We start from the raw sequence: 72,089 nt of genomic DNA, 5'->3' as shown, positions 1-72,089 counted from the left end.
GTCTGAAGATCCACCTAGATCAATCCTCCCCACTAAGGAGCTTTTGGTCCTCCAAAAACATAAAAATTAATCTGCAACTCTCTCTGTACCTTGTCTACATCACAAGCATCCTGAAAGGTCTCGCTTCCATCTCCTTCACCTTTGTTCTTCGAAGCCTTAAGCGACGAACCGACACCTGCTACATTTGCAACCTGTAGTACATTATTTTGCAAATTACATGCTTTGAATGACATGACTAAACTAATGACCCAAACGTCCCACACTTGCCACGAGTTTATAACTCATACTCGGTGGTCAAGTTTACATCAAGATGGACGTAATACTCCAGATTTGACAACAAGGCAAACCCATCATGGTTGCTTCAAAAAGTGATGGAAAACACATCATCACTGCAACACATGATTTACACACATAAGGCCAAACACTATTGTGTCGACACGTGATGGAAACATAACATCACTTTCAGAGTTTTAACATGCAACTCAAAATACGACTCAAAACATGACCAGACATCATTGTTGCTGACTACGTGATGGAAACACATCATCACGTTTACATTTTAAAATGCAACAAGTGATTTACAAAAGAATGACCATGAAACGACAACATGTCTAGAAACCATTTCTCACTTATCTTTGTGAATGGGTCACCTCCTTGAGGTGGTTTTGCTTGTCGAACAATTGTTTTACCTGGTTCACGCACCGACGCTTTGTCTTTAGGGTGCTGCTCTGGATGGAGCTTCCAGCAAGTGGCCTTTTGATGGCCATTTCTGTCGCAATGACTGCAGTAGGCTTTCTTCCTCCATATCTTCTTAACCTGTTTCTTTTCATGTTGTTGAGAGGGTTTTTCACGCCTCATGAGTGCTGCCATTCTTTTCCAACACTTAGAAAAGGTATGGCTAGGTAAACCACAAAAAGTACATGTTTTTTTATGTCTTGATCTTCGTTCATTATTAGCAACATGACCATAATCAAAATGAACATTCGAAGATCGAAAATGGTTATACCTTCCTTTGTTGTTTCTGATGTCAGTATGGCGATGAGAACTTGCCTCAGCTCTCTCCCTGAAATGGAAATTGCCATGGGATGATGGGGATGTTTTCCCATCATTCTCTTTCCTCGACGATGTCTCGGACGAATCTAACACCTTTGAGCACTCTCCTTTAGTGTATCTCGAGCCTGAAAATCGATCTTCATGCACAACCTCCAAAGGTTGAGTGATGCCTTTGTTATTAGCACCAAGTTCTTATTTCTCCTCATGCCTCATCCTTGTAAGAAGCCTCATGTTTGTCCCTGTAATTGGGATCTCCAAATATCCAACAGACATCAGACTATGAGAAGATGAAATTGAAAGGAAATCAACATCTTTTACCTTCTCTTTCGATTTGGAAAGAACTGATGAGGGTTGCTCATCATTCGTCATTGGTGGTTCACTAACTGTCTCAGTGCATTCCCCAACTTCTTTCTTGACATACCCAAGTCCTGCCTGACGGGGTAATTCCTCTTCTTTGATGGGGTTGACAATGCCTTTGCCATTAATGCCTAAGCCTTTTCCTTCGTACCCCATTTTCTTCAACAGTTTGGAGCCAATTCCTGTGGTGTGATTTTCGAACACAGCGAAATCATCATTAGGAAACATACATGAAGATGGAGAACTACTTTTTACCTCACATGAGTCTCGCTGCAGCTCTTCCAAGGCCTCGTCCTTTGCTTGCAGTTGTAGTAGCAAACTTTGTTTTTCCTCTTTCTCTTCATGTGGATGCATCTTCAATTCATCATTCTTTGTTTGAATATTGTGTTTGTTTTGCTTCAGTTCTGCCATGGCCTCTTCCATGGTTTGCAACTGAAGTTGCAATCGCTCCTTTTCCTTTGTCTCTTTCTGTAGAGTTTCATACACAATTTCCACTTTCTTGGAAATGTCGAGCATGGTCTCGTACATCGCTCTTTCATCCTCTATCATTGTTCACACTGCAATTCACATCAATGTAAAGACCGCTCTCATCTCACTTGATCCAGGTCTGGGTGTGACGAAGGACCCTTCCAAGACCTTTTACTTTCATGATGTGTTAAAATTGCTTTTAAAAGGACATTAATGAATACATCTACATACTATAAAGAAGAGGAACATAACAACCATCAACACATGAAAACATAAGCATTTATAACGGAGTTCGTCCAGGAGGAGCTACGTCTCCGAGCCCCAATGTTAAGATGGTGTAGGCCGCTGCATTAAGTGCTATCAATAAAGGTGATGTACACAAGAGATGATGTCGCGATCATACAAGGAAAAATGCCCTCACGCAGGAGTGGCTCTAAGAGATATTCCACAACCAAAATTCTTGATCAAAAGACTCCTATCAGTATGATACAAAAACATGCATGGTGAGCATCCTGCCAACATGGAACAAAAAGGATGTCAATACAAAACACATGCATGAAGACATGTAATAAACAAGAGTCTCCCAGCAACATAAAATAAGGGATCTCAAAGCATAACATGAAGAGTTGTGAGAGCAAGTACATCATATAGAAGATTCCACATCCAATCAGCAAGGAATCATGACAACAGATAATAAATAAGATCCTACCTCAATATCAATCAAGGATCCGTGCAACATGATGTAATAAGAAGAAGTATGCAAACAAAAATCATATACCTCGTAACAAAGGGGCCATCTGAAGCTGGATATTCGTATCCTTAGCAAAACCATCCACCATGAATACATTGTTCACATTTTCAATGCAAAGGCAGGGGTCAATCTGGACTTCGGCTTCCCTTGCATCGATCATTTTCTCGCTTGTCGCCATCAGAGGCATTGGAAATAGAAACTGTCACAATGTTGAACCATTGATCTCACAGCATCGCTCAAAAGGAAGATTGTTCTGGACTTCTCTACAATGTAGCTCTTGGGCTAGCTAGTGTTTGCAGTGCTCTGGCTACATTACTGCAACTTTGCGGCTCTACCTGACCAATTTGGTTCTTTGGCTGCCTTCTCGCGCTACCTCGGTCACGCTCTGTGATACTCAGGCGTTGCGGTGCTCTGGCTTGCAAGCTTTCTGCTTTCCAGCTTTTCTGAGTGAACGTGGCACCATCTAGCTACCTCTGGCTATCTGGTCTTCTCGTGCTGCAGCTTTCCATCAGGCGCAGCCTCCTCATTGAGGTGATTCTGGCACTCAGCAAAGGCTCTCGGGCTCTTCTTTCCCTCTGGCACGCAAGGTCTCTGGCACAAGCTCTCTAGCCCTTTTTCCTTAGCTCTTTGTATCCATCGTGTTTTATAACACGTTTGGGACAAGGCCGCATAAAAATCAAGGTCGATTTGTTTAGGAATAGAAATAGTTCGAACAGAAGGTTCAACCGGTGCAACAAAACTAAAATAATAGCCTTTTCTCTGTTAGAACAGACAATACACAAAAAACATTAAAAAACCCGAAAAAAAACTATAAAGCCGGACTTCAAATTTCATCCAATCGGGCTTATAAACCCGTCAGGTCCGCGCTATATCGCAATCGCATCACCCCTTGGTATCGAGATTGCCGATCTCCGGATCGATGATTTAATCTTGGTCGTTGATCGGTTTTAGATCCAACAACTGAGATCGCATCGCATATCGCTATCGCTTATCACAATTGCTTCTGCCAATAGCCCTGCACATCGAGGGATCCGCTGACACTGATCATAGATCATTCCAATCGCCAATATCGGCGATCGCTAATCGCATTCACTATGCCCAGGGGTCCCAATCCTCGGCCTTTGGGTTTCGCCGACCCAATCCATCGATGTCGACATTCCATCACTGATATCGCCGATTTAACTAACTTGATCACCCTCCGATCGTCAATCTGATCTAATCAGAGATCGGTGATCAGGGTTTCGATGCACCTCCTTAAGTCCGCCTCCTTGGATCCTCCGATTGCAATTTTGGCCTTTTAAGGCTTAAAACCCATTTTTAAAGGAAAATCCTCATTTTCTTAAGGAACAAAGCAACCTTCTTTTCGCAATAACTTCATCATCCGGTATCGGATTGACGAACCGTTCATACCTCCACAATCAAGATGATGAGATCTACGCTCTGGTCTTATGTTGACATCATTCCAAACACTTTGATTTTCGAGCATTTCCATGCCATGGTGTCTGAATATCCACCTAGATCATGGTGGGCCACCACCCCCACCACCCTACACCTCTCCATATGTAAACCATTCGTATTAAAATGAGGAGGCCGGTGGGAGTTGAACCCACGCACGTGGAGGCCCCACGTGGCATATGCCAAAACGAACCCACAACCATATGTAACCAATTAATACATGAACCCTCCATTAAAGCATGTACAACCCACGTACCAACCTTAATGCAAACAGCATCTCGCGCCAAGGGGTTACGGAGGGTATGGGGCGGGCCGCCCAATGTGGACCCGAACCCCAAAAAAAGTTTTGATTCAGTTTTTAAATCAAAACAAAATGTTTTAAAACAGAGGAGGCGGGGTTTGACCACCTGACCTCCTCCACCAAATTCGGATTTGTAACCACAATGCCAAACGACCTTTTTGGATTACTCCGCCCAAAAAATGTTTATTAACCTCATTTGCATAGTGCGCCCAGGCAGCATGGAGGAACCAAGATCGGGCACGAAAATAGAGATGGGACATTTTTTTTAATTAATTTATTACAGGTGGAACCATGATTGAACAAAATTTCGAGGAGGGTGAAATTTTTGCAGTTTCCAAATTGGAAAAATTTATGTCGATCTTACACCTCTCGGCGACACAAATCCGATGGTGCAGTCAATTTCCTGATCTGAGAATCCGATTTGCAGAGGACCCGAAGGAGGGAATCTTTGAGGAATCTATGGGGAATCTAAAAGATTCCTTGAGCCCCAGATTTTCACTTTCTTAGAATTCAGAAATTTGACAGTCGATTTTCCACTATTCGATGCCATAAATCTGATGGTGTGTTTAGATTTTCCATTTTCTCATTTCATTTCTCAGCCACTTTTCTAAGTGGAGTGCAAGTGTCAGCATTCAACATGCGAGCAGTCATTCCATGCGATTTGACGCCACGAGATTGATGGTACAGCTAGCTTCAGCAATTTGACATCCTTTGCTTCAGATGGCCCTAGGTTGTGAGGTATATGCAGTGTGTTCATGTACTTCTTTTGCTATGCATTGTGTTGCATAGATCCCTGTTTGATGTTTGATGTGGGATCTTGTTTCTTACTTGTTTTCATGATTCCTGCTTGATGTGATGCAGAATCATTTTTGGGATGTACTTGTTGTCATGATTCATCATGTTTTGTCTGAGATCCCTTTGTCATTATGTTGATGGGATACTCATGTGTCGCCATGCATGTTTTCATTGAGATCCCTTTTATGCCATGTTGGCGGGATGCTCGTCATGCATGAGTTTATGTCATACTGATAGGATTCCTTTTTGACTGAGAGTTCTTGTAGCAGAACATCTCTGGGAGCCACTCCTACGTGAGGGAATTTTCCTTGTATGATAGCGACGTCACCTTTTATGTACATCATCACTATTGACAACACTTAATGCAGCAGCCTACACCATCTTGACATCGAGGCCCGGAGACATAGTCCCTCCTGGACGAACTCCGTTATCAACGGCTTATGTTTTCATGTGTTGATGAATTTCATGTTCCTCTTCTTTACAGCATGCAGATGTATTCATTTATGTTCTTTTAAAAATGCAATTTAACACATCATGGAAGTAAAAGGTCTTGGAAGGGTCCTTTGTCACACCCGGACCTAGATCATTATGTAAAGAGAAAAATAAAGATATTATTGTTATTCTTGAGGCATGGGTTTCATGCTCAAGGGAAATTTATTTTTAGGTGAAGCGTCCATCGAGTGCTTCTAGGGCTTGTCATTGAGTCTACAAGTCAATTGAGTCATTGTCATGTATGAAAGACCCTTTTGGGCATGTTACATATTGTAAAGAAAATTTATTTGAGTCAAAATTGTAGTTAAAGACCCTCCAAGACCTTGTCAATGGGAAAGCAACAAGTCAACCTACATGAAATATCAAGTCAGCCTCATGGAGGCAATTTGTACCCCTAAGAAGCCTATATATAAGAAGGATCTCAACCTCATTTGGACACACACTCAAGCAAGTTCGATCTCCTCAAGATAGAAGCTGGAAAAGGATAAAAAAGAAGAAGAAAAGCAAGATTGAAGTTGTGTGCCTCTCTCTCTCTCTTGTATTAGGATTTCTACATCTGTTTGGAAAGTCAAAGCGCATGAAATTTATTGGGAAAGTCGAAATGTTTGAAGGTTGCTGGGAAAGTCAAAGTGTTGGAAAGTTGTTGGGCAATTTGAAGTACTAAAAAGTTGTTGGGTAGGTCGAAATGTTGAAAAGTTGTTGGGCAAGTCGAAGTGTTAGATATTTGCTGGAGTTGAAGTTGTAGAAGAAATTGTTGGGTCAAAGTTGCGGAAGAAAACTCTAGGTCAAATTTACTGAAGAAATTTCTAAGTCGAAGTTACAGAAGAAATTGTTGGGTCAAAGTTGCAGAAGAAATTGTTGGGGTCGAAGTTTGTTGAAGAAGTTGTTGGAGTCAAAATTGTTGGAAAGAAAGATTATCAAGGAGAAAGGTTAACTTGGTCTTGGAAGGGTCTTTTTCAAAGGTCTTAGGTCTTGGAATTCATCATTTGAATATTTTATAAGAAGAGAATAATTCTTGTGGGTTTCCTCTCAAGAGGAGAGGTTTTGGCCCTGGTTGATCACCTACATCTTCTGTCCTCTTGTCTCATTGTTCTTTATGGTTTGGTAGTTGTTTGATGATAAGAACACTAATTATAATCAAGAGAATGAATAAGTTAATAAAGTTAAGTAATATATAGCACAAGCAGTTATCAAAGTAAGAGAAATCACCGAACCTAGCTGCCCCTAGATTTCTCAACATGGTTTCAAAGCTAAGGTGACAAGACAAGGAAATGCAACTTGATGAGGACCATCAAAATGAGTATCAAGAAAGGTCAAATACATCATACCATAAAGAAGGGATACTCAAGGGTTGAGTTCAATGAAATCATCAAGAAGGACTAACCCTCTCATCATCTTAAAGGAAGATCGAAGAAGACCTCAAAAACCTAGCTCATTCAAGAAGGGTTCTACACTCAAAGATTCTTGGAAAAAATATACAAGGAAAAGAAAGACCTCAAGGACCCTACTGTTATAGACATTTTTGTGCCTTACATCTATAAGCATGAAATTTCCATAATCCAAGGGATCCAAAGTCCCTAAAGATGTTGTTACAGCTCCTAAAGGAACAAGGTCAGCCAATGACAGCTCCTCCCAGAAGTTCTCCACCAGAAACTGCTCAAAACTAGTCAAATCAGGATCAATTCAAGTGCTCCACTAGCTGTCTGCGTTGCAAAGCACCCCAATACACTAGCTAGGTGCATTGCAACGCACTTGAATGCACTACCCAGGTGCGTTGAGCGGGAAATGACAAGTGGCAGAGTCATTCAACGAGGTGGAGAGACAATGGAAGCTTCCAGAATCTTCTTCAATGACACTTGCCTCACTGAATTCGACCAGTGATGAGTAAGAGGCTCTCAGTCTCCAAGTGGAAGAAAGAACTGACAGAGAGAAGCCACAAGTCAAAACATAAGCTGACTCATCCTCTCTGCTTACATCTATATATGGATCCCTCATCCCAGAGATCCAGAGGCTGGAATTTTGTACTTTGCAGAGAATTGCTGTTGGTTTGAGATTGAGATTAGTACATTGGGTGATTTATGCTTTGTTGGAGGAGAGGAAGGGATTCCTTTGCTGGGAGGTAGATGCTGGATCGGGACTCACTTGGTTGTATCTCCTCTTGGACTTTCTTATCATATCAATAAAATTATTTGAGTTTCTCCTACATGCTGTGTATCAATGATGTTTTGTTATATTTGCCTGTTTAGCTTAATCTGATCCTGAGCTTTTTATGAATGTATATCTATATCTTCGTGTAGTTTCTCTCTCTTGTGATCTTGCAGGAATTCGGTGAAGCTGGGCCGGTAAGGGAGCAGGGAGCTGGGAACTATTGAAGAGAGGAGCGATTGGATCAACAAACTAGCGAAAGGCACAGGTTAGTTACATCCTTTCTCCTTATTTACATTTCATAAAGAAGAATACTCAAGTAGTTTTCCTTGTTTGTTGCTAAGGCACTATCACACCTTAGAGTGGGATAGGGGCGTTCTGAATAGATACTTTTCCCAACAACAAATTGGCGACTCCGCTGGGGATCGTATCTAGTTAGTTTATTTTTGTTTCTATTGTTGTTCTTCTCATAAACTTAGGAGTGGCGAATCGAACTGAATTTGCCATTTACAAATGCAAAGTAGAGATCTGCCACTCTAGTCCACTCACTGGGCCTGTTTATGATCTGAACAAGCTGATCCACAAATTCTCTAACTGCCCTTTGTGATAGCTCTTAGTCCTCCTTTAAATCATCCTCCTAATTGTACCTTATTGATAACTTTTATCCGGCCAAAAACCTCAGATCAAACTGCAAACCGTGACCCAGAACCCGGAGACAATTCTCATTTCTGCTTCAGCGCAGGCTCTGTGAAGAGATTTTGCATTTCAACGCAGGTCCCGAGAGGGCTACCTGCGCTGCAATTCAGTTTCTTTGTGCAACAGGTGCGCTGATCAGCCTTTGCCCTGTGCAGCTGTGGTTCTTTGCTTCATTTTGTTCAGTTTTATCTCTGTTTTTGTAGCCTGTTATCAGTGTGTGTACCTATCTGAAAACCCCTTTTCTCTGCCTTAATTCCGCCTCAGTTGTATAAAAGAAACTGTATTTATTTTTGTGTATTTGTTACATCATTTGCAGTTTCCCATTACAAAAGTAAACTAGTCATACTGTCGCCCTTAGATCTAGACCTGTCGTAAGTGTCGTTTTGATCTTAGGAGTAAGTTTGTTTGCTGTTGACAGTTGATTGCGCTTTTACTTTTGTCTTTTGGTTTGAATTTGTGAATTTCTAGTGTCGAAACAAGTGTTTACTTCAAAATCATAAAGTGTCGTAATCATCTTTTTGATTTCAAAAAGAAACTTGTTTGTGTTTTCACTCGGAATCGAATTCAAATTTGTACAACAGCTTTCTTTTTAGGCATCAATATTAAGAAAGTGAAAACAAATACATGCATTTGTGCATTTGCATATTGATAGTTTGTATGGTTTGATTTAGGAAAAGTGCATTTACAGTGTGCTCTATGCTCTTTGAGAAAAGATTGTGTCTTTCTTTTCCCCTTGTAGCTAGGATTTTCATTGTTGAAAAGAGATAAAAGCTTGCTTATCATCTTTAGACTGCATTTAGGAATTGTATCTACATCTCGTGGTGATCCAAAAAGGAAAACTTCTAAGAAAGATCAACCTAAAATAAATTGAATGAACTTAACAACGCATTGGAACTTAACGCACAACATAGAGGTCTAGGCTAGAGACGTGTTCCGGCGTCGTAAAACCTGGTGACTGTCAGCCTCACTGATGGTTGGGTGATTCCTCCTGAGAGACGATAAGTGCTGGTACGGATTGTGCTCCCACGTACCGTCGAGTATATATTGGGAGACCCCTATAGGCATAAAACCTTTATCCATAGGAAGCCGTGTCGGTCGCCCTACTGATCGCAATGCACTGAACACAGCATTCGGGAAGATTGACCGCCCGTACCCTAAAAAGTATTCTGTGGTTTTGCGATTGGTTTGGCACACCCTCTACCTAGAACTCCAGAGCAGTCCCTTTCGTTCCTTTTCAGACTCCTTAATGGAAAAGGTCCATCTGAGCACTTGTCACTTTAGGCTCATTAAAAATCGAAGGAGACTAGAGTCATCTTTTGCTTTTTCTCGACTCTTTAAAATTTAAAAAGCAAGTTGTGTCCAAGCGTCATTAAAATTTATTTTAAACGGAATATTCATACCCTTTTTCCTGCGTGGATCTTTAGGTTGAGAAAATGGAGCCTACCAACCAAGGAATTCCCCTTGGTGGAAATCCTAGTCCCTTCTCCTCTTGGGGAGATGTTGGTGCGCCCCATATGGCCACATTGTCGCTTCCAAGACTGACAATTGGCTTGCCAGTCTTGCTCTTCTCAACCAATGTCGTTCAGAACACCACTATTCCTGAACAGTCGAATTAGCAATTAGACCAGTCCAGAGTTTCCCACCAACCTTCTACTTCCTCTAATTCTTCCTCTTCGCTTGACGGGACTGGTAAAGCTAAAAACCAAGTTCCTAAGGAGAAGAAGGAAAAGAAGAAGAAAGAGAAAAAGAAGAAGGAGCCAAAGGCAAATAAGGGAAAACAAGTGTCGTCTAAAGAAAATCCACACACCGCACTGACCGGGCCTAAATCACCATGTGTCATTTGCAAGGGAGACCACTTTCACAGAGATTGTCCCTGCATCCCTCGGATACTAAGGGACTGGTCTCCCCGTTTGCACAATCCAGTGGTGTCAACCTCTGATAGCCATGTTGAAAGCACGCCGTCAACTAGCGAAAGTGAAGTCCCAGGACAAAAAGGGAGAGCTAGATCTCCCTATAGACTGTGCGAAGGCAACCATGCCCTCCACCGTTGTCCCTTCTTAGACGAAGCTAAAAGAGTTTTGGATGATCGTCCGGTTTCACCGTTACGACTCCCTCCTGGATATAAAAAACTCTTGCCAAGTCCTTCGTTAGTTGAAAATCTAGCTGGCCCGCTCAAGTGGTCAGCTGAAGCGCCGGTCGTTGAAGATGAACCAGCTGAATCCATACCCGACGAAAGTCAAAAGGTCGAGGCGGCAGTTGACCCGGTCTTGCCTTCAGAGGATTTATCTTCGAATGACACAATCACTGAAGAGAACAAGGATGACACCATCCAAATTCTCTTCATCAACACAGACTCCGACGAGCACGGGGGCAACCTACCCATTCCTTTATCGCAGGAAGGAAGTTCGTCAGCGCCGTACCCGGCCGTCTATTCAGTCCCACCACCAAGCAACCTAGTTGTCTCCTTCGACTGGAGCCAACTAGGCAGACCCTATTTGCTAGCAAACATACCATTCAGAATTATCGTCCAAATATACAGAATGGTCATGGCTGGCACCATCATTGATGAGGGGGCATCTGTGAGTATCCTTTCCTCTATTGCTTGGAAAGCGCTTGGTTCGCCATCGCTTTTGCCTGAAATGAGAAATCTGACAGGTTTTGATAAAGGAACCAGTCGACCTTTAGGGATCCTCCCCAATGTGCCCATAACATTGAAAGGGAAGACCGTTCAAATGAACGTGATGGTCGTTCAAGGACCCTTGGATTATAACCTACTCCTTGGACGAGACTATATTTATTGCATGGGAGCCATCGTCTCCTCACTCTTTAGAGTAATGTGTTTTCCGCACGAAGGAAGAGTGGTCAATCTCGTGGACCAGCTTTCATTTCCCGGATCACGCATCGCAAATAGTCATATACCATCCCTAAATGGTCTCTTCACGCAAGAAATGTCTCAACCCATGGTCCGTCCTCCCGATGAGCGCGAGTAATTCGGAGGGATATGACTGGAACCCAGGGGGCATGCGTCCTGGTCTGCTTCGGCAGGAAAACTTTGGGTATAGGGTAGGTTTCCGCGGGAGAATATGACTAGTCCGTACCCCGTCCGTGATTGGAAGAGGGGTTGTTCTAGAATAAGATTCTTTTGTCAAAGTTATGTGTTTGGCGCTCGTTGTCACTCACCTTTGTCTATCTCGGTAGACATCGCCGAAGAAGTGTTTTGTTTGAAAGATTAATAGAACAATCTTTGGTAACCTGAAAGAGGTAGGCCTCTCCCGGTTAAACAAATGTTTTTCCTGCAAATTGAGGGGTAACCTTGAAACTCTATTTTATACCTGGGGGCATGCAAACCTTTCGGAGTGCAAGCAAGGGGCGGCTATTTATTTTTTAAATTTTTAGGTCCTCCCTTTAAACCCGTAGGTCTAACCCTTTAAACTCGTAGGATTAGTCGTTTCCGAACTTGCATAACGAAAGGATGCGGGGCATAGCTTTGTAAGGCGCAAGCTCCATAAAAAATGGCATCTTACATGAGACATTCTTATCATATGACTGGATAATCGAGCAGTTTTAGCACATAGTTCATGCTCGTTAAAAAATAAACATAAGATCGAGCAGTTTTAGCGCATAGTTCATGCTCGTTAAAAAATAAACATAAGACTGAGCAAGTGTTTCAACCCGCGTTTAAGCTCGTTAAAAAATGAACTATCCTTCGGTAAATAACCACCGTGAATGTAACATTATCAGCCATTAAAGCCTTGGTCGTGTTTGCACCGCCACCTCCACTTTTCCATTGGCCGATCATTCACCTCCATATGATTGTTTACCCATTTTGAGGAACAGCTATGAAGAGTGATTTCACTAGCCATCCTTGTTACACTGCCGTGCTTGGAAAATTCCAACCCTTACCTGGAATCAGCTGCTACCCATTTTATCACTCGTTCCTCAAAAGATGAATCTTCTTTAAGCTCTTTTCATTTGACTCGTAAAATATGAAAAGATTGCCGAGTTTTGGCCTTCCAGCTCGTTAAAGCGACCGGAAGAGCTATCCCTCCTCTAGATTTTAATCTTTTTGGACCTGAGGGATTATTGCACAAAAAGATCGAGCGCTTGTTTTGTTCGGCTCGTTAAAACTATCGAAAATTCATCCCTTCTGTATTGTTTTATACTTTTTCGGACTTAAGGGATTAGATGACGAAAAAGGAACTCTGGAGTTAACTTTACGTACCTTTTCAGACTCTCTAAAAATGAAAAGGACCGAGTTATCTTTGTCGTTAGACTCGTTAAAAAGATTAATAGCGACAAACTTGTCTTTAGACGAGAACGAGTTTCACTATCGCTAGGCTCGTTAAAACATAGCGATGGGTTTGCCCGAAGGGCAAATTATAGAACAAGCATATGTTATCCTCCTCAAGCTTGACAAAAATAAAGAGGTACTGGTCAGCAATGACTGGGGAAAAATTGGGAAGAAACTCAAAGAACCTTTATTGGTAGCAAGTCGCTCTTGAACATGACACTTCCACTCCATGCCTGAGTCGAGTTGGGTTGTTTCATTCACCGGTCACATCACCATGGTCTCGCCATACCATCCACCTTTGGGGTAAATGCTACCAATCCATCATATAAGTGTCGCCGATATGTTCAAGAGAAGTCATCCAGAGAAGTCAACCGTGTCCCATCCACTACCATACATTATACTTCATTCTTTCATGACCGCCACCCTGAACCATATATCATCAGATCGTTTTCACCTCCATCAAAATCATTTGCTTCGTTCCGTGTCACTGATGTGGGATACATCAAGGCCCTCCTTTGACGGATCGCTTCTTGTCGACATCAGCTCATTATCCAAGAAGTTGATCTAGGAACACCCCCTCAGTACTTTGAAGCTTGCATGCCTCAATGGCAAGTTTCTCACTTCCGGCGACAGGTATACATCAATAACCTTCGACCGAAAGATTTTGCGTGGTGTTCGACGCCAAGTCCTTTATTCACACCACGTGAATTGTACTGCAGTACCTTGAGGGTCATCATCCTTATCGGTGATTCCTCTCGTGCTTGTTAACAGTTTACATCATTGACTGGTAATCAAGCGATGTCTTTCCATGTTCGACTTCAAAACATTTCTCACATGGATCGACTTGTACTTCGAGTGAAGATCGGACGAGATTGAAGACCCCGAATCTAGTTTCATCCATCCGGGCTGCGATATATATTCAAGAAAAATAAAAACATTGACATGTACAGCATTGCAGAACAGATAATCATCCTACCAAAAGGATGATGATTTCATCAGAATCATCAGTCTACCATCAGACGATTGTCTGTCCTATGTACATAAAAATGAATTTATAAAGCTGAGCATGGGAATGCCCGCCTCAGCTAGATCATGAAGACAGTATGAAAAATAATGTATTGTATTGTATCTTATTGCAGGTCTCCTCCCAGCATTGAAAGAACTTCGGATCCTCCTAATAAAGCATTTCACCCGATAAACGGCCTCATACTTTAGGGGGCAACTGTTATAGACATTTTTGTGCCTTACAGCTATAAGCATGAAATGTCCATAATCCAAGGGATCCAAAGTCCCTAAAGATGTTGTTACAGCTCCTAAAGGAACAAGGTCAACCAATGACAGCTCCTCCCAAAAGTTCTCCACCAGAAACTGCTCAAAACTAGTCAAATCAGGATCAATTCAAGTGCTCCACTAGCTGCCTGCGTTGCAAAGCAACCCAGTACACTGGCTAGGTGCGTTGCAACGCACTTGAATGCACTACCCAGGTGCGTTGAGTGGGAAATGACAAGTGGCAGAGTCATTCAACGAGGTGGAGAGACAATGGAAGCTTCCAGAATCTTCTCCAATGACACTTGCCTCACTGAATTCGACCAGTGATGAGTAAGAGGCTCTCAGTCTCCAAGTGGAAGCAAGAACTGACAGAGAGAAGCCACAAGTCAAAACATAAGCTGACTCATCCTCTCTGCTTACATCTATATATGGATCCCTCATCCCAGAGATCCAGAGGCTGGAATTTTGTACTTTGCAGAGAATTGTTGTTGGTTTGAGATTGAGATTAGTACATTGGGTGATTTATGCTTTGTTGGAGGAGAGGAAGGGATTCCTTTGCTGGGAGGTAGATGCTGGATCAGGACTCACTTGGTTGTATCTCCTCTTGGACTTTCTTATCATATCAATAAAATTATTTGAGTTTCTCCTACATGCTATGTATCAATGATGTTTTGTTATATTTGCTTGTTTAGCTTAATCTGATCCTGAGCTTTTTATGAATGTATATCTATATCTTCGTGTAGTTTCTCTCTCTTGTGATCTTGCAGGAATTCGGTGAAGCTGGGCCAGTAAGGGAGCAGGGAGCTGGGAACTATTGAAGAGAGGAGCGATTGGATCAACAAACTAGCGAAAGACACAGGTTAGTTACATCCTTTCTCCTCATTTACATTTCATAAAGAAGAATACTCAAGTAGTTTTCCTTGTTTGTTGCTAAGGCACTATCACACCTTAGAGTGGGATAGGGGCGTTCTGAATAGATACTTTTCCCAACAACACCTACCTACACTCAAAGAAGTACTACACATTTGTAGCATATTGAAGTCTCCATTTCAAGAAGCAAGAAGAGGTGTTGCCATCATCATCAAAGGAAACAAGGTGTTCTCCCTCTATTTGACCAAGAATTTCATCACAAGCATATTTGAAGAAGGACACCTCTATAAGAAGCATTGTCATATTCAAGGAAGCAAACATCATCATCAAGAAAGCATAAAGTTGAAGATATCACCATCAAAAGAGAATCTTCACTTGACAAGTAAGTACCTCTATATTTATGTCTGAATCTACTATCAAAATGGCGTCATTTTGCAAGGAGAGCAATAAATTGGTTGGGTCATCAAATTTCCTTGCATGGAAATTTGATAGAAAATGAAGTCATTGGACATGTTAAGGGTTTAACTGTCGAACCGGCAAAGGGAGAAGCTCAAGATCTAGCAAAGTACATGAAGGGGGGAATAAGAGCTCAATGAATCCCTATAAAATCAATCAAGGATTATCTCATCTCTTATGTAGCAAAACTAGAGAAGTTAAAAGACATCTATGACAAAATGGTAGATTTTTTCTCCATAAGCACTGCAGGAGAAGTGATATCATTGATAACTGATATCTACAAAATGAAGATATCAAAGGAAGAAGAAACAACCTCAAACTTTATGAGGGTGTCAGAAATATGAGACCAACTGCAAGAATTGGGGGAAATAATGTTCGATAAAGAAATGACCGCCATGGTGCTAAATGCACTACCTAATGAATGGGGAAAATTTGTATCAAGCATATATCGAAATAAGGAAGCCACCCTATTCAATGAAATTTATTCATTGTGTAAGATTGAAGAAACCAGGTTAAAGGCAAAAAGTGGTGTAGGACCAAGCAAACAAGTTCAAGAATTTGTTGTCATGGCTAGGAGGAAAGGAAAGTTTGGTAAGTTTGGTCCTTAGAAAAAGAAGAAGATCGATATGTCAAAGATGAAATGCTATGGTTTTCAGGAATATGGGAATTTCAAGAGAAAATTTCTGAAACTCAAGAAGGACAACAAGAAGAAAAAAGAAAGGAATGAAGCCAATGTCACCGAAGAAGTGGAAGAACATGAGAAGAAGAAATCAAAGAAGGAGGAAGTAAAATATCTCTACTATGATTGAGATAATTTCCTTCACTTAGTTATTTTTAGTTTTTCAAAAGGTAGCTATCATGGTAGAAAGCATTGTTAGTATGATATGATGCACATATTAGAAACATACAATTGAAGAGGTCCTTACATCACTATAGAAGCTTGAAAGGATAGTTGAATTAGAATTCTAGATGGATGAAGTCGTCATCATAGAAAGGAAGTAACTCTTGGTAACCTCATTGAAATCATAAGTAATATATATGGTTGAAAGAAAGTCATCTAACATGGTAAAAATAATTTACCATACATCATCATCATTAGGAAGAAGCATTTGCAGGATGAGGATAATCAAGATCCTTTGTTGGAATCTTCATTAGAAGGTTCACCTCTACTTGGAAGAAGCAAGTGTCTCACTGATCATTCCACCTTGTGTGGGATCCATTGTTTAGAAGGATGATGGTATGGTGACAAAGGATTGCAGCATGTCAAGATGGTTGAAGTACTTTCAATCAAGGAAAGGAAGTTGCCAAAGGAAATCTATATGACAAAAAGAAGAAAAGAGGTATGTATATGTTTGATAGATTAAGTCATGTCATCATATAGTTGCAGATAGCATGGGTGAATGCTCTACCTCATGAGCATGATCGAAGAAAAGGAATCTCTTCCTTTGGAAAGATGCATGAAGGCATGATTCACATATTGACAAGATGAACTCAACATAATATGTCCTCATATGGAATATGAGGTAGTTGATAAATATGAAGGAACCATGGATGGATGTTCTTGGGGAGAAATATGTGAAGAAAAAAAAAGATCTTGAAAGATGCAATTATGGTCATGTAAGAAAAGGAAATCAACATCTGATGACTAGAATAATTGGCCATGACATCTCCATATAGAAGGCATCAAGACATTGATAAGTTCTATAAATAAAGAAGACCCTTGACATTTAAAGTCTTGGATATGTGTTTATGAATGTGTAGGACATTGATGTTACAAGCAAGAAAATGTCATGATGAAAGGCCATCACAAAAGGTAACTTTGATTTGATGTTCATTTTTTTATTTTTGAACAACATCTGGATGGGTTGATACAGGGCTACCGAAAGAGAGTTGTAGATGTCACCTACAACTAGCACTCATGTGGTTGGATGGAAGATCCTGAAGGAAACATGACTTGGAAGAGGTAGTTGTATGAAGAAAATCCAGATGTGGACTGAAAGATCACTTTCTGATGAAAAGAAGGATGACATGACTATTGGTTCAATCCTATGGTTCGTTGAAGGAAAGTGATGGATGGTCGATGCCCTACGAAGAAGAACTAGAAGATGAAGGCTCCATAATGAAGAAGATGAAATTCATGACATCAAAAGGAATAACTTTACTAGTAGCTGATACTACCATGATCTCCACCAAAGAGTTGTTTGTAGAGTCCAAGGACTGTCTTACATTGACATCCCTTTTTGCCTATATTTCTCCCCTTTTTCCTATACTTCTCACCTAAATAATGCAATAGACACAAGGTTTTGTTAAAGGTAAGCATTTACATGTATTTTTCTTCATGTTTGTCTATATACCTTATTGCTTTGTTAAAGTATGCATTCGGCTACGGAATTGGTCTGTTTCTGCAGCTAATCTGGATTTCTGTAGCTGCCTCCATTGTTCGCAGGGTTCAGAAGCTCCAACTCAGTGAAGAAAGATACGGATGGATAAGGAATAGTCCCCTCATGGATTCCTTCCTATTCCCTCAAACCAATTCATCAAGAAGGTCACATGATAACACGGTCAACCCCAAAGTCAACTACAAGATTATCACCGGGACAGAATCCGAGTTTCAACAAAATCTTATCGATTTTCTTTTTCGAATAGCAAATCGATTGTTTAGCGATATAGTTTGATCGAAATAAAGATATTTAGGCTTGAAATTCTCATACTGTTATGCTGAAGAATTATTATAAAAACTATGGCCGCTCTGTGTTTTGGGTGCGTGTCGATTTATGTAATTTTTTAGAACAGTTTGTTGAGATTCGTTTGCAAGTAATAGACTTGGTTTTATGTTTTCTATACGTTACGTTGATTGGAGATTGTCGACTGATTCGTGGAGGGCCCCTACGACCAGTAACAGGTCTTTAACCGATTGCACTTAGATTTCTTTCATTACTTAAATACTCTGTTTTGTGTGAAGAAATGCAGTATGATGAGTTCACCATTGAATCGTTGTATGCATAAGAAATTTCCTTTGCTTTATACCTAGTTTAACTCTGCCATTTGATTTTCTTTTTATCTGGTATAGTGTGGTCATTTTCATTTGCTTTCTATTTAGTGTAGTCCAATTGTTTTATTTCATAGCATAGTTGTTGTTCAGAATGTCTTGTTTGGATGAAATTGAATAAGTAAAAGAGTGAGAGTCTTCTCCTTAGCAATTAAATTCAGACATTATTCATTTACAGTTTGATAGAATAGATTTCTCCTACACATAGTAAATTAGATTTGGCTGCAGCATAAAAATTCAAGACAAAAATCCAAAACAGTCTAACACAAGTAAACCTAGAATCACTCTCATATCATCCATAAACTGATTCAATAGAGAATAACTCCTAAGAAATTAGCTGACAACTTTAGGGATTAAGACACTAATATAATTAACAATACCATCTCCATACTAATTTTAAGTTTAGAGCCTAACAAGAACATAACGACATAAAAATAACTTCTAGCACATATAGTGCACCTGTGCTTCATCAGTATACCTGCCCTGGTCGATAATTTATGATTGACAATTTAAGGACATTAAATTGGCCAAACATTTTTATTGAACAAGTCCCTAGTTAAGAGGGAGCTTGTGTATATTTCTTTTCTATGAATGAGTTGGTCCTCCCTAGTTAAGAGGGAGTGACAGATATGGTTCTCTACTTCATGTGTCATGCACTAGACTAGGACTAACAATTGTAAGTCTTAGTGAAGGCCATGAGGAGAAATAGACACATCATTCTTGTCTTCATATTGTGAAGAAAGAATGGAGGGTTGGGTAAACAACTAAGGTTTATTTCGATACTCTTTGAGGATGAGGTAGGGCATCCAAGATAAGAGGAAATTCCTTGAGGATGTGTTATTCCAAGATAGGAATTACCCTAAAAGGACATACCCTGTGAACACCTGAGTGGGGTATGTGCCTTAAGAGACAATGATGATGGTTTCTTTCAATCATTGGTTTCGCCAACATTTTGCTCTGATGTTGTGGAGAGATAGAATTGTTAGTCAAGGCCTTCCTATGTGAAAATGTTGGTTGGTATGATAAGATGCTCTGGTATAAGATGATAAGATAGCTTATGAGATGGCTTACCAGTCCAACTCTTCTTATGAGAATTCTTCATTTTGAGAATGTCCAAGCACCTTGTATGGATTATGAATACCTCCCTAGTTAAGGAGTGTTAAAATATGTAATTAGGTTCGGTATTCATAATGGCACATGTAATCATGATTTTATGTATTTGATGTAAAGAGAAAAATAATTTTATTATTGTTATTCTTGAGGCATGGGTTTCATGCTCAAGGGAAATTTATTTTTAGGTTAATCACCCATTGAGTGCTTCTAGGGCTTGTCATTGAGTCTACAAGTCAATTGAGTCATTGTCATTTATGGATGACCCTTTTGGGAATGTTACATATTGTAAAGAAAATTTATTTGAGTCAAAATTAGAGTCAAAGACCCTCCAACACCTTATTAATGGGTAAGCAACAAGTCGGCCTATATGGAATATCAAGTCAACCTCATGGAGGCAATTCATACCCCTAAGAAACCTATAAAAAAGAAGGAGGTAGACCTTATTTGGACACACTATCAAGCAAGTTTGATCTCCTCAAGATAGAAGCTAGAAAAGGATGAAAAAGAAGAAGAAAAGCAAGATCGAAGTTTTGGGCCTCTCTCTCTCTTGTGTTAGGGTTTCTACAGTTGTTGGGCAAGTCAAAGTGTTGGACATTTGTTGGGAAAGTCGAAGTGTTGGAAGGTTTTTGGGAAATTCAAAGTACTGGAAAGTTGTTGGACAAGTCAAGGTGTTGGAAAGTTGTTGGGTAAGTCAAAATGTTGAAAATTTGTTGGGCAAGTCGAAGTGTTGGATATTTGTTGGGGTCGAAGTTGTAAAAGAAACTATTGGGTCGAAGTTGCAGAAGAAATTGTTGGGTCAAAGTGGTAGAATAAATTGTTGGGTCAAAGTTGCAGAAGAAAATGTTGGGGTCAAAGTTGTTGGAGTCGAAATTGCTGGAAAGGAATCTCATCAAGGAGAAGGATTGACTTGGTCTTGGAGGGGTCTTTTTCAAGGGTCTTAGGTCTTGGAATTCGCCATTTGAAGATTCTATAAGAAGAGAAGAATTCTTATGGATTTTCCTCTTAAGAGGAGAAGTTTTTGCCTTGATTGATCGCCTACATCTTGTGTCCTCTTGTCTCATTGTTCTTTATGGTTTGTTAGTTGTTTGATGATAAGAACACTAATTATAATAAAGAGAATGAAGAAGTTACTAAATTTAAGTAATATATATCACAAGCAGTTATCAAAGTAAGAGAAATCACCTAACCTAGTTGTGGCTAGATTTCTCAACATTGAAGACATACGACACTTATATTATCCAACATGTCATTCCCATTAAAGATTGGGTCAAACCTTTTCAGCAAAAGCTAAGGAAAATTCATCCAACGTTGGAATCCCTAATCTAAAAGGAATTGAGGAAGTTGTTGGATGCTCAGATCATTTTTAAAGTTAGACATTCTACTTGGGTTTTGAATTTGGTCCTTGTCAGGAAGAAGTCCAATGAGATAAGGCCATGTGTCGACTTTCACAATCTCAACCAAGCATTAGATAAAAACAATTGCCTGGTGTCATCCATCAAACAGATCTTCCAAGCAATATCGTGGTCTGAAATGTCCTCATTACTAGATGGTTTTTCTATCTCCATTCAAGTGCTAGTGGTAGAACCATATCGCCTCAAAGCCACTTTCATGAACAAGTGGGGAACATTCACCTTTAAGCACATGTTATTTGGGCTTATCAATGCTACTACTACATTCCAAAGAGAAATGGCCATTGAATTACATGGCCTGGTCGACCAATGTGTAGTAGTTTACTTGGATGATGTTATTGTGTTCTCTAAAATAAGATCAGACCATGTGCGTCATCTGAAACAAATATTTGAGTAGTGTCGCAAATATGGGATTTCTATCAATCCCACGAAAAACATCTTTAGTGTGTCAGAAGGACCTCTCTTAGGGCACATCATTTCCAGGAGTGGAATCAAATTTGATACCGAGAGGGTCAAAGTTGTAACTCAAATCTTGTTCCCAGCAAATAAGAAGGCTATGCAATGTTTCTTGGGAAATATTAATTTCCTACTAAAGTCCATCTTTGATTATGCTTAGATAGTTAAAACATTGCAAGAGATGATAAAGAAAGATGCAATATATAAATCGAACAAAAGGGGAAATGATGATGTTGCTCATATTTAAAAAGCTATTACTGATGCACTTGCATTGTTTAGTCCTGATTATGGCAAGGATTTCCTACTTTACACTTTCACCTCAGATTCATCTTTTAGGGCCGTATTGATACAGAAGGATGTTGAAGGAAATGAACAACTTATTTCTTTCATGAGTGTTGTCTTACAGGGGTTAGAGTTGAACTGCTCTGCCATCAATAAACAAGCTTACGTTGTATATAAGGTAGTTAAACATTTCAGGCCCTACCTCCTTAAAGCTCACACGATCATATATGTGCCTCATCTAGTGGTCATAACACTTTTCGTGCAGCAGGAGCTGGGTGAGAAGAGGACAAATTACATGACTTGTTTACAAGAATATGATCTAGAGTTTAAGCCAGTTCATACTATTAAAGGTCATGGCCTCTGTCAATTAGTTGCAAAAGTAAGAGATGCTCCAGAGTAAGACCTTTCAAGATGGGAGTAGTAAATAGAGATGTACAACGTTGAACAAGTTAGCCATTAAGCAGAACAGCTCCATGGTACTCAGATATATGACAATTCCTAGAGCACGACACCTTGCCCATGCATTTGTCGAACCAAAAAAAGAGGGAAATCTGACTTAAATATCTATCCTATCAACTCATTCATGGAGTGTTATTTAGAAAGCACCACAATGGTGTCTTGCTAAGATACCTTGAGCCTCAAGATACGGAGAAGGTATTATGAAATTTTCACAACAGAACAACAAGTTGACACTATGTAAGCAATACAACTACACATTAAATAATGAGGGCCAATTATTATTGGCCCACCTTCTTCAAGGATGCTTATTCTTAAGCTCGTAAGCGTCCAGCCTGTCAGAGATGTGTCGGTCGACAACAAAAGTCAGCCGCCCCACTGCTACCAGTAGAAATTGATGAACCGTTCCAATAGTGGGGACTAGATGTTATTGGAGAAATATTCTCACATTCATCAAAGCAACACCGATATATCTTGACAATGATGGATTATTTTACTCTGTGGATAGAAGAAGTTCCTTTAAGAAAAGTTAACGACGAGGAAGTCACCCAATTCTTGAAGCAAAACATCATAACCAGGTTTGGTGTTCCAACATCTAATGTCTTTGATAATGCGAATTATTTTTCTTCATTGAAGCTTTATGAATTTGCATTAAAAAATAATATTATATTAAAGCATGCATCTAACTATTACCCGCAGGGAAATAGTTTAGTAGAATCAACAAATAAAAATATCATTTGCATAATCAAGAAAACCATTTTCTTTGAGCAAAGGAACTCGCACAATGCTTTGATAAATGCATTATGGGCTGATAATATAACTCCTAAAACTTCCCTCAAAACCTCATTGTACTTGTTGGTACACAGTAAAGAAGTTATCTTTCCTCTTAACCTGTATCTCCCAGCCTTGCAACTCTCACAAGAGTCCTATGGTAGACCTTGCCTTCTGGTTCAAAGCATGATAGATACTTTGCTTAAACTTGACGAAGAAAGGCTCAAAGCTAAAGAAAGAGTTGTCATACACCAAAGTCGTATTAAGTGTTTGTTTGGTAAAAAAATCTCTAAGGAATAAGAGTTTTGATGTGGGTGACTTACTAACACACGAAGTTCCAATATTTGTGGATAGGCCCTTATACTATCGAAGAGAAACTTGGTCATAATGCTTTCAAGTTGAAATCCTTAGATGGGAGGGCTGACCCCCTTCCTATCAATGACCGAGATTATAAAATTTATTTTCATTAGTAGCTCTGAGCTACATTTCCTGTACAGTATTTCCTTCTTTTCTTTTCTTTATTGTATGTTGTCAGTGTTATGTTTTTTTTGTCAAGTCATATCTCGTCTTGTTTTCTATCTTGGTCATTGTACATAAATAAGGCCTTGTGTGGAAAGAGTGCATGGCACAAAAGGGCTTTGTGGCGCAATAAAGAGAAAATGTCACAACCACAACGCCCTATTTGTTAGTTCTTCTTCTTCGTTTTGGGAAGATGCCATAGGTTGAGCTAAGTCCGGATGGAAATTATGATACAACTAATAAGAAAACCTTGAATAAACTTATTAGATATGCATCTATTCTAGTATCCCAACTCCTCAACTTGGTGTTAAATCTACTTGGTGTGTTACATGCTTATCCAATCTAGTAGATAAAGGATAAGGGGAAATATATAGCGAGCAAATCAATATCAAAGGCTATATAAATACTTCTTTGAAGGGGCAACCTCCTTTGCTTTCAATAAGTCAGGATCCCTCTTCTACCCATTGAAAATAATAAGTGTCGAACCACGGTCCTATTAAAATAAATAAATAAAGAGTTAAAGAAGAGAAAGGATTCCTACGCAGGGAGGTGAAGCAAGTGACTTCGTCAAGGTACCATTCAGGCTCGCTGGTTGTGAAGCAACTCTTATGCTCCTGTAGTGACTCTGTTGTCCAGTCATGTTGGAAACATGGAAACACCAGAGATGAAGCTCATACTCTAAATATCTTAATTTCATCATGCATATTACCCTTTCCTAGATTGAAAGAATTGTAATATGGGATATCTTTTCTGTGTTTAAACCAAGTAAAGGAAAGTAAGGTGTTATGCATGTAACAAGGTCAAAAGGGAAAGTCAAGGAAATCTAATTGGTGAATCAATATTTCCTGAAAAGGCTAACTGTTATAGACATTTTTGGGCACTACAACCCCAAGCATAAATTTCCATAAACTAAGGGCTCCTAAGTCCCTAAAGGTGTTGTTCCAACCCCTAAAAGAACAAGTTCAACTGATTACAGCTTCTCCCAGAAGTTCTCCATGAAAAACTACTCATAAATGGTCAAAACCGGATCATTTCACTTGCTCCATGGCCAGGGTGCGATGCATTACACCTTGTACACACGAGAAGTGCGTTGCATTTCAAAAAGCCCTTATATGGGGTGCGATGGACGGGAAAAGACAAGTGGCGGAGACAGTTTGCGAGGTGGATGATCATGGAATCTTCCAGAAACTTCTCCTGGGACACTTGCCTCTCAGAATCGCCCAAGGATGAGTAAGAGATCAATGAGATCTCCAAGTGGCATCAAGAACTATCAGAGAGAAGACACTAATCAAAAACCCAGAGCTGACTCGCACCTCTGCAAATATCTATAGATAGATCTCTCACCCCAGAGATCCAGAGGTTGGAGGCTGGAATTTTGCATATTGTAAGGAATTGTTGTTGGTTTCTTGAGACAAACATCAGATTGTTGGGTGATCTAAGCTTTGTTTGAGGTGAAGAGGGGCTTCTTTGCTGGGAGGTTGATGCTGGGTCAGAACAACTGGTTGTAACTCCTCTTGGCTCTTTTCTTGTTTATCAATAAAAGCTATTCAAGTTTTCCTCCATGCTTTTGTGTCATTGATGTTTGCTACATTTGTATGGTCAATTTACATCTGATCCTAGATTGTTTATGATTATAGATCCATGTATTTGTATAGTGCTATGCTTATGTGATCTTACAGGTACTTGGTGAAGCTGGGCGTACAAGGGAGCTGGTAGCTGAAGACTATCAAAGAAGAGAGGGACCAAATCAGGAGATTAGCGCAAGACAGAGGTTGGTCTTTCTTTTCCTCTATATCTATAATTCATAAAGGAATAACGAAAGTAGCTTTTCTCTGTTTGTTTCTAAGGTAGTTGTCACACCTTAGTGGGATAGAGCAATTCTATATAGACACTTTTCCCTGGAACAAAATGGCGACTCCGCTAGGGAACTAATTAGTTTGTTTGTTTATCATTCTTTGTTGTTGTTTCATAAACTTACAAGTAGCATTCGAACTGCATTTTCCATAGCAAATGCAAAGTAGATAACTGCTACTTCAATCCATCTACTGGATCTGTTTATGATTTAAACAACTGATTCACAAACTATCTGATTGCCCTTGTGATAGCTCTTAGATCCTCCTTAGATCTACCCTTGATTGTTGCATTACTGATTGCTTTCTGCTCAGCCAAAACCCAAGAACTGAACTGCAAACTGTGACCCGGAACCCGAACAAAGTCTCGTTTCTGGTGCAGCACAGGTACTGTTCAGAGATTCTGAATTTCAACACACTTCCCGAGTGGACAAGCTGCGCTGCATTTCAGATTCTCTGTGTTACAGGTGCGCTGATCAGACTAGCTCTGTGCAATTGTGGCTTCTGTGATTCATTCTTTCCAGTTCTATTCCTGAATTTTGCTGCCTGTGATCAGTATATGTCTGTTTGAAACCCCTTTTCCTTGCTGTTATTCCGCCTCCTTTGTACAAAAGAACTGTAGATGTTTTTGTGTGTTTGTTGAGTCATTTACAGTTCTCCTTTGCAAAAGTAGCGTAATCGTACTGTCGTCCTTTGATTTGAAACTGTCGCAAGTGTCGATTTCAATCGTAGGAAAGAGTTTGATTGTTGTTGATGGTCGATTATCCTGTTACTATTGCTTTTGGTCTGAATTTGTAATTTTCTAGTGTCAAGAACAAGTATTCATTTCAAAATCGTAAGGTGTTGTGATCGTCTCCATTTTTTGATTTCGAAAAAGAAACTTGTTGATATTTGTTGCTTGAAAAGAAATTCAGATTTGTGCATCAACTTTATTTTTAGCATTCATATAATAAGAAAGTAGAAAACAAATACATGCATGTGCATTTGCATATAGACAGTCTGATTGGCTTGATTTAGGAAAGTGCATTTAGAGTGTGCTCTTTGCTCTTTGTGAAAAGATTTTGTCTTTCTTTTCCCTAGTAGCTAGGATTTTCATTTCATAAAGGAGATAAAAAGTTTGTTTATCATCTTAGATTGCATTTTAGGAATTACATCTACATCTCGTGGTGAACCTAAAAGGGAAACTTCATAAACAAGATCAACTTAAAATAAATTCAATGAATCTAACAACGCTTTGGAACCTAACGCACAACATTTAGAAGTATAGGCTAGAGACGTATTCCGGCGTCGTAAAGCCTGGTAATTGTTGTTCTCACTGATGGTTGGGTGATTCCTCCACTTTGAGACGATAAGTGCCAGTATGGACTTGTGCTCCCACATACCGTCGAGTATATTTTGGGAGACCCCAATAGGCTTAATCCTTTATCCATAGGAAGCTGTGTCTGCCGCCCTATCGATCGCAATGCACTGAACACAACATTCGGGAAGATTGACTGCCGTACCTTAAAAAGTATTCTACAGTTTTGCGATTGGTTTGGTAATCTCTCTACCTAGATTTCCAGAGTAGTCCCTTTCGTTCCTTTTCAGACTCCTTAACAGAAAAGGTCCATCTGAGCACTTGTCACTTCAGGCTCATTAAAAATCGAAGGCGACTAGAGTCATCTTTTGTTTTTTCTCGACTCTTAAAAATTGAAAAAACAAGTTGTGTCAAAGCGTCTAAATTTTATTTTAAACGGAATAATCATCACCTTTCCCTCGTTGGTCTTCGAAGTTAGTCTCCCTTCATCGCAAGTTCTTGTAGAATCGCTAGAAAATCTTTTGGATAGACTAGATATGTCTGAACAACCGTCAACATCCAGGACTATGTCATCTGACACAGCAGTGGCAGAGCCTCCTACTGCTATTCCAACGATGTTCAATGGTATACCATCTGTCCCGGCAAGTTATCAACAACAAGCCGGAGTCCAATCAGGGATTGTTTTGACGACATGGTCGGTTCCTATTTCTTCATCCGGATTATCATCTGGTATTTCTTATGTTGAAACTCAACAAATTGATCCAATGTGTCTTCAAAGGCCAATCTACCCTTTAAGTACTGGATTTCCACCATATGGAGCGCAATATGCCTTTTCATTGTTCCCTCCCGGAGAACAACCATATGGGAGTTTACAACAAAGTTCAGGTCAAACTGGAATTACATCCAGCGGTTGGGTACCATTACTGCCTCAACAACCAAGGGTTGTATATTCAATGCAACAAGTCCACCCTGTGTCGAATATTCCCACTATACCTGCTATGGTAACTGCATCGCAAGTACAAGCACTCCCTGTTGTGTGTCAACCCCAAGTTTCTCAGGTTGCAATACAACAACCTCTTGTCTCAACGACTCAATCACAACCTCAGGTTAGTGCCTCCTTATCTGGAGTGACTCAGGCTCAAACAAGTACTATGACTTCTCATCTTGGTCAACCATCTAGTATTGGGCAACAGAAAATGGTCCAACAACCATGGTTGATTCAATCTCAACAACCGCCATTCCAGCAATCATATCAAGGACCTGAGCAACAAGTCTTTGTAAGTAATGGGCAACCGCATTTCCAAAGCGGTTATCAACAACCATATTATAATGGTTATGCCCATCAACCTTGTCAAAGTTTCCAACAACAAATACATTATGCTGGTATGCAAAGACCCACTGCTCAGGCGATTCCATCTTATCCTGGGTATGCTTCGCCTAACCTGAATCAACAGTTGCCCTTTGTAGCAACTCTAGAATTACCAGATCTAAACCAGCTGACGAATGATCCAATTACTTATGCCCCTTGGTGGCCAGCGATTCCGCATAAACTTCCGTCAGATATTCCTAAATTTAATGGGAATCCGGGTGAAGACCCTTCGAATCATGTGATGACATTTCATCTGTGGTGTTCATCAAACATCCTAAATGATGATTCGATTAGGCTTCGCCTTTTCCAGAGGACATTAACTGGTCCGGCAGAAAAATGGTATATTGAGTTACCCAGAGCTTCATTTGACAACTTTAGTACCCTAGCCACAACCGTTTTAACCCATTTTCAGTTACCGATAAGGTACGAAACGGGAACAGAACTTCTTACCAATTTCAAACAAACAACGGCCACTCACATATCTGATCATATACATGAGTGGCGACGTCGTCGTAGAATGGTAAAAACGTATGTTCCCGATCAGCTCTTAGCTGAATGGTTTATCAAGTCATTACTACCTTCCATCACGGAAGATGTGGCAAAAGGGGGAGTCGTAACAGAAGAGCAAGTTATCGCTCGTGCGCAATACTTGGACTTGATTTACACTCAGTCTGGCACGCTCTACGATAAAATACCTGACGCCCCTAGACCGGAATTCTCAATTCCTCCTCCTCCTAAATCAAACAATGACTCTCATGCTGGCGATGGCGTGATTGGCACAACAGAAACGAAATCGACAAAGGCTACATCCAAAAAGGCCCGTAAGATTTCAGGTCAAAATGCAAAAGATGAACTTCTTGCCTTGGAAGTAAATGTCGTATCGACAGATAAAGGCAAAGAAACCAAACAACCAGGGAGCAACAAGAAAGGCAAAGGGAAGAAGAAGAAACAGGAGGAATCATCACCTGAAAAATCTTCTTCAAACCCTCCGGGAGATAGGAAACCAAAAAATCCATGCTTTATATGCAATGAGGATCATTGGACCGCAAATTGTCCACACAAAGCTGAGCTTAAGAAATTCTTCAAGAATTCAAAAACCTTCGCAGTGTTGACTGATCCCTTTCCAAACCCGGGAACCAAACTGGTTGTTAATCAAAATGCTTCCCAATCCCAAGTGCTTATGTTGTCTATCTCAGAGCAGCAGAATGATGCTTTGACAAGGAATAAAGATTACGGGAATCCACAGCTGTCGAATAACAAGTCTAATGAACAACCTAGTAGTTCGACAACAACTTTGACCAAAGATGTGCCACCCATCATTCTTGAACCAATGATAAAGTCACCAAAGGGAGTAGTACACAAATCGACATTTAATCCTCGTGCAAAAGTAGCACAGAATTATAATATAATAGAGGACCTGGCCCAATCGTCGTCCGTTATGTCAACACTTGAGGTACCGCAAAATTGCTCCTCCCAAAAGCAAGCTTTAGTATCAGCAATAGGTGGGATTAGCCCAATGGATTCCAATCTTGTGTCCTTTAATCACAAAGGATATGACCCTCAGTTACTAGCTCAACTAGCTTTCCTTATTCAAGTGAAAGCCCTCAACAAAACTGTTCATTGAACAATTATTGATGAGGGGGCATCTACATGATTTATGTCGATGAGTTGCTGGAAAAATTTAGGCTCACCACCCTTGTCGATATCGTCAACGATGTTAAAAGCATTTGATGGATGATCATACACCCCATATGGGATTTTAAGTAACTTGCAAGTTGAACTAGGGGGCAAAACAGTAGAAATTGATGTTGAAGAAATTGACGGAAACCTTGATTACAACATCCTACTGGGAAGGCCCTGGATTTATGCCATGGCCGCAGTTGTGTCGACCTACTTCAGGAATATTGCATTTCCCTTCCAAGGAGGAATTACAATCGTCGACCAACAAACATTTCTCCCCAACGGTTCACAAGCTACGGGAAGCATTCCAATGATCAATGGAAGCAATCATTCACTTCAAAATATTGGAGTAGGCCTCCTAAAAGACCCTGCCTTAATGGGTACTTTTGCCCTACCGCCTCCGAGTAATCTGGCGGAAGTGGCCACAGTGGAAACCTACAATATGAAATCTTCTATATCTAATGGATTCAGAAGATTCCTAAACATTTTGTCAGCATGGATCATCGCCATTTTAGAAATATTGTAGCAATCAATTTTCTTGGCTTGGGGGGCAAACCCAAATCAATGCTCATCGAGTGTTTGGATAGATAGGTCTAAGGAATATGGTACCTCTCCAGATCCTTGGTCGCATGTACATTCTACAGACAAAGGAATCAATCAGTCAATGATGTTAGGAGAGGCACCATGGGAAGATCACCACCATCGTTCCCATCTCCTAGATTACCACGAAGATTATTCCAGCAACCTTAATCATCCTTCAGTTTTTGATTCTCTATCAAATACTGTAAATATGGTGGATTTCGAGGATGGTTCTTATCTCGTGTCGACCTCGTTAAAAAATGAAACAAGGAGTCTTGAGGATGGTTCTTTTATTGTGTCAACCTCATTAAAGAATGAAACAAATCCCCTTTCCAAATCTCAAAGGTAAACCTTCATTCAAAGCACCGAGTTGAATGCAATGAAGCTTGGGGGGCATGCACCTCGATTTGCGTTATTATGCTGGGGGCATGCAAACTTATCACGAGCAGTGTTACCACAAGGTTCAAGCTCGTTAAAAAATAAACCCGCCACGAGCAGTGTGACTGCAAGGTTCAAGCTCGTTAAAAAATAAACCCGCCACGAGCAGTGTTACTACAGGGTTCAAGCTCATTAAAAATAAACCCGCATTGAGCAGTTTTAGCGCATAGTTCAAGCTCGTTAAAAAATAAACATAAGCCATGAGCAAATGTTTGCCCCCGCGTTTAAGCTCATTAAAAAATGAACTATTTCCCGGTAAATAACCATCGTGAATGTAGTATTTCAGCCTTTAAAAGCCTTGGTCGTGTTCTCATCATCACCTCCACTCTGTATTGGCCGATCATTCACCTCCATTTGATTGTTTACCCCTTTTTGAGGAACAGCTGCGAAGAGTGATCTCACTAGCCATCCTTGTAACACTGTCGTGATTGGAAAATTCCAAACCTTACCTAGAATCAGCTGCTACCCTATTTTATCACTCGTTCCTCAAAAGACGAGTCTCCTTTAAGCTCTTTTCAACTGACTCGTAAAATATGAAAAGATTGTCGAGCCATTGGCCTCTCCAGCTCGTTAAAGGGACCAGAAGTGTTATCCCTCCTCTAGATTTTAATCTTTTTGGACCTGAGGGATTATTACACAAAAAGATCGAGCGCTTGTTTTGTTCGGCTCGTTAAAAGTATCGAAAATTCATCCCTTCTGTATTGTTTTATACTTTTTCGGACTTAAGGGATTAGATGACGAAAAAGGAATTTTGGATTTTCCTTTACGTTCCTTTTCAGACTCTCTAAAATTAAAAAGGACCAAGTTATCTTTGTCGTTAAACTCGTTAAAACTTAATAGCGACAAACTTGTCCATAGCAGACAAGAATGAGTTTCACTATCGCTAGGCTCGTTAAAACATAGCGATGGGTTTTCCCGAAGGGAAAATTATAGAACAAGCATATGTTATCCTCCTCAAGCTTGACAAAAATAAAGAGGTACTGGTCAGCAATGACTGGGGAAAAATTGGGAAGAAAACTTGAAGAAACTTTGTTGGTAGCAAGTCGCTCTTGAACATGACACTTTCACTCCGCATCCAAGTCGGTTTGGGTTGTTTCATTCACCGGTCACATCACCATGGTCCCATCACACCATCCACATTTGGGGTTAATGCTACTAATCCATCACGTCAGTGTCGCCGATATGTTCAAGAGAAGTCATTCAGAGAATTCACCTGTGTCTCACCCACTACAATACATTTATACTCCATTCTTTCATGACCGCCACCCTGAACCTTATATCACCAGATCGTTTTCACCTCCATTAAAATCATTTGCTCTGTTCCATGTCATTGATGTGGGATTCATTAAGGCCCTCCTGTGATGGATCACTTCTTGTCGACATTAGCTCATTATCCGAGAAGTCGATCTAGGAACACCCCGTTCAGTACTTTGAAGCTTGCATGCCTCAATGGCAAGTTTCTCACTTCCGGCGACAGGTTTACATCAATGGCCTTCGACCGAAAGATTTTGCGTGGTGTTCGACACCAATTCCTTTATTCACACCACGTGAATTGTACTGCAGTACCTTGAGGGTCATTATCATTATCGGTGATTCCTCTCGCGCCTGTTAACAGCTTACATCATTAGCTGGTGATCAGGCAATGTCTTTCCATGTTCGACTCAAGAACATCTCTCACATGGATAGACTTGTACTTCGAGTGAAGATCAAACGAGATTGAAGACCTTGGATCTAGTTTCATCCATCCGGGCTGCGATATGTATTCAGGGAAATAAAGACATTAAATGTACATCATTGCTGCACATTTAATCATCCAATCAAAGGGATGATGGCTCTACCAGAATCATCAGTCTACACTCAGATGATTGTATGTCCTATGTACATGAAAATGAATTTATAAAGCTGAGCATGGGAATGCCCGCCTCAGCAAGATCATGAAAATATTATGAAGATAATGTATTGTATTGTATCTTATTACAGGTCTCCTCTCAGCTTGAAAGAACTTCGGATCCTCATAATAAAGCATTTCACCCGACATCAAAAAGATTAACGACCTCATGCTTTAGGGGGCAACTGTTATAGACATTTTTGGGAACTACAACCCCAAGCATAAATGTCCATAAACTAAGGGCTCCTAAGTCCCTAAAGGTGTTGTTCCAACCCCTAAAAGAACAAGGTCAACTGATTACAGCTTCTCCCAGAAGTTCTCCATGAAAAACTACTCAGAACTGGTCAAAACTGGATCATTTCACTTGCTCCATGGCCAGGGTGCGATGCATTGCACCTTGTACACACGGGAAGTGCGTTGCATTTCAAAAAGCCCTTCTATGGGGTGCGATGGATGGGAAAAGACAAGTGGCGGAGACAGTTTGCGAGGTGGATGATCATGGAATCTTCCAGAAACTTCTCCTGGGACACTTGCCTCTCAGAATCACCCAAGGATGAGTAAGAGATCAATGAGATCTCCAAGTGGCATCAAGAACTATCAGAGAGAAGACACTAATCAAAAACCCAGAGCTGACTCACACCTCTGCAAATATCTATATATAGATCTCTCACCCCAGAGATCCAGAGGTTGGAGGCTGGAATTTTGCATATTGTAAGGAATTGTTGTTGGTTTCTTGAGACAAACATCAGATTGTTGGGTGATCTAAGCTTTGTTTGAGGTGAAGAGGGGCTTCTTTGCTGGGAGGTTGATGCTGGGTCAGAACAACTGGTTGTAACTCCTCTTGGCTCTTTTCTTGTTTATCAATAAAATCTATTCAAGTTTTCCTCCATGCTTTTGTGTCATTGATGTTTGCTACATTTGTATGGTCAATTTACATCTGATCCTAGATTGTTTATGATTATAGATCCATGTCTTTGTATAGTGTTATGCTTCTGTGATCTTACAGGTACTTGGTGAAGCTGGGCGTGCAAGGGAGCAGGTAGCTGAAGACTATCAAAGAAGAGAGGGACCAAATCAGGAGATTAGCGCAAGACAGAGGTTGGTCTTTCTGTTCCTCTCTATCTATAATTCATAAAGGAATAACGAAACTAGCTTTTCTCTGTTTGTTTCTAAGGCAGCTGTCACACCTTAGTGGGATAGAGCAGTTCTATATAGACACTTTTCCCTGTAACACTAACCTTTTAACTGAAAAGCTATTCCTAGGCAGAGAAGTTAAAGTTTGTCTAGTTTGTTGCCAAGTGTGATGGTTGCTACAACACCCTCCAAAATTTCATTACATTCAATTTTGGAGCCTACCCAATTGTCACATCAAGTGTCACTTTGGTCGTCAAGTGTCATTTCAATTCATTCTACATGTTTCAACTATTCTTAATCATCCCTAAGTATTTTCATGTTGTTTAGAACATCTCTAGTGCACTTCATGGTCATAACACCTTTGTTTGTCATAAAAAGACACTTTTGGTCACAGTCGCACATACTTTGTTCATTGTACTTGGGAGTGTTTGTAAACTGACATTTTGATGTGTATTTATCATTATTCAATCTTGTTTAAGTTTTATTGATGAGTTGGTATGTGTCACACTTGATTTCATGTCTAAACTAATTGTGTTCATCCCTTGTTCTATCTTCCAGACTTAGACAAATTTAGTTGCACAAGTTAACCCATTAAGGCTAGGAGAATAAAAGTGAACTCCTAAGATTTGATTAGGAATCCTTCATTATTTGGAAGTGCGCCCTGCACCCTCCAAGAGGGAAAAGTGCACTCCCAAGCATCATTCCCCTTCCCTGTTCTGAACTGCGCCTAGAAAAATCAAGTCTTCCTTTGAGCGTACTCTTTCAACTCGAAGAACTGCGCCTCCTTAAGTGAAAGAGCGCACCCCAAATCCCTAAAGCCTCACCCCTTCATCCTTTAGCAGTGCACCCTATACCCTCCTTGTCTCTCTTGAGTGCATGAGTGCATTCTGAAGCCTTAAAGCTTTATCCCTTGAGCCTTCGACAGTGTGCCTTGTGCCCTTCGTGTCTCCCTTGAGTGCACAACGCACTTGCGAAGCCCAAGTGCTCTTCCTTTGTTCTTCATACCTAGGCCCTAGGCCCTCCCTTGATATTTCTCTCACCTGTTGAGCGCATGAGTGCATTTTTAAGCCTTGAAGCTTCATTCCTTCATTATTTCACAGTGCACCCATGCACCCAGAAGTTTCCTTGTCATTTTCGAGTGCACTGTTAAGTCGAGAACATAAAATCTGCAGGAAACATGTTAGAATAGGAGATTTTTAAGGTTGATGTTTGCTTTACATGAGTGATTACAGTTGCAGGTATCTCAAGAACAACATGGCAAAGATGCATGAAGAAGATCAGGCAAGGAGGGCAGTCAAAGGAAGCATTCAAGAACAAGGAACGCATTGAAATCCTAATGATCGAAGCAACCCAAAGGACTCCATGAGATCAAAGACCCTTTGGAGGGTGAGGAGGTCAACAAAATAAAATTTGCATGCATGATCGAAGACATACATGGCAAATTTGTCACCTATCAAAGAAATTCCATGTCATCATTCACTATGAGTCCAAGTCATCAATGTTAGTGACTTGTCATATCCTCATCATATGATGATGTGGAAATCATGATGTAATTACTTAATAATTCTAAATACAAAGAAGTATAATTCCAAGAGTCATGTATGGAAAAAAGAGCCATGTATAGAAGTCCAAAAGACATGTAATTCTAAGAGTCATATGTAAGTCCAAAAGTCATTTGGAAGTTCAAGGGTTATATATGTCCAAAGGTCATTATAAGATGAAAGGTCATGTGAGAAACTCAATAGTCATGAGGATATTAAAGATCATGCCTCAAGTTATAAAAGGAGCTTCATTACTCAAGCAAAAGACTTTTAACCTTGGATTCTCCCACAAGGCATTAGAGAGATACAGATAGTACTTTTGGGGAGCAAGTAGTGGCTCTAACGCTCCAATGTTGGAGCTAGTGATGTTCATTGTACTTATGTATCTTGGAACTTTTGCTTAATACTTGAATCCATTTGGCCAACACATTTTCATGCATAGAATATGGATGCTTTAAGACTATTATTCTAATGCTTGCAGTTTATGTTGGCTTTCACATGTACTGGAGTAATTGAACTATTTCGTTGACTTTGGTGCGTAACTTGTTGGAAATATGTTGTGATGATTTTAATGATAATTGCATGCGAACTATTTCGCTTGATATTTAACAATTCTTCCTCGTTTATGTGTGTGTGTCTCCACTAGACTAGTATTATTACTTTTCTTTTAGATGATCACTTTCTCTCCCTTGCAGTGAAAGGACATTGATACATATACAATCGAACATTTCACAAGGCACACTTTCTTGCTTGTTCAAAATAACATGCTCACTACTCTCTCATGCTAATTGCTTAAGCCAAGGCAAATCTCTAAGTTAATGGCAATCAAGTCGTATTTCCATATGGGACTCCTACACCAAACGGTGTGAGGTCTAATTGGGACCTCATATTGAAGAGATCCCCTACGTGTTGGTGGGTCCAACACCATCAACACTCAAGGTCCTTCTAGTTCACAGGTTGTGCTTAACAACTCTTTTCCCTAAGGGAAGCAATTGCTTACTAGTGGGAACACTAATGTTGGAACCCCTTCAGAGGGCATCTGGTTAGAAGGGGAATCTTCGTTGAATATATATATGCTTAAGGCTTATGTTGACATATCAACAAGAGCTCATGGTTATGGAGAACCAGAACCCTCTAAGGCTAAAACTGCTTTTGATATTGAAGAACCTCTTTATATTGGGAGGCCTATTATTGATTATATGCCTCGGATGTTGAAAGGCTCCTCAAAGTGCTCAACTTTTAATCCAAATTATAGGGCTTCTCAAAACTATTCTATTGTTGAGGATTTAGTTCAGAGTCCCTTTGCTATGTCAGTGTTGGAGGTACTCCAGTTGTGCCATGCACAAAGGAGTGATTTACTCATTGTAATCATAGCATTTGACCCTTAGAATTCTCTATTGATTATGTTTGATACTTCAAGCGTCAAATAGAGACTCCCTCATCATATGTATTTTCAAAGTAAATCTATTTATCAAAAGAAGACTATCTTTTGTACCATAGTTAATGAAGGGACTTCCACACGCGTGATATCTATGTCATGCTGGAAAGTAATTAGCGTCTTTGAAGTGGTTCCCTCTCCAACTCTTTTAACTGCATTTGATGGGAATTATCATATGCCTCATGATATTTTTCCTGATGGGGGCAAGGTAGTCAACGTGGAAGTAGAAACGGTCGATGCTAATTTCGACTATAATCTTTTATTGGGTAAAATCTAGGTATATGCGATGAATGTTGTTGTCTCATCCTTATTCTGCATATTATGTTTTCCTCATGATGGGAGAATAGTTACAATTGATCGGCTGGCCTATTCTCCAAATGACCCTAATGCATCTTCCAACTCTATTGTCTCATTGGTTAATAATTATCAACAACCTATTAAGAATTTGGGGGTTGGAATTGTTACCGGGAAAAGTGTCTATTTAGAACTGCTCTATCCCACTAAGGTGTGACAGCTGCCTTAGAAACAAACAGAGAAAAACTACTTTTGTATTTCCTTTATGAACTATAGATAGAGAGGAATAGAAAGAACCAACCTGTGTCTTGCGCTAATCCTTTGATCCAATCCCTCTCTTCTTTGACAGCTTTCAGCTACCTGCTCCCTTACTTGCCCAGCTTCACCAAGTACCTGTAAGATCACAAAAGAAGAACACTATACAAAGACATGGATCTATATTCATAAACAACTTAGGATCAGATTTAAGTTAACCATACAAATGTAACAAGCATCAATGATACAAAAGCATGGAGGAAAAACTCAAATAGTTTTTATTGATAAAAAAGAAAAGATCCAGGAGGAGTTACAACCGATGGTTCCTGACCCAGCATCAACCTCCCAGCAAAGAAGCCCCTCTTCCCCTCCAACAAAGCATAGATCACCCAATACTCTGATGTTTGTCTCAAAACCAACAGCAATTCCTTACAATGTGCAAAATTCCAGCCTCTGGATCTCTGGGATGAGGGATCCATATATAGATATGTGTAAGGAGGATGAGTCAGCTTGTGATTTGATTAGTGTCTTCTCTCTGTCAGTTCTTGCTTCCACTTGGAGACTGAAGGCCTCTTACTCATCCTTGGTCGAATTTAGTGAGGCAAGTGTCATAGGAGAAGATTCTGGAAGCTTCCATTGTCTCTCCACCTCGCGGAATGACACTGCCATTTGTCATTTCTCGCCCAACGCACCCTCATAGTGCATTTAGGTGCGTTGCAACGCACGTAGCCAGTGGAACAGCTGAAATGATCCTGTTTTGACTTATTCTGAGCAGTTTCTGGTAGAGAACTTCTGGGAGAAGCTGTAATTTGTTGACCTTGTTCCTTTAGGGGTTAGAACAACACTTTTAGGGACTTAGGAGCCCTTGGTTTATGGACATTTCATGCTTGGAGTTGTAAGGCACAAAAATGTCTATAACAGTTGCCCCCTAAAGTATGAGGCCGTTAACCTTTTGGTGTCAGGTGAAATGCTTTATTATGAGGATCCGAAGTTCTTTCAATGTTGGGAGGAGACCTGTAATAAGATACAATACAATACATTATCTTCATATTGTTTTTCATGATCTAGCTGAGGCGGGCATTCCCATGCTCAGCTTTATAAATTCATTTTCATGTACATAGGACAGACAATCGTCTGATTGTAGACTGATGATTCTGATAGAGCCATCATCCTTTTGGTAGGATGATTATCTGTGCTGCAATGTTGTACATTTAATGTCTTTATTTCCCTGGATATATATCGCAGCCCGGATGGATGAAACTAGATCTGGGGTCTTCAATCTCGTCCGATCTTCACTCGAAGTACAAGTCAATCCATGTGAAAAATGTTCTAAATTCGAACATGGAAAGACATCGCTTGATTACCAGTCAATGATGTAAACTGTTAACAAGCGCGAGAGGAATCACCGATAATGATAATGATCCTCAAGGTACTGCAGTACAATTCACGTGGTGTGAATAAAGGACTTGGTGTCGAACACCACGCAAAATCTTTCGATCGAAGGTCATTGATGTAAACCTATCGCCGGAAGTGAGAAACTTGCCATTGAGGCATGCAAGCTTCAAAGTACTGAATGGGGTGTTCCTAGACCAACTTCTTGGATAATGAGCTGATGTCGACAAGAAGTGATCCGTCACAGGAGGGCCTTAATGAATCCCACATCAATGACACGGAACGAAGCAAATGATTTTGATGGAGGTGAAAACGATCTGATGATATACGGTTCAGGGTGGCGGTCATGAAAAAATGGAGTATAATGTATGGTAGTGGGTGGGACACAGGTGGCTTCTCTGGATGACTTCTCTTGAACATGTCGGCGACACTGATGTGATGGATTGGTAGCATTAACCCCAAATGTGGATGGTATGGTGTGACCATGGCGATGTGACCGGTGAATGAAACAACCCAACCCGACTCGGACACGGAGTGGAAGTGTCATGTTAAGAGCGACTTGCTACCAATAAAGATTCTTTGAGTTTCTTCCCAATTTTTCCCCAGTCATTGCTGACCAGTACCTCTTTATTTTTGTCAAGCTTGAGGAGGATAACATATGCTTGTTCTATAATTTTCCCTTCGGGCAAACCCATCGCTATGTTTTAACGAGCCTAGCGATAGTGAAACTCGTTCTCGTCTAAAGACAAGTTTGTCGCTATTAATCTTTTTAACGAGTTTAACGACAAAGATAACTCGGTCCTTTTCAATTTTAGAGAGTCTGAAAAGGTACGTAAAGGTAACTCCAAAATTCCTTTTTCGTCATCTAATCCCTTAAGTCCGAAAAAGTATAAAACAATACAAAAGGGATGAATTTTCGATAGTTTTAACGAGCCGAACAAAACAAGCGCTCGATCTTTTTGTGCAATAATCCCTCAGGTCCAAAAAGATTAAAATCTAGATGAGGGATAGCACTTCATGTCCCTTTAACAAGATGGAAGGCCAAGGACTCGGCAATCTTTTCATATTTTACGAGTCAGTTGAAAAGAGCTTAAAGAAGACTCGTCTTTTGAGGAACGAGTGATAAAATGGTTAGCAGCTGATTCCAGGTAAGGTTTGGAATTTTCCAATCACGGCAGTTTCACAAGGATGGCTAGTGAAATCACTCTTCGCAACTGTTCCTCAAAATGGGTAAACAATCAAGTGGAGGTGACGGTGCAAACACGACCAAGGCTTTAATGGCTGAAGTACTACATTCACGGTGGTTATTTACCGGGGAATAGTTCATTTTTTAATGAGCTTAAACGCGGGTGGAAACATTTGCTCATGTCTTATGTTTATTTTTTAACGAGCTTGAACTATGTGCTAAAACTGCTCGATTAATCCAGTCATATGATAAGAATGTCTCATATAAAAACGGCAACTTTTAGAGTTTTGCCCCACATCCTTTCTTTATGCAAGTTAGGAAACGACTAATCCAAAAAATAGATAAATAATCGCTCTTTGCTCGCACTCCAAAAGGTTTTCATGCCCCCAGGTATAAAACAGAGTTTCAAGGTTACCTCTACTTCTCTCCGCCAAAACATTTGATTTACCAAGAGAGGCCTACCTCTTACAAGTTACCCAAAGATTGTTCTATTCACAGCGCAAACAAAACACTTCTTTGGCAATGTCTACCGAAATAAACAAAGGTGAACAGATGGTATAGTGTGACCATCCCTGACATAACTTTGACAAGAGGATCTTGTTCCAGTCCAACTCCCTCTTCCACTCACGGACGGGAGTACGGAAGTCATATTCTCTCGCGGAAACCTACCTTATACCCGAAGTTTTCCTGCCGAAGCAGACCAGGATGCATGCCCCCTAGGTTTCAATCATATCCCTCCGAATTACTCGCGCTCATCGGGAGGAAGGACTGGAGATTGAGACATTTCTTGCGTGAAAATACCATTCAGGGATGGTATATGACTATTTTCTCTGTATGATCCGGGAAATGAAAGCTGGTCCACGAGCTTGACCACTCTTCCTTTGTGCGGAAAACACATTACTCTAAAGAGTGAGGAGACAATTGCTCCCATGCAATAAATATAGTCTCGTCCAAGGAGTAGATTGTAATCCAGGGGTCCTTGAACTACCATTACGTTCATGTGAACTGTTTTCCTTCTCAATGTTATGGGCACATCGGGAAGGATCCCTAAAGATCGACTGGTTTCTTTATCAAAGCCTGTCAAATTTCTCATCTCAGGCAAAAGCGATGGTGAACCAAGCGCTTTCCAAGCAGTTGAGGAAAGGATACTCACAAAAGCCCCCTCATCTATGATGGTACTAGCCATAACCATTCTATATATTTGAACGATAATTCGGAATGGTACGCTTGCTGGTAAACGGGGTCTGCCTAGTTGATTCCAGTCGAAGGAGACAACTAGGTTGCTTGGAGGTGGGACCGAATAGACGGCCGGATACGGCTCTGACGAACTTCCTTCCTGCGGTAAAGGAATGAGTAAATTGCCCCCTTGTTCGTCGGAGTCTGTGTTTATGAAGAGAATTTGGACGGTGTCATCCTTGTTCTCCTCAGTGACTGTATCATCTGAAGATAAAACCTCTGAAGGCAAGACCCGGTCAACTGTTGCCTCGACCTTTTGACTTTCGTCTGGTATGGATCCAGATGGTTTATCTTCAATGATAGGTGCTTCAGCCGACCACTTGAGCGGGCCAGCCGGATTTTCAACTAGTGACGGACTCGGCAAGAGTTTTTTATATCCAGGAGGAAGTCGTAACGGTGAAACCGGACGATCATCCAAAACTCTTTTAGCTTCGTCTAAGAAGGGACAACAGTGGACGGCATGATTGCCTTCGCACAGTTTACAAGGAAATCTACATTTCCCTTTTTGTCCTGGGGCTTCACTTTCACTAGTTGATGGTGTGCTTTCAACATGATCATCAGAGGTTGACGACACCGGGTTGTGCAAACGAGGAGACCAGTCCCTTAATATCTAAGGGATGCAAGGACAATCTCTGTGAAAGTGGTCCCCTTTGCAAATGACACATGGTGATTTAGGCCTGGTCGGTGCAGTGTGTGGATTTTCGTTAGACGACACTCGTTTTCCCCCATTCGCCTTTGGCTCCTTCTTCTTCTTCTCTTTCTTCTTCTTTTCCTTATTCTCCTTAGGAACTTGACTTTTGGCTTTACCAGCCCCATCAAGCGAAGAGGAAGGAGGAGAGGAAGTAGAAGGTTGGTGGGCAACTCTAGACTCGTCTAATTGCTGATTCGATTGTTCAGGAATAGTGGTGTTCTGAACGACAGAGGTTGAGAAGAGCCATACAGGCAAACCAATTGTCAGCCCTGGAAGCGACAATGTGGCCATATGGGGTGCACCAACATCTCCCCAAGAGGAGAAGGGACTAGGATTTCCTCCAAGGGGAATTCCTTGGTTGGTAGACTCCATTTTCTCAACCCAAGATCAACGTAGGAAAGGGTAATGAATATTCTGTTTAAAATAAATTTTTATACGCTTTGACACAACTTGTTTTTTCAGTTTTTAAGAGTCGAGAAAAAACAAAAGATGACTCTAGTCTCCTTCGATTTTTAATGAGCCTGAAGTGACAAGTGCTCAGATGGACCTTTTCCGTTAAAGAGTCTGAAAAGGAACGAAAGGGACTGATCTAGAGATCTAGGTAGAGGGAGTACCAAACCAATCGCAAAACTGCAGAATACTTTTTACGGTACGACAGTCAATCTTCCCGAATGTTGTGTTCAATGCATTGCGATCGATAGGGCGGCAGACACGGCTTCCTATGGATAAAGGATTTAAGCCTATAGGGGTCTCCCAAAATATACTCGACGGTACGTGGGAGCACAAGTCCGTACTGGCACTTATCATCTCAAAGTGGAGGAATCACCCAACCATCAGTGAGGACAACAGTTACCAGGCTTTACGACGTCGGAATACGTCTCTAGCCTAGACCTCTAAATGTTGTGCGTTAAGTTCCAAAGCGTTGTTAGATTCATTGAATTTATTTTAAGTTGATCTTGCTTATGAAGTTTTCCTTTTGGGTTCACCACGAGATGTAGATGTAATTCCTAAAATGCAATCTCAAGATGATAAACAAACTTTTATCTCTTTTGTGCAATGAAAATCCTAGCTACTAGAGGAAAAGAAAGACACAATCTTTTCACAAAGAGCAAAGAGCACACTGTAAATGCACTTTCCTAAATCAAGCCAAACAAACTGTCTATATGCAAATGCACATGCATGTATTTGTTTTCGACTTTCTTAGTATTGATGCTAAAAAGAAAGTTGATGTACAAATCTGAATTTGCTTTCAAGCGACAAACACAAACAAGCTTCTTTTTGAAATCAAAAGATATAGATGATTACGACACCTTGCGATTTTGAAATGAACACTTGTACTTGACACTAGAAAATCACAAATTCAGACCAAAGGCAATAGTAAAAGTATAATCGACCATCAACAGCAATCAAACTTTCTCCTATGATCGAAATCGACACTTGCGACAGATCTAAATCAAAGGACGACAGTACGACTATTCTACTTTTGCAATGGAAAACTGTAAACGACTCAACAAACACACAAAAACATCTACAGTTCTTTTGTACAAAGGAGGCGGAATAACAGCAAGGAAAAGGGGTTTTAAACAGACATATACTGATCACAGGCAGCAAAATTCAGAGACAGAACTGGAAAGAATGAAGCACAAGAACCTCAGCTGCACAGGGCTAGTCTGATCAGCGCACCTGTAACACAGAGAAACTGCATTACAGCACAGGTTGTCGTTTCGAGAAGTGCGCTAAAATTCAGGATCTCTTAACAGTACCTACGTTGGGCCAGAAACGAGAATCTGTCCGGGTTCTGGGTCACAGTTCGTAGTTCAGTCTTTGGTTTTTGGCCGAGTAAAAGCAATCAGTAATGCACAATCAGGGGTAGATCTAAGGAGGGTCTAAGAGCTATCACAAGGGAAATCAGATAGTTTGTGAATCAGCTGTTCAAATCATAAACAGATCCAGTGAATGGATTGAAGCAGCAGATGTCTACTTTGCATTTGTTATGGCAAATGCAGTTCGAATGCTACTTATAAGTTTATGAAACAAACAACAAAGAGATACACAAACAAACTAATTAGACATTCCCCAGCGGAGTCGCCATTTTGTTACCGGGAAAAGTGTCTATTTAGAACTGCTCTATCCCACTAAGGTGTGACAGCTGCCTTAGAAACAAACAGAGAAAAACTACTTTTGTATTTCCTTTATGAATTATAGATAGAGAGGAATAGAAAGAACCAACCTGTGTCTTGCGCTAATCCTTTGATCCAATCCCTCTCTTCTTTGACAGCTTTCAGCTACCTGCTCCCTTACTTGCCTAGCTTCACCAAGTACCTGTAAGATCACAGAAGAAGAACACTATACAAAGACATGGATCTATATTCATAAACAACTTAGGATCATATTTAAGTTAACCATTCAAATGTAACAAGCATCAATGATACAAAAGCATGGAGGAAAAACTCAAATAGTTTTTATTGATAAACAAGAAAAGATCCAGGAGGAGTTACAACCGATGGTTCCTGACCTAGCATCAACCTCCTAGCAAAGAAGCCCCTCTTCCCCTCCAACAAAGCATAGATCACCCAATACTCTGATGTTTGTCTCAAAACCAACAGCAATTCCTTACAATGTGCAAAATTCCAGCCTCTGGATCTCTGGGATGAGGGATCCATATATAAATATGTGTAAGGAGGATGAGTCAGCTTGTGATTTGATTAGTGTCTTCTCTTTGTCAGTTCTTGCTTCCACTTGGAGACTGAAGGCCTCTTACTCATCCTTGGTCGAATTTAGTGAGGCAAGTGTCATAGGAGAAGATTCTGGAAGCTTCCATTGTCTCTCCACCTCACGGAATGACACTGCCATTTGTCATTTCTCGCCCAACGCACCCTCATAGTGCATTTAGGTGCGTTGCAACGCACCTAGCCAGTGGAACAACTGAAATGATCCTGTTTTGACTTATTCTGAGCAGTTTCTGGTGGAGAACTTATGGGAGAAGTTGTAATTTGTTGACCTTGTTCCTTTAGGGGTTAGAACAACACTTTTAGGGACTTAGGAGCCCTTGGTTTATGGACATTTCATGCTTGGAGTTGTAAGGCACAAAAATGTCTATAACAGGAATGTACTCCTCATTGATGGGTACTTTTGATATTGCATCTCCGGTACATCACATCAATGTCATTTCTTCTACATCCAGGATGCTTCCTCGAGAACATTCTTTTAGAACTAATTATTTTGAAGATCCTTGGACTTTTCCCCCTTCTACTGCCACATTGGAAGAGGGGAAAATTGTTGGAATAGCTTATCCTATGTTTGCAGCTGAAATTGCATATCAAACTATTATTATTAATGATCCAGAAACAAATCCCATATTTGTTTCATCGGAAGATTTGGAAAATAATGTGGTTCCTATTTGGGAAACTAACTCGACTATGGCCATGGATTGCCTTGATATTGTTTTACCATTTGAAGAGGTGATTCTTGAAGCAATGACAGGTGTAGAAAGGTTGTGGGATGATTTGCATCATCAGTCTTATTTTCTCCCTAACTTGCAAAAAGTTGAGTTAAGTTTGTCTTGTTCTTCCTCCATTGGAAATGTTCATTTAAACCCTTTGGCTCCAACAAATATTTTTTTCCGAAGGTAACATGTCTAATATTTCACAAATTATTCTAGTGAACATTTCCAAGAATCCCAACATCATAGAGAACATCTTCATAGGAGTTGATTGTTCACCTAAAGAGGTAAATATTTATACTGATCTCTTTAAAGAGTTTTGTGATGTATTCACTTGGTCTTATGAGGAAATGCCTAGAATTTTTCAACATGAAATCAACACTTATGATAATGTGAAACCAATACACCAGAAGCTTTGAATAGTGAACCCTAGGAAAGTTACAGCTATTAAGGCAGAAGTAGAGAAACTACTTAAGGTAGGTTTCATCTACCTTTTTCCTCTTACATAATGGGTTTCAAATCTCGTGATGGTTAATAAGAAGCAAGGAATGATTCATGTATGCATTGATTTTAGGGACCTTAATAAATCTTGTCTAAATGGTTAGTTCCCCACTCCATTTATAGACCAAATTATTGATGAGAGTGTTGGAAATGAGATTTTCTCCTTCATGGATAGATTCTCTGGGTATAATCAAATTACAATTTGTCATGTAGATCAACATAAGATAGCCTTTATTTCTCCCTTGGGTACATTTTCATATAGGAAAATTCCTTTTGACTTCAAAAACGTTGGAGCTGCCCTTTAGCTAGCCATGTATTATGCTTTCCACAACATAAAACATATTATAGGAGCCTATTTGGATGATCTAGTTGCTCGCTCTCGAAAAAGCATGGAACATCCAAAGCATCTTCACCTTATTTTTGAAAGATGTTGTTATTACAAAATCTAGCTGAATCCTCATATGTGCATATTCGTTGTGACATCGAGTCAGTTGTTGGGATTCATCATTTCAAATGAAGGGATCAGAGTTGACCCCTTCAAGGTTGAGGCAATACTTCAGTTACCTCCCTCGTCCAATGTACATCAACTTCAAAGTCTCCAAGGTAAAGCCATTTTTTTGATGAGATTCATCGTAAATTTTGCCAAGATAACCAAAGGTTTTATGAATTTACTTAAAAAGGGAGTTCCATTCATTTGGGACAACTACATTCAACACTCTTTTGATGCTTTCAAAAAAGCATTAACCTCTACTCCTTTGCTCAGTCCACCTTATTATAGCAAAGATTTCCTTTTGTATCTCGCGGCGACATAATCTACCATTGGTATGGTTCTAGTTCAAGAAGACGATATCTTTAAAGAACATGTCATCTATTACTTAAGTTGTGGCTTAGTATGTCCTGAACTTCGATATCCTCGTGTTGAGAAATTGGCTTTGGCAGTAGTTCATGTTATACAACTGCTTAGTGATTATATTTTGTTAAGGAAAACCATTGTAGTTGTTGATGTCAATCCTTTTCAATTTGTTCTCAATAGACGAGTGATTGGGGTAAAATACAATAAATGGATTTTGATTTTACAAGAATTTGATATCGAGTTTATGGTAGCAAAATCAAAGAAATCATTGGTTTTCACATAATTATTTTGGAACTGTCTTGTGATGGAGATTCTAATTACGATGATTCAATTCCTCATGAACACCTTTTTTTGGTCTCCTCATAAGATCATTGTTATGGAGACATAATAGTATATCTCCATACTTTGAAGTTTCCTCAATCCTTTTCTAAGGATGGTCATCAAAAACTATGTCATATCACTAAGAATTATTTGATTACCAGTGATGCCTTATATCATCAAGGGGTTGACTCAATCCTAAGATGTTGTTTAACCTTGGAAGAGGCTGAGTCAGCTTTAAATAATTGTCACAATGGAGCTTATGGCGATCATCTCTCTAGGTTGGAAACATCTAAGAAGATATTGCATGTGAGGTATTTTTGGCCTTCGATTTTCAAAGATTGCATTGAAGCGATCAAAATATGTCATCTTTGTCAAGTCTATACTCGAAAAATGTGCGCTCATCTAGCTTTTTTGTTTCTTTTTCTTACCGTAGGTCCATTCACTAAATCAGGAATAAATTTTACTACATGTCACCCAGCCTCAGCTAGGGGGCATAAGTATATTATCATGGCAGTTGACTACTTTACTAAGTGGGATGAAGCCATCGCTACCTTTATTGAGGCAACTGCACTTTTCCTTTTCAATCAAGTCATTTCACATTTCATTATCCCTAAAGAGCTTTCCATTAACCATGGCAGTCACTTTCAGAATAAGATAATGTCTGAATTGGATTCTAAAGTGGGATTATGCAGGAGCATTCTTCGCGTTATTATCCCCAGGATAATGGGAAAGTCGAAGCCGTTAATAGATTCCTCAAAATGACACTGGAAAGGACTATTAATCAAGCTAAGTCTAATTGACACAGCATGTTATATCCTGCTTTGTGGGTATATCAAACGACTGTTAAGACTACTAGGGGATTTACCCCTTTTTAGTTAGTAGATGGTATGGAATCAGTCATTCCTATAGAATGCCAGATTCCATCCCTTAATTTAGTAGTCCAAATTTTTCCTGATATGCCAAGCTTAAAAGAGCTTGATGAGTAGCGTCGAGATGTCGCTACAGCTAATGAGGCTAATAAGAAGAGAGTTAAAGCATAATATGATAATTCCATACACCCTATGGTTTTTTATGAAGGTGACCTTGTCTTGTTCTATGATAAAGATAAGGGCACCTGAAGGGCAAGCATGTTTAAACCTATATGGTACAGTCTTTATATTGTTAAACATGTCTTGATGAAGGGTGCTTATGAATTGGTTGATTTCAAAGGAAAAGAACTATCTAAGCCCAGGAATGGGCTCTATCTCAAGAAGTATTATGCTTAGGCCATTTCCTAAGAATCTAATTTGTTTTGTAAATATTGCACATAGTGTTTTAGGTTCTATCTATGTGTTTCTTGGTGATGGAGTAAATGGTGTTTTTGTAACACCCTCCCCCGACATTTACCCAAGTTACTGGCCTGCCAAGGTAAACATGTGACGAAGAGTTACTACGATATGATTTGACCTCCTAGACCACCTTAAGGAAATGGAATCGATGGACCAACATTTTACAGACCTTCCTCGTGTGCTACAAGATCTCCAAGATCCAACCAAGCACTCCAGGTGCCCAACCCCTGAGTCAACCTACATTTTCACTAAACCAAACCCCAGTCGTTCCCATGACAAGTCCTCCAAGTGACTGCAAGCCTCTAGTCACTCTCATGACAAGCCATCCATGCGATTGCAGTCTTTTTCAGGTAATTTTGTACTAGCGACACCAAATCTTGAGCCACTTTTTCAGGTCTAGGACTCAAGCCTCTGCCTAAAACTTAATGAAACTTCCAGAGATGATGAATAAAAATGAAACAGGGATACAATTGCAAAAACTTGAACAGGGACTTGACCTGAACCCTAACAGTGATGACTGGCATTCCATCAAACACATCATGAACATGTAAGCTACAAGTCATAACAACATATCTAAACACAGGGGTATCATACTTATTATCTAGGAATAATCAAGAAGGATTGATGCTCTCTCACAATAGCTACATTATCATCCATTAGGTCATACATTCATCATTCATTTATTCACTAATCAAAACATGATGAGAGCCATGACTAAGATCTATCATAAACCATGCTTATAGCCAAAAGAATAATAACAATAGAACAACCATTAAAGCCGCATAATAACAAGTACATTTACACATAAAACACAAGAGGAAAAGAGCTTATATTAACATATTCCAAAGCCAACCAAGTCAGGGACTTCCACGTACCACCTGACCATACATTGGGTTGAATCAAATCTTTCTTTCAGTCAATCACCCTCGTGCCATATTCCAAGCATGAATGTGGGGCTCATAGCAAAACCCACCAAGGCTTCCTCGGGCTTTACCATGTATCCCGCCAAGGGATTCTTAGGCCCAAAAAATAAACATACACTACAAGATTGATCGCAATCCCACCATATACCGATCAAGGGATCACTAACCCTAAACAAGCATGGAAGCCTATAGATCTCTCCACCTAAATCGTGAATAGTTTGTCATCTCTACCCTCTAGGCTTTACCATGTATCTTGCTATTATCGGTCAAAGAATTCTTAGGACCAACAAGAGCATTCACAATCAATATTTACCATGTATGCTTCCATTACCGGTCAAGGGATTCCTAGGCCTTGTGATTTTCCTGAGACCACCCCACTCAGTTTCGAAACCATCTAGCAATCCAGCTCAACCAAGTAAGAAAACCCCATCACACCATGGTTATCTGGAAATGGAAAGGCAAGGTTGAAAGCCACTGTCACACCTAGAAAAACCCATGCCCGTGACAACCAGAGAACCAAGAACACACATGCATGTACCATGCATATCAGGACTAGCAAGAAAATCATACATGCAACTCGATACCTACAAGTTATCCCACTATAGTCGCTTGATCATGCTCTTCCTTGCTTGATATTTGCTTCCCTTTTCTTTCTTGTCCTTCCTTTTCCTTCCTTCCTCCAATGTTAGAGTGATCCAAGAATACTCTAAGTGTATGATAGTATGAGAGAGTAGAGAGAATAGAGAGAGCTCCAAAACTGAACTGAAAAGAGGTTGTGAACTAATCCTCAGAAGAATTTTTATTAATGAGGCCTCTATTTTCTTCAATTTCCATTATTTTCCTTCATTTTCCTCCTCACATGCAACCTATGAGCTTTCATCTTCATTTTCTCCTAATTTCCATTATTTTCATAAATAAAATGCCAATTAATGCCACTTTGTCTTTCCAAAGGCTTTTCCAATTTCCTTATCCATAATAAACCAAATGAACACCCACATTAGGATGTTTTTCCCAACATTCTGCTTGGAATATGTGTCCCATGACCTTGGTTATCATTTTTGTCTTTATTAACTTTAGTACATGTATTTGTTACCAGGGTTGTTACAGAACCCTCCCCCTTGGGGGAACACTGTCCTCAGTGTTCAATGACACCTACAACTAGCAAAATCGCTGAAAAGAAAAACATACAACCCATGGAGCTTTATATCTTAGCTCGATGTAGTATTTACAATGATTAACCTGCTAAGAAGCAAAGCAACATGACAAAAATAACAATCACAACAACCATAACAACATGACACCCATAATGCGTATTGGAGCTTTATAACACAGCTCATGGAAGTATTTACATGCATATACATATATACATATATCAAAACACCACACCAAAACATATACCAAAGACATATGCTCAACCAATGAATAGAGAAGGATACATAGTCTGCATCTTATCAGTCATCTCCCATGTAGCTTCATTGGGCCCAAAGTGCATCCATTGCACTTTAACCTGCTCAATTGCTCGGTTCCATAGCATGAGAATATTTCTCTACAAAATACATTGAGGTTCTAGCTGGAATTCTCCTTCTGGCTCCACCTACAATACAGACCAGATAGTTAACATACTTCTTAAGCAATGAAACATGGAAAACATCATGAACTTTCAATGTCGGAGGTAGTGCAAGTCGATAGGCTACTGGTCCAATCCTCTCAATAATATTGAAAGGCCCACCAAACTAAGATGCCAGCTTGGCACATGATTTAATCCTCAAGGAGATCTTCTTGGGCTTGATGTGCAAGTACACTTGTTCCCCAACCTGAAACTCCTTAAACATCCTATGATGACCTACATAACCATTTTGTCTATCCTGTGTTTCCTTTAGATTCTTCTTGATAACCTTCATTTCCTATTCCATCTCTTCCAACGTGTCTGGTCCTATCAATACCATATTCACTAGATCACTCCAACTTATTAGAGTGTTACAACTTCGCCCATAAAGTGCTTCAAATGGACTCATCCTCAGAGACTCCTGATACCCATTATTGTAAGTGAACTCAACCATTGGTAGATATTCTTCCCACTTTCATTTTTGATGCATCACATACATCCTCAACATGTCCTCCAATATCTTGTTGACCCTCTCTGTCTGTCCATATTTCTACAGATGATAAGTTGTGCTGAAGGCCAACTTAGTACCCAAACCTAAAAATAAATCTTTCCAGAATCTAGAGTTGAACTGAGCATTCCTGTCTAACACAAGCTTCTTCGGAACACCATGATATCTCACCATATATAACGAAGACCTATGTTACATCATTAGATGAGTAGGTAGAATTTACTGGAACAAAGTGTGCTACACCATAACCATGATGGAATCATGTTGCCTAGATGTCCTTGGAAATCTTGTAATGAAATCCATGGAAATGACCTCCCATTTCCACTCTGGAATCGGAATCGGCTATAGTAATCAACCTGGATGCTTACACCCTACTTTTACCTGTTGACAATCCAAGCATCTAGCCATAAACTCTTCCACTTCTTTCTTCAGATTCGACCAATAGCAGAACTTCTTCACCATTGTAAATGTCTTTCGATATCCTAGGTGACCTGAATACGATTTAGCATGACATTTTCTCAAGATAAGCCTTTTGAGCTCACTATTGTCTGGAACATATAACATCTCCCTAAATCTGATCAAACCATATGTTGTGAGATGATAGTCCACATCTTGATCACTTGTACCCTGTTGTAACATGTGCATCATCTCCCTATACCTATCATCATGCTGCCCTACCCACAAAATCTGATATTGTAAAATTATCCCATATAAGCTCATAGTTGCTATGTAATTCACTGATACCCTCCTGCTAAGAGCATATACAACCTTGTTCTCTTTACCTTTGATGTACCTGATCTCAAAATCAAACTCGTTGATCATGGCTAACCATCTAGCTTGTCTGGCATTTAGGTTCGGTTGGTCAAAAATCTCCTACCAAGAAGATAATGCCTCCACATATTCAATGCATGGAAAATTGCTGCCAACTCAAGATCATGTGTTGAATAATTTTGATCGTTCTCATTCAGTTTCTGTGACTTATAGCACACTACATGTCCTTCCTGCATCAGGACTCCACCAAGTCCTCCCTTGCAAGCATCTATGCATACCACAAACTCTTTTTCTGGATCTACAATCATTAAAATTGGAGCATCTATCAGCAGTTGCTTCAACTGCTCAAAACTAGCAGCACATTCCTCTGTCCATTCAAATTTCTTATCTTTCCTCTACAATGATGTAATCAGATAGGAAATCTGAGAGAAGTTCTTGAACAACCTCCTATAGTTACCTACTAACCCCATAAAGGACCTTACCTCATTCACATTCCTAGGAGCTTCCCATTCCATGATAGCTCTTATATTTTCTGGATCCACTACTATACCTTCCTTGAAGACCACATGCCCCAAGTAATGTAATTATGTCTGTGTTCGATGTGTGTTATATTCTTTCCACGACTATATTTTTTTGGACCCTATATTAGGTGGGCAGAACTACCTATGGTTTTCTGCGTGGTTTTCACACATGGTTTTGGGCATATTGTTTTCTGCCCATGGTATTTTGTAGATCCGATCAAGGGAACTACAATTATGTTCTAATCCAGGGTTAATGGATTGGGGTTTATGGATGTTTCGGCATGTATATATATGTATTTTAACATTGGAAGGAATATCATGAAAAATCAATCTGGTAGTCCCAGTTTTGGAATCCAGGGGAAAATATTTGTGTATATATGTTTTATGTTTTATGCTCTCGCCATTGTTTATTTTCTATTTTTAGAATTCGTATGCAAGTAATTTTTGTATGGGGTTAAAACTTACAGTCTGAAAGAACTTGAATTTACTAAGCTTAGCATACAACTGATGTTCTGTCAGCAATCTCAAAATTGTTACTAAGTGTTCGACAAGTTCTTCCTCATTCTTAAAATATATCAATATATCATCAATGAACACAATAACAAAGTTGTCCAGATAAGGATGCAACACATTATTCATCGATCACATAAAAGTAGTTGGAGCATTAGTCAAACCAAATGGAACTACAACAAACTCATAATGCCCATACTTGGTCCGGAAAGAAGTCTTGTAAATATCCTCTTCTTTGATGCGTACCTGATGATACCTAGATCTAAAATCAATCTTTGAGAACGTTGTTGCTCCCTTCAACAGGTCAAACAAGTCATCAATCCTCGACAATAGATACCTGTTCTTGATGGTTACCTTATTCAATTTCATGTAATCAATGCATAATTTGAGAGTACCATCCTTCTTCTTTACGAACAATATCAGTGCGCCCCAAGGTGATACACTTGGCCTAATGTATCCCTTATCAAGAATTTCCTTCAACTGCAACTTCATTTCTACCAACTCTGGTATGCTCATCCTATGAGGTGCCTTTGATGTTGGTGTTGCCCTTGGTACCAACTCAATGGAAAATTCCACTTCCCTATGAGGTAGCAACTCTGAAATATCTGTGAAAAATACATCCTGAAACTGTTGTAAAACTGGGTACCTGCTCAATACCTCTGCATCCTCAACATCCTTACTTTATCACTAGAGATATGCATTGTGAATAACATACACCCATTCCTGCAACTACGCTTTACCTACATAGCTGTCACCATTCTAACTAATGTAACCTTCTTCGATTATGTGCAATATTCTTTGTTCCCCATTGTCACCCAAACATTCATTGACCTTGTCATAACAATCCACTTTGGTCCTATGAAGATACAACTAGTCCATACCCAAAAGCATACTATATGATCCCAATGGAAGTACATTCAAATGTGTTGATGTAGGCATACCATTCAAGTTAAATGCACAAGCTCTTACCCAATGATGAACTCTCTTCTCTGTACCCGTAGCCAAATTTACTAACCAAGATGTGCACTTCTTTATTCAAACCACACTTATCCACCGGGTCAGGATTAACGTAACAATAATTAGATCTAGGGTCAATAAAAATAGAAACAGCTTGATCACAAAGTTTACTACCCATCTCCATAATAAACATTTGGTGATCCACCTGCCTATTATCCAATGTTGCATAGATTTGAGGAATACTATGCCCAACATCCCCAAATTTCTGTGCTTCCTGTGCACTATAAGTCTGAGACCTACCACCCTAATATTGCAGACAATCCCTCTTGAGATGCTCCTTGCCACATATACGACACTACAATTGTCCCTTACAACACCTTTATTCTGTTGCCCTCCACGATGTGACCCATGTCCCTGTCCAACTACATTAAACTTCTTATAAGAAACAACATTCTATTTCTCACCTGCATCTTGGGGTCTTGTTCACTTCAGCTGCCATTTACCTTTAGTCCTACCTTTCCCTTTCCAACCTTGCTGAGATTTTGTCTTACACTTTAACTGCTCATAACAATGCTTCAACTTCCCAATGACTTATTCAAGTGACTGAGGCTCATCTTACTCAAATTGATCTTTAAATGCTAACGGTAATCCACTGACAAATCTTTGAACTTTGGCCTTCTCATCCTTAAGATACATAACATAACTCAATAACTCTAAGAACTTAGTCATATACTCCTCATCTATCATTGATCCCACCTTTAGCTCATAGAACTCATCAGCCTTACTATCGTAGTACCTCTCTGAGAAATACTTCTTCCTGTAGAGTCTCTTGAATTCATGCCAACTCGAATCCTTTGTCTTGATGTCTCTGAGTCGCTTCACATCTTCCCACCAGATGTCTGCTTTCCCTTTGAGGATGAAGATAGCTATTGTTAGCTACCTATACCAATAGGTTTCATATTTCATGATTGGCAAAGAAAGGTCCAAATATGCTCTGCTTTGGTGATGCAAAGATCCCATATTTCCAAGAGAAAACAATGTGTGTACATAGCTTGAGGTTGACTAAATTTTGATGGGTGGTCCAACAGCCTAATCTGGATCATACAATGTTGTAAAATAGAGAAAGAAGTCTGTCCAAACTGTTTAACCTTGGCAGACAACTAGCTTAGGTAGAGAAGTAAGGTTCCCAACTGCTTAATCTGGGACCTTGGAAGCAATAAGGGTAGTTCTAGATAGAAAATCAAAAGAAAAAGCCAAAGAAAAGAAAAGGCACGTAAGGGTCTGCAAGTCTAAGTGCACCCTCCAGGAAGCAACAAAAAATGCTAGGAAATAGATGGGTAAGTAAATGGGGTTGCAGAAATCTCATTCCTTTCAAGTGAGTGTTTGATAACATGTTTGTAAAGGAATATCAGTGGATTGAGAAGGTTCTCTCCTCCATCATGTTGCAGCAAAACAAAGGAGCATGTCTAACTTCCATTTTCCCCTTTCACATTCATTTACTAACATCCCTTCATCAGTACAGACTCATGGAAGAAATTAAGGTTTTATGTTGGTTCTTGCTCCGGTAAAAGCCACATTTCTTGTCTAAAAATTCTTTTCATTTTGATCTACTCCCTAATCTAAGTTGTTTTCATATAAACTTAGTGATATCACTCCTCATTCACTTTTCTTACTCATATTAACCCCTAACTTCTTATTATCTAAATCCCTTATGATTCCCTTCCCCCTACTACTATAACACCATGGTGTATAAATTCCCAGCATTGAATAAATATTCTCCCTTTTAGCACTATAGCTAAATAAGTTTGTTGAGGGAGACATTGGTCCACCAGGGACCACGGTCAACCCTGTCAAGGGATTGCTCTAGCCTCTGGTTGGAGTAATAACTTCCCCCTAAGCCCTCACCTCCCCTCTGTTCAGAAATTCCACAAAGAACCCCCTTACCCCTGCTAAAACCCACTAAAAACCCTTTTTCCTACAGAAAAAACCCATCAAAACCCTTAAATCCTAAGTTCCGCGCATATATATTAATTTGAATATTTTAATATGCCGGCAGGACCCCCCAAACATGCACGATCTATCGGGAGCCCCGCCAGCCGTCCATCGTCTGCCGCCCCCGATCCAACAGTGGGCGGGTATTTCCAGATCTGGATCTGCCGACCTTTAGCGTCCGGGGAACGGTGGTTTTCTGCCTCGTACATGGGACACGTGGCAGGTGGCGGGGTTATTCGAAGCCCCCCTCCCCGATACCGCCTTTGCCCAAAGGTGGTGCGGGGAAACCGCTTACCACCTTACCCGTTACCACCTCCCCCTATGTCATCCATACGTCATCATGACGTAGCATCATCTCCCGCCCCCGTGCCGCGTGGCCCTCCACGTAGCCCTGTCACCTTATCCACCCGCCACCGTGTCCGGCCACGTTGGCCTACACCTCAGCAGCCACGTCACCCTCCGTACCCGGGCCCGCCATGACGTCATGCTGACGTCATCGGTGGAAAAGCGCCAATTATTCATTTTTTCCGAATTCGTCGTTAAAAGTCACGGTTTGGGCCATTTTATGTCATTTTCAAGTGAAGAAGACATAGCCATTGCCGCTGGTTCACTGCTAAATCGCCTCCGGACCTCCAAATTCAAATTTGCGACCGTGCCAACTCATCAACTCAGCTGCATTCAGCCTTCACGGTTCGGCCCGCAGGCTTTCTAAGCGATTTTATCCAGGTATTCACCATAATTCTCCCATTTCGCCCATACATACCATTTCTCTGTAAATTCACCATTATAACACCTGTCAAGTTCCACAATTAAGCATTGTCTGCTACTTAAGTAAGAGCTAAAGTAACCTGCATTGCCCCAGCACTATAATTCGACATTGAAACAGTCGATCCGCGGACCAAAACTGTGAATTTGTCCTCGAACTTGCCCGGCATTGTTCCCTTTTGCCGGGTGTAGACCAGCTGCAGCTTCTTAACAAAGTATATCTCACATACCCTCTGCAATTTACCCCTAGCAATTCACAACCCCTGTGAATTTACCAAAAACTGCAGAAACAAGCCTGCCTTTTCCACTGTGAAAAACATTTCAAACATTGTCTACAGTGAGTCTATCACTTGAGCTCTGAGGAACCTTGCAATCCATTGAACTCACCTTGTTCAAAATCAGATTATACAATGGCTGCCCCTGCACCCTCAGCCCTCAGTGTAGCTCCATTAAATCCTCCAAACAAAGACCTGGAGGCCTTGCCCTTTGCTGACAAGGACTACCTCATTGAAGACTTTGTGGGTGACAGGGACTTTCTGCAGACCTTCAGGCAATTGAGAGAGGACTACCTGAATGGTCATGATACATATGGAATATGGGAGTCAAACCTACCATACTATTGTCTCCCCTCTGTCAATGTTTTTCCTAAGATCATTCGCCTATGTGCAGAAAACTATGATGTGCAGCACAGAGCTATTAGCTCTCCATCTGGGAGGATCCTCTTTTACATTAATCCTGAATCCATCAATAAAATGCTCCATTTTGATCAGACAGAGCTGTTGTTCCCATTTTCCATGAATTACCTGCTGGACACTGGTGCCAAGATGACCAGTGAGGAGATTCAAAGGGTCACCAGGACATTCATGAAACCTGAGTGCCAACCCACAGGGCCACCTCCCTACCTGGATGTCTTTTTCACTGATGTAGGCAGGCTTTTGCTGGACATGATTGCCTATGTGTTGGGGTACAGAACCAGTGAGCATGTGGATGAAACAATGCTGGTATTGTTAGCTGCTTACAGCCCAGGCCAGCCCCCTGCCCGCAAGTACAACTTTGCTAAGTTCATAGCTAACAAGATTCATGATCAGTTGAGCAGAGTGGACAGACAGGGTGTCTTCAAGTACTCGGCCTATATTTACCACCTTTTCATGTACTATCAGTCTGAGGCTTTTCCATGCTACATCAAAAAGCTGGATTATAGAGGGGAAAGAAGATATGTGATCTTCTGGACATCTGTCTATCACAAAGTCTCAAATTCACCCTATTCCTATTGTGAATTTATTGACCAATTTGTATACCCTGTCTCTTGCCTATTGATGAGGTCCCCTCCTCCCAGAATATCAACTGAGATACAGAAAGCTCTGCAGCTTTCCAAGAAGTACAAAATAGGTGATTGGTACCTATATGAGGATCATACAGTCATCAGAGTCTATGGCTGTGAGCTCTGTCCATACAGGCTCCCAAAATATGTGCCTATGAGGTTATTTGCCTTGGAGTATTACAGGCAGTTGATTCAGTCTGACCTCACCCACTTCCACAGCTCCAAAAAGAAGGCCCACCTCAAGTTCAAACACCAGTTGGGCCCCTTCATCATGAATAAGAAAGAAGGATGGGAAGATGCCGACCTAATCCTCAAAGATAAATACAAGTTGTCATATAGTTTTCGGTGGGTCCCTTATGACCCTCAAGGCTTCATTACTGCTAGAAGAACCAAGTACAGGCTTCTAGGTTATAGGCATTGTCAATACCCACACATTGAAAGATATGCCAACCAGCAAGAATGGCAACAAGATACCTTAGTTGAAAATTTAACTGAGGAATAAGTAATGCAAAAGAATGTCAGGGAGCTTGAAAAAACTATTGACCTAGACTCTGTGCAGCAGGTACCCTTCAAAAGACCGCACCCAGCAGGAGAAGGGACCTCGGCCACAACAGCTGCACCAACTACACGGGTACCCTCTACAGCAGCACCAGGTACTGACAAAGGCAAAGGAATAATGGGTGCAGAAGAAGAAACAGTGAAAGAAAAGCCTGCCCTTTCAAATGAGCAGCAGCAAGGGCAGCAACCAGAACAGCAACAAGAGCAGACTGCCCCTCCACAAACGGAGCTACCAGCAGCTCCAGCAATGCAAACTCCACCTCCACAGACTGAGCCATTGACTGCTCCAATTTTGCAGACCCCAGCACATGAGGAAAGGGGTACGAAAAGAGCCAGAGAAGAGTCCACTCCTGCTAGTGGATCCTCCCAGCAACCCCAGACCAAGAGGCCAAGAGCTGATTCCCCGGAGGTAGAAGACATCACTGAAGAATTCCTTGACAGTTCAAGGAAAAACAGGGAGGGAAGCCAGCACACAGGGACAAGCTCCTTTCAGCAGGAGCAAGGATTGCAACTTGGTTTGGAGGTGTCTTCCTCCTCTCAGCAGAGCAAGAAGCCTAAAAGCACTAAGGCTTCTTTCAAGCAAATAAAGGCACAGAATGACTTGCTAAGGGTAGAGGTGTACAAACAATTTCTAGATGCAACACCAGCCCAGCAAGAAAGGCTAATGTCTGTATATGACATTAAAGAGGAAAAAATCATCCTTAGTCACTTTAAGCCTACAATACCGCAGCCCAAGTCAGCTGCAGATTTTGTGAAGACAAGGGTGGAGGTCATGGCCAAAGACATCCATCCCATGGACCAAATTGAACTCCACAAGCAAGCTGGAGAGATGGCTTATGCAACCTTGGTGGAGAGGGCAACCATGGCCCATGAGCTAAAGGAGTCCCTGAAAAATACCAACACACAGTTGGATTTTGAGAGAATGTCCTCCCTGGCCAAAGACAATAGAATAAAGTCACTTGAGGACATCATTATTGATCTAGGACATGATCCTAGTGATCCAAAGGGTGTAAAGGCCCTTCTGAAGAAGAAAGAAGATGACCTAAATGCATTAAAGAAGAGGTTAAAGCTGTTGCCCACAGAGCACCCTCAAACAGCAGAGCTACAAAAGGAAAAACAGGTTGATGACCAACTGGACCTCATAATGCAGCTAAACCAGAGGGTCCTGGATTTGGAGAAAGAGCTGGAAGGAGCATTACAAGATAAACAGGGAGAGTCCACATCCCAAGCTCCTCCAACTACTTCAACAACAGCAACAACTACAGGGGCAGCAGTGGCCCCCACAACAGAAGCAACAGGAACAACAACAGCTCCAGATGCTAGCACAAGTGTAGAAGAATTGACTAAGGCCATCAAGGAAATGGAGCTCCAGGCAAATGAAATAAAGAAGGCCAAGGAAAAATTGGCAAAACTAGATGCCAAGTATGACAAATCAAAAGTAACTGTGTACTCATATTCTCTGTGTAATCATGCATCTCAAAGAACTTCTTCATCCTGAGTAACCATGCCTCTACATCTTCTGACTTCTTCAAATCTCCATCAAATGTAAGTGGTTTAGCTTTCTTGAACTCCTCTAGAAAATATCCCCTATCATTCCTCTTGTAAGGATGATAATGATGAAGATCATGGTACTTGTCAGAACCTGAACTATAATAGAACCTGTATCCATCATCTTTCCTATCAGGTGTATCTAAGAACCTTCCACCTTTGATCATGTCATCTTTATCCGACCTGTGCCCACCATGAGATCTGCTACCATTAGTATTATCCTCCTTCCCATGGCTGACCCTAAGTAGTCCCCGTCTCTGCAATTCTGAAAAATTATGAAGGATAACTGCATTAACCTCTACTTGTTTCTCTTGTGCCTGAATGATTATGTCATTATCTTCTTTGCAACTTCTTATTTTTGCCTTCAAACTTCTCAATGTGTCTACTATGTCAGAAGAGTGCCCATCACCATGTTGCTCATCTGATCTATAGGGAGAATCTCATGAACTGTAGTCTACCATCTTGCTAGTCATCTTTGATCTTCTTCTTGCAAGTATACCATGTCAGATAAACCAAAACATAAACATAATCAACAGACCTCAGTATAGTTCATGGGAGGATATCTCGCCTACAAGATCAACCAGATTAGTACAATACATATGTAATCATAATCATATAAGTATATAGACATCATCTTAACCATAATCCAGTTACCATGCATGACTATACCAACTACATACCATGACAATGTATGCATAACAACATATAAACATTGACATGCATAACAAATGCATAACCAACACGCACTCATGACAACCACATTCTAACAACAACGCCATCAAATTCCACATGGCCACACAACTGCAACAAGGACCACCACCATGCATACACGATAAGCACATATACCACAAACATAAGAAAACATATGCAACCAACATGAATGAATGACAAACACATTCTACCCATCCAATCCAAAGGAGTAAACCATGCTCTGATACCACTCTGTAACACCCTCCTCCCACATTTACTCTAGTTACTGACCTGCCAGGGTAAACATGTGATGAAGAGTTGTTATGATATGATTCGACCTCCTATATCACCTTAAGGAAGTGGAACTGATGGACAAACACTTTACAGACCTTCCTTAGGTGCTATAAGACCCCCAGGAACCAACCAACCACTCCAAGTGTCGAACCCCTAAGTCAACCTAGTTTTTCACTGAACCAAACCCCCATTCATTCCAATGACAATCCCTCCAAGTGACTGAAAGCCTCCAGTCACTCTCATGACAAGCCATCCATGCGACTGCAATCTATTTTAGGCAGTTCTATGCTAGCGACCTTGGATTATGAGCCACCTTTTTAGGGCTAGGACTCAGGCCTCTACCCAAAACTTCATGATACTTCCAAAAATGATGAATAAAAATGAAACAAGGCTACAATTGTAAAAAATTGAACAAGTACTTGACCTGGCCCCTAACAGTCATGACAGGCATTCCGTCAAACATATCATGAACATGTAATCTATAGGTCATAACAATAAATTTGAACATAGGGGTCTCATAATTATCTAAGAACAGTCAAGAAGGATTGATTCCCTCTCACAATAGCAACATTATCATCTATTAGGTCATACATTCATCATTCATTCATTCACTAATCAAAACATGATGAGAGCCATGACCAAGATATGTCATAAACCATGCTTATAGCCAGCAGAATAATAAAAATAGAACAACCATTAAAGCCACATAACAAAAAGTACATTTACATATAAAACGAAAGAGGAAAAGAGCTTATATTAACATATGCCAAAGCCAACCAAGTCATGGACTTCCATGTACCACCCGGCCATAGATTGGGTTGAACCAAAATTTTGTTTTAGCCAATCACCCTAGTGCCATATTCCAAGCATGAATGTGGGACTAACAATAAAACCCACCAAGGCTTCCTTAGGCTTTATCGTGTATCCCGCCAAGGGATTCCTAGGCCTAAACAATAAAAATACACTAAAGGCTTTACCGCAATACCACCATATACTAGTCAAGGGATCACTAGGCCTAAACAAGCATGGGTGCCTCCAGATCTCTCCACCTAAATTGTGAGGAGTTTTTCATCTCTTCCCTCTAGGCTTTATCGTGTATCCCGCCATTACAGTCAAGGGATTCCTAGGCCCAACGAGAGCATTCACAATCAAACTTTAACATGTATCCCTTCATTCTGCATTACTCGTCAAGGGATTCCTAGGTGTTATAGACATTTTTGTGCCTAACAGCATGAAGCATGAAATGTCAATAATCTGAGGGATCCAAAGTCCCTAAAACATGTTGTTCTTACCCCTAGAGGAACAAGGTCAGCAAACCACAGCACTGAAAATCAGTTCTCCACCTGAAAACACTCAAAAACAAGCAGTTTCTGGATCATGTCAGCTGCTCCACTGAGCATCTGCGCTGAATGTCAACTGCTCCACTCTGTACCTGCGCTGAATGTCAAAACTAATGAAGGCTACCTGCGCTGGGCGAGATTGGCCAAGTGGCACAGTCATTCTGCAAGGTGTCAACTGCCCAGGAAGCTTCCAAACTGACACTTGGGTCAAGGAATTCGCCTTGTGATGAGTAAGAGGGTCTTGATCTCCAAGTGGAAGCAAGAATCTCCAAGTGGACTCAAGAACTGAAGATTAACTAAAGTGGGAGAGGACACTAGTCAGCTTCATGCCAGCCTCAAGCTGACTCATCCTTTCTCCAAATCTCCTATATATAGAGCTCTCTCATGAGGTCTAAGGAGGCTGGAATTTTGTGCAAGTAAGGAAGTGTTGTTGGTTTGTGTATAGAACTATTGGGTGATTGCTTGAAGGAGGTGAAGAGGAGATTTCTTTCTGCTGGGAGGTGTTGCTGGATTGGGCCTATTATGGTTGTAACCCTCTCAGAACTTTACTTCTTCCATTAATAAAGTATTTGAGGTTCTTCTATATGCATGTGTCTTTATGGTGAATAGATGCTTGTATATTTGATTTATGCTAATCCCTGAATCGATTATGGATGTATGCTTCTTGTAGTTTCCTTTTCTTGTGCTTTTACAGGATCTTTGTGTAGCTGGTCCGGTGAAAGAGCAAGGAGCTAGGAGCAAGCAGCAAGGAGTGAAGACTGGATCGACTATTAAGCGCAAGATAACGGTTAGTAGATCATCCTTCTCTTCTCTCTCTCATCTCATAAAGAAGTAATCTTGAATAGCTTTGCATTCAGTTGTTGCTGAGGTACTATCACCCTTAGAGTGGGATAGGGTCATTCTGTATTGGATACTTTTCCCAACAACAAATTGGCGACTCCGCTGGGGATCGTATCTTGTTGGTTACTTTTGTTTTTTGCTATTCATTTTATAAACAAAGGGAGTACCGAATCGAACTGTATTTGAATCTTTCGAATGCAAAGTAGAGGGCAGCTACTCTAGCTCAGTTTCTGGGCAAGTTTATAATTTGAAGAGCTGATCCACAAGGACTCTAATAAGCTCTTAGTGATAGCTTTTCATCCTCCTTATCATTCCTTAGTGTGTCCTTGACTGATAGCTTCTGATTTGAGCAAAAACTGTGAATTTTTTAGCAATCTGTGACCCGGAAACCACCAGAAACGAAAGTTTCGTTCTTCAGTGCAGGCTGTACAAAGGCTGTTTGCATTTCAGCGCAGTTCCCGAAGGGGCTACCTGCGCTGAAGGTCAAACAGGCAGTGTTCCACCTGCGCTGGACCAGTCCTGCCTTGTGCTGCTGGGGTTTCCTGCTGTGTCTTGCCTTGTTTTCACTCTTGTTTTTTGCTGTTTGTTACCAGTCAGTAGGCCTATCTGAAACCAACTTTCCTTGTCACTATTCCGCCTCGGTTGTATAAAGAAATTGTGTTTGTTCTTTGTGTATTTCTTGTACATTTACAGTTTCCCATAACGAAAGTGAACTAGTCTTGTTGTGGCCTCTTAGATCTAGACCTGTGATAAAGTGTCGTTTTGATCTTAAGAGTTAGTTTGTTTGTTGTTCATAGCTGATTGAGCTTTTACTTTCATCATATGGTTTGAATTTATATATTTCTAGTGTCGAAACAAGTAAATCTTAAGGTGTCTTTTGATTTTGGACAAGCTTGTTTGCTTTCACTTGAAATTGAATTCAAAATTATACAACAGCTTTCTTTTTGCATTTCACCAACATTAAGAAAGAGAAAAGAAATACTTGCATTGTGCATGTGCATTATGACAGTTTGCATGTCGATTTAGGAAAAAGTGCATTAGTGTGTGCTCTATGATCTATGTGAAAAGGTGTTATCTTTATTTTCCCTCAGTAGTTAAGGTTTTCAAAGTTGAAAGATTGAAAAGCTTGCTTATCATCTTAGACTGCATTTAGGAGTGTTACTATACATCTCGTCGTGATCCATAAAGGCAAACTGCTAAACAAGATCAACCTTAAAATAAATTGAATTTACATAACAACGCATTGAAACATAACGCAAACACATAGAGGTCTAAGCTAGAGACGTGTTCCGGCATCGTTAAACGTGATATCTTAGCACTGAGTGGTTGGGTGATTCCTCCACGGTGAAGCGATAAGTATCAATACGGACTTGTGCTCCCACGTACCGTCACGTATATATTGGGAGACCCCTATAGGAACAAAGCCTTTATCCAATAGGAAACCGTGTCGGCCGCCCTATTGATCGCAATGCAGTGAACACAGCATTCACGAAGATCGACCACCCGTACCGTAAAACGTATTCTGTGGTTTTGCGAAAAGTTTGGCAGACCCTCTGCCTAGAACTCCAGAGCAGTTTCTTTTGGCCTTTTTCAAACTCTATAACTGAAAAAGTCCATCCGAGCATTTGTCACTTCGGGCTCGTTAAAACATCGAAGGAGACTAGAGTCATCTTTAGCTTTTTCTCGACTCTTAAAAAGTGAAAAAGCAAGTTGTGTCTAAGCGTCGTTATAAAATTTATTTTAAACGGAACATAATCACCTCCTATTCCCGCGTTGATCTTAAGTTGAGAACATGGAACGCCCCAACCAAGGAACTCCACATGATGGAAATCCTAGTCCATTCTCCTCTTGGGGAGAAGTTGGTGCGCCCCACATGGCCACATTGTCGCTTCCAGGACTGACAATTGGCCTGCCTATTTGGCTATTCTCAACTAATGTAGTTCAGACCACCATGATTCCTGAACAGTCGAGTCAACTGTTAGATCAGTCTAGAGCTGCCCACCAGCCTTCCACTTCTTATAACTCTTCCTCTAATCCTCCATCTTCGCAAGGTGGGGCTGGCAAAAGCCAAGATCCCATGGAGAAGAAGGAAAAGAAGAAGAAGGAGCCTAAGGCGACTGGGGGCAAACAAAAGACATCTAACAAAAACCCACACACAGCACAGACCGGGCCTAAATCGCCATGTGTCATATGTAGAGGAGACCACTTCCATAGAGATTGTCCCTGTATTCCTCGGATACTAAGGGACTGGTCACCTCGTTTGCACAATTCGGGAGCATCAACCTCTGATAGCCATGTTGATTGCTTACCGTCAACCAGCGAAAGTGAAGGTTCAAGACGAAGAGGGGGAGCAAGATCCCCCTGCAGACTGTGTGAAGGCGGTCACGCCATCCACCGTTGTCCCTTCTTAGACGAAGCAAAGAGAGTTTTGGAAGATCGCCCGGTTTCACCGGTAATACTTCCTCCTGGATACAAAAAACTCGTGCCAAGTCCTTCGTTGGTTGAAAATACAGCTGGCCCGCTCAAGTGGTCAGCTGAAGCGTCAGTCATTGAAAATGAACCTACTGAATCCAGACCAGACGAAAGTCTAAAGGTCGATACGGCAGTTGACCCGGTTCTTCCTTCAGAGGTTTCATCCTCAAATGACACCGTCACTGAAGATTCATCTTCAAGTGACACCCTCACTGAAGAGAAAAAGGATGACACCATCCAGATTCTTTTCATCAACACAGATTCTGATGAGCATCAGGGCAATGCGCCCATTCCTTTATCGCAGGAAGGAACATCGTCAGGGTCGTATCCGGCCGTATATTCGGTCCCACCACCAAGCAACCTGGTTGTGTGCTTTGATTGGAACCAACTAGGCAGACCCCGGTTACCAGCCAATATACCATTCAGAATCATCGTCCAAATTTACAGAATGGTAATGGCTGGAACTATCATTGATGAAGGGGCATCTGTGAGTATTCTTTCCTCTATTGCTTGGAAAGCACTAGGTTCCCCGACGCTTTTGCCTGAGATGAGGAATCTCTCGGGTTTTGATAAAGGAACCAGTCGACCGTTAGGGATCCTCCCCAATGTGCCTGTTACATTGAAAGGGAAGACCGTTCAAATGAACGTGATGGTCGTTCAAGGACCCTTGGATTATAACCTACTCCTTGGACGAGACTATATATATTGCATGGGAGCTTTAGTCTCCTCACTCTTTAGAGTAATGTGTTTTCCACACGAAGGAAGAATGGTCAAGCTCGTAGACCAACTTTCATTTCCGGGATCACGCATCGCAAATAGTCAAATACCAACCCTCAATGGTCTATTCACCCAAGAAATGTCTCCACCACCAGTCCTCCTTCCCGATGAGTGCGAGTGATTCGGAAAGACGGGACTGGAACCCAGGGGGCATGCATCCTGGTCTGCTTCGGGTAGAGGAAACCCTGGGTGTAAGGTAGAATTTCCGCAAAAGAATATGACTAGTCCGTACCCCGTCCGAAAGAAGGAAGAGGGGTTGTTCTGGAACAGGATTCTTTTGTCAAAGTTATGTGTTTGATGATTTCTAGTCATTCACCTTTGTCTAAACAGGTAGGCAATACCAAAGAGATTCCTTTGCGGCAGCAAATTGTAACCATCTTTGGGTAAAAGGCAAGCCTCACCCATTAAAACTAATGTTTTGAAGGATAAGTAGGGGCAGCCTCCAAAGAAAGAGATTCCTTTGCTGCAACAAATTGTAACCATCTTTGAGTAACCTAATGATAGACATCGCCGAAGAAAGAGTTTCATTTGCGGCAGCGAATAAAACCATTTTTTGGATAACCTGAAAGAGGCAAGCCTCACCCATCAAAACAAATGTTTTGAAGGATAAGTAGGGGCATCCTTGAAATTGTACCTTATACCTGGGGGCATGCAAACCTTTTGGAGTGTAAACAAAGAGCGGTCATTTATCCGGTTTTTGGATTGATCGTTTCCTAACTTACATAAAGAAAGGATGTGGGGCAAAGGTCAAAACTTGCCAAATTAGGAGCATAGCTTCGTGAGATAAAGCTCCATAAAAAATAGCTATCTCACAAGAGACATTTCTTATCTTATGACTGGTATATCGAGCAGTTTTACCGCGGAATTTATGCTCGTTAAAAAATAGAAAAGCGAGATCCGAGCAGTTTTAGCGTCATAGTTCATGCTCGTTAAAAAATAAACATAAGCTTTTGAGCAGTGTTTTGGCGCATTCAAGCTCTTTAAAAAATGAACCCAGTACCGGTAAATAACCATCGTGATCGTAAATTTATTAGCCATAAAAGCCTTGGTCGTGTTTTGCACCTGCCACCTCCATTCCATTTGGCCTACCGTTCACCTCCATATGATTGTTTACCCATTTTGAGGAACAGCTGCGAAGAGTGATTTCACTTAGCCATCCTTGTGACACTGCCGTGACTGGAAAATTCCAACCTGTACCTGGAATCTGCTGCTATCCCTGTTTATCACTCGTTCCTCAAAAGACGAGTCTTCTTTGAGCTCTTTTCTCCTGACTCGTAAAATATGAAAAGTTTGTCGAGTTTTGGCCTTCCAGCTCGTTAAAGTGATCGGAAGAGCTATCCCTCCTCTAGATTTTAATCTTTTTGGACCTGAGGGATTATTACACAAAAAAGTCGAGAGCTTGTTTTATTCGGCTCGTTAAAGTTATTGAAAACTCATCCCTTCTGTATTGTTTTATACTTTTTCGGACTTAAGGGATTAGATGATGAAAAAGGAATTTTGGAGTTAACTTTATGTACCTTTTTAGACTCTCTAAAAATGAAAAGGACCGAGTTTTCCTTGTCGTTAGACTCGTTAAAATGATTAAATAGCGACAAACTTGTCTTTAGACGAGAACGAGTTTCTCTATCGCTAGGCTCGTTAAAACATAGCGATGGGCTTGCCCGAAGGGCAGGTTATAGAACAAGCATATGTTATCCTCCTCAAGCTTGACAAAAATAAAGAGGTACTGGTCAGAAATGACTGGGGAAAAATTGGGAGAACCTCAAAGCTTTAATGGTAGCAAGTCGGTCTTGAACATGACACTTTGTCCTCCGTATCACATCGGGTTGGGTTGTTTCATTCACCGGTCTCATCAACATGGTCTTCGCCAAACCATCCACATTTGGGGTAATGCTACCGATCCATCACATCAGTGTCGTTATATGTTCAAGAGATGTGTTCAGAAAGAGCCAACCGTGTCCCATCCACTGCCATACATCATCTTTCATCCACCCATGATCGCCACCCTGAATCATATTTCACAGATTGTTTTCACCTCCACTAAAATCATTAGCTCCGTTCCGTGTCATTGATGTGGGATTCATTAAGGCCCTCCTTTGACGGATCGCTTCTTGTCGACTTCAGCTCATTATCCAAGAAGTTGATCTAGGAACAAAACCCCCAGTACTTTGAAGCTTGCATGCCTCAATGGCAAGTTTCTCACTTCCGGCGACAGGTATACATCAATGACCTTCGACCAGAAGCTTTTGCGTGGTGTTCGACGCCAAGTCCTTTATTCACACCACGTGAATTGTACTGCAGTACCTTGAGGGTCATTGTCATTATTGGTGATCCCTCTCGCGCTTGTTAACGGTTTACATTATTGACCGGTAATCAAGCGATGTCTTTCCATGTTCGACTTCAACACAATTCTCACATGGATCGACTTGTACTTAGAGTGAAGATCGAACGAGTTTTGAAGACCCCGGATCTAGTTTCATCCATCCGGGATGCGATATATATTCAGGATATAAAGACATTTGATATGTACATCATTGCAACAGATGATCATCCTACTCAAAGGATGATAATTTCAGCAGAGAATTATCAGTCTACCATCAGACGATCGTTTGTTCTATGTACCAAAATGAATTTATAAAGCTGAGCATGGGAATGCCCGCCTCAGCTAGATCATGAAAGCAGAATGAAAAATAATGTATTGTATTGTATCTTATTACAGGGCACCTCTCAGCGATTGAATGAACTTCGGATCCTCCTGATAAAGCATTTCACCCGATAAATGACCTCATACTTTAGGGGGCAACTGTTATAGACATTTTTGTGCCTAACAGCATGAAGCATGAAATGTCAATAATCTGAGGGATCCAAAGTCCCTAAAACATGTTGTTCTTACCCCTAGAGGAACAAGGTCAGCAAACCACAGCACTGAAAATCAGTTCTCCACCTGAAAACACTCAAAAACAAGCAGTTTCTGGATCATGTCAGCTGCTCCACTGAGCATCTGCGCTGAATGTCAACTGCTCCACTCTGTACCTGCGCTGAATGTCAAAACTAATGAAGGCTACCTGCGCTGGGCGAGATTGGCCAAGTGGCACAGTCATTCTGCAAGGTGTCAACTGCCCAGGAAGCTTCCAAACTGACACTTGGGTCAAGGAATTCGCCTTGTGATGAGTAAGAGGGTCTTGATCTCCAAGTGGAAGCAAGAATCTCCAAGTGGACTCAAGAACTGAAGATTAACTAAAGTGGGAGAGGACACTAGTCAGCTTCATGCCAGCCTCAAGCTGACTCATCCTTTCTCCAAATCTCCTATATATAGAGCTCTCTCATGAGGTCTAAGGAGGCTGGAATTTTGTGCAAGTAAGGAAGTGTTGTTGGTTTGTGTATAGAACTATTGGGTGATTGCTTGAAGGAGGTGAAGAGGAGATTTCTTTCTGCTGGGAGGTGTTGCTGGATTGGGCCTATTATGGTTGTAACCCTCTCAGAACTTTACTTCTTCCATTAATAAAGTATTTGAGGTTCTTCTATATGCATGTGTCTTTATGGTGAATAGATGCTTGTATATTTGATTTATGCTAATCCCTGAATCGATTATGGATGTATGCTTCTTGTAGTTTCCTTTTCTTGTGCTTTTACAGGATCTTTGTGTAGCTGGGCCGGTGAAAGAGCAAGGAGCTAGGAGCAAGCAGCAAGGAGTGAAGACTGGATCGACTATTAAGCGCAAGATAACGGTTAGTAGATCATCCTTCTCTTCTCTCTCTCATCTCATAAAGAAGTAATCTTGAATAGCTTTGCATTCAGTTGTTGCTGAGGTACTATCACCCTTAGAGTGGGATAGGGTCATTCCGTATTGGATACTTTTCCCAACAACACTAGGCCTTTGTTGAGTCCCAATTTTGCTCATTTTTTATAATATTTATGAGGCCTTAACCCTCTTATTTTGAACCCTTCTTATCTTTAAAAACCCTCTTTTATTATATTTTGTGTGTTTTGACCAAGAGGGTGTTGTGAACTTGAAAGAATGCAAATTATTTCAAAATGTATCATTTTACTTTAATTATTAAGTATTTTCGAAGTTAAATGTTATCTAATCGAATCACCTACAATGTCAAAGGAACTGACCAAATCTTGCGCAGATCAACCATTTTCTGAAGCGGTTTCGAGAATCCTACAGTTACTCTGCAAGTTCGCCGATTTCCTGTCGATGCAGATATTTTCTATAGATGCGGAGATTTCCTGTAACCACCTCGATTTCCTGCAACGATATTCATGGTTGAGTATGTTCTGGTCAGCCTCAAAGAGAACGAAGACATGGCTTTTGTGGAGAAATTCACCAATATGGATGATGTCCTATTGGTTGCCTTAGAACTGCCATTGAAACTGCCCAGACCTTCATTCCTTTTTTAGATGGTCGTATTAAGAGGCAGTTCCAACAGCTTCACGAAATTTGTTTGATCCATGCTTTCAGTCATGGATCGAACTCATCATGCCTATTTCTGTTATCTTTATCAGCTATTGTTAGTCAGCAGTTGTAGGGTGTTATATTTTCTAATTCGAGGCAAGTTATGCCCATGTATTTGTATAAAAGAACTTTATGTTTATTTGGATGGAAAAAAAGGAGGAAGATAGATAGAGGAGAGATTGGAAAGATTGAACATATCAGATCCTGTATTATTGAATATTTTCCATATTAATACAATACTTTATGTTCTGTTGAATTTCATTGAGTAACTCCTTTCATAGTTGAAGGGGTTGTGAGTAAGGGAGGGCCCCCTTTACTCACAACTCCTGTAGCTGCAGATTTGTTTTAATTCCATTTATTCTTGTCATGCATCAATAGAATTAGTACACACAGATTGCAGTTCTCTTTTCTAATTCTTAGCAGCTTGTGATTGATGGTTAAATATGAGCTTATCTGATGAATGATTTGAAGTTATTGAACAAGCTTTCATTTCTGTTATGCAATAAGTGAATTGAGTTAATTGATTGATCTAGTATCTTTTTCTGATAAACATTAGCAATAGTAGGTGTTGTAGAGGGATGATTAAATCCGCTCCATAGTCTTTGTTGCTAAATGTTGATGAGGAAAGATTTCTTGAAGTTGTGTGTGCGTGATTTTATCTAAAACAACACTTACAGTATTAGAATGCATATATTATGTGCAACATCTCACAAGCGTACCTACCCCTGGTCGATAATTTATGTCTGTTAAATTATAAGTCTATAATTTGCCCAAACAACCTTGTGATTTTCCTGAGACCACCCCACTCAGTTTTGAAACGATCCAGCAATCCAGCTCAACCAAGCAAGAAAACCCCATCACACCATGGCTATCTAGAAATGGCAAGGCAAGGCTAAAAACCACTGTCACACCTAGCAAAACCCATGTCCATGACGACAAGAGAACCAAGAACACACATGCATGCCAGAACTAGCAAGAAAAGCATACATGCAACTTGATACCTGCAAGTAATCCCTCTATAGATGTTCTAGAAATTCCCACCTGTAGATCACCTGATAATGCAATAGACT

This window comes from Pinus tabuliformis, chromosome J (assembly GCF_031772625.1).
Source record: "Pinus tabuliformis cultivar Carrire ecotype Pingquan chromosome J, CPIR1, whole genome shotgun sequence".
Taxonomy (NCBI): domain Eukaryota; kingdom Viridiplantae; phylum Streptophyta; class Pinopsida; order Pinales; family Pinaceae; genus Pinus; species Pinus tabuliformis.
Note: the sequence above shows the minus strand (reverse complement) of the source record.